At 39.4% G+C, this 70,818-nt stretch overlaps 4 protein-coding genes across 6 annotated transcripts; 3 read left to right on the top strand and 1 right to left on the bottom strand.

The window, feature by feature from the left end:
- Window positions 1-33,029: 33,029 nt before the first annotated feature.
- On the top strand, window positions 33,030-38,167 carry CCNG1 (cyclin G1). 2 transcript variants are annotated; one of them, XM_015875957.3, is made up of 7 exons: window positions 33,030-33,190; window positions 33,465-33,728; window positions 34,586-34,839; window positions 35,381-35,459; window positions 35,545-35,643; window positions 35,863-36,057; window positions 36,712-38,167. In XM_015875957.3, the coding sequence occupies exons 2-6, from the start codon at window positions 33,465-33,467 to the stop codon at window positions 36,052-36,054; spliced, it is 888 nt and encodes a 295-aa protein (XP_015731443.2). In that variant the 5' UTR covers window positions 33,030-33,190; the 3' UTR covers window positions 36,055-36,057; window positions 36,712-38,167. The 2 variants fall into 2 exon arrangements, with proteins under 2 accessions (XP_015731443.2, XP_085374959.1); XM_085518833.1 differs by lacking the exon at window positions 33,030-33,190 and adding an exon at window positions 33,383-33,400.
- Window positions 38,168-38,804: 637 nt separating this feature from the next.
- Window positions 38,805-43,465, bottom strand: NUDCD2 (NudC domain containing 2). Its single transcript, XM_015875958.3, has 4 exons — window positions 43,231-43,465; window positions 42,757-42,805; window positions 41,594-41,745; window positions 38,805-40,700 (listed from the first exon to the last, which is right to left on the bottom strand). The coding sequence occupies exons 1-4, from the start codon at window positions 43,417-43,419 to the stop codon at window positions 40,617-40,619; spliced, it is 474 nt and encodes a 157-aa protein (XP_015731444.1). The 5' UTR covers window positions 43,420-43,465; the 3' UTR covers window positions 38,805-40,616.
- A 68-nt stretch (window positions 43,466-43,533) lies between these two features.
- Window positions 43,534-56,389, top strand: HMMR (hyaluronan mediated motility receptor). Its single transcript, XM_015875955.3, has 17 exons — window positions 43,534-43,757; window positions 44,353-44,429; window positions 45,236-45,316; window positions 46,061-46,249; window positions 46,540-46,626; window positions 47,475-47,575; window positions 48,113-48,187; window positions 49,026-49,204; window positions 49,873-50,021; window positions 50,306-50,520; window positions 51,107-51,223; window positions 51,814-51,972; window positions 53,561-53,713; window positions 53,818-53,917; window positions 54,187-54,363; window positions 54,606-54,768; window positions 55,479-56,389. Exons 1-17 carry the CDS (start codon window positions 43,667-43,669, stop codon window positions 55,490-55,492), a joined length of 2,127 nt encoding a protein of 708 aa, XP_015731441.2. The 5' UTR covers window positions 43,534-43,666; the 3' UTR covers window positions 55,493-56,389.
- A 571-nt stretch (window positions 56,390-56,960) lies between these two features.
- MAT2B (methionine adenosyltransferase 2 non-catalytic beta subunit) lies at window positions 56,961-65,698 on the top strand. 2 transcript variants are annotated; one of them, XM_032447359.2, is made up of 7 exons: window positions 56,961-57,266; window positions 60,402-60,596; window positions 61,421-61,535; window positions 61,831-61,983; window positions 62,319-62,512; window positions 63,432-63,545; window positions 64,121-65,698. In XM_032447359.2, exons 1-7 carry the CDS (start codon window positions 57,237-57,239, stop codon window positions 64,289-64,291), a joined length of 972 nt encoding a protein of 323 aa, XP_032303250.2. In that variant the 5' UTR covers window positions 56,961-57,236; the 3' UTR covers window positions 64,292-65,698. The 2 variants fall into 2 exon arrangements, with proteins under 2 accessions (XP_032303250.2, XP_015731442.1); XM_015875956.3 differs by lacking the exon at window positions 56,961-57,266 and adding an exon at window positions 57,852-57,995.
- Window positions 65,699-70,818: the final 5,120 nt, after the last annotated feature.

Below are 70,818 nucleotides of genomic sequence, written 5' to 3'. Positions count from 1 at the left end.
AGTATTAGCATTAATAATTGCTAAGAAAGGAGAAAATTATACAAATTTTTTTAAACAGTGGGATATGAAACAGCACTTCAGTGCACAATTGTATATTCATAGAGCTTCTTGCAGCCCATGATGCCAGGAGCAGTGGATTAACCTAGTTTCTGCGGGCACAAAACTAGAAATTATTGCTGAGTGCAGCTGTCAGAGCCACCTGCATATCTTTGGCTCCATTCAAGTCTCTGAAGTAAGCCAAAGGGTGATTTCAGGATGCTGTAGTGTCCATTTTAATTCATGTTTGTTAAAATAAATAAATAAAAGAGCGAGCAGTAATAACTAGAGAGACTGACAGCTGCTAACAATGTCTGCCTGGAAGGTTGGTTATGCAAAGATGAAATAATTTGTGCTTGTCATTGTCTTCCAGCATATAGAATAATTCCAGTCTGACCTTTGCTTTCACTTGTATACTTAAGATGGCATTCTCTACCTTTGCATGTTTGGAGCAATAAGTCAGCAAGCTGCTACTGCCAAGATTAAACAGCATGCAAAGGCAATTGCATGGAAAAAAATCAAGTTTCACACAGATAAAGGAGAAAGTAAGATAGCAATTTCCAGCTACCAGCAAGTTAAGTTCAGACAGTTCAAAACAGCACTGGAAAGTTCTGATGCTTATCTAGACTCTTTCAGATATCTTCAAATGTAAATCTGGAGCAGCAATTGGGCTGACTTGGTGAAGTTTATCAATGCCAGCTCACTGCTCGCTACCTCCTTGTTCACCAAACCAGAGAAGAAAAACTGGATTTACTGCCAGGCTGCATAGGCAGTAATCACACAACATGAAGAACAGAAATTACTGTCAAAGATTTGTTTGCTTTATAGCTCTTATTCACGTCCACAGAGACATACACTCAACAGAACACAAAAACAATCCTGTTTTGCCAACTGCATGCCTATAGTTTAGGCACCAGGCTAACCTATCCCAGAAGAACTGCTCCGTCCTCCCAAGAGGACTCCAATGTATTCCAGGTACACACAAGTACTCATGAAATTTAAACAAGGCATATAAAAAATCATCCCAAATTCTCCTCCTGTTTCTTGAATTGTGGGGGTGTAAGTACACAAGGCCGCAGTTCAAGACACTTAAGCTAGGTCTAAATGATTTTCTTATGTAATATGCTCATTATACTACAGCAGCATAACATCTGGATTAAATAAGCTCTGCCAACAAGTTCTCTCTGTCCAACAGTGATCTGTATGATATATATTTTAACACAGACAATGATAGGGCTTTCAGTGCCAGACAGCTGTGCCAGCTTTAGGTAACAGCTGTGGGAGAACTGTAATACCTATCATGACTCTGCTACAACTACAGAAGAACCAGAAGAGCAGATTGCATGAATGCTCACTTCTCAGTATGCCTCAAAGTGATTTATTTTTTTTTTTTCCCGTGGTTTAATCACTTCCCACTAAGGAAACTGAACCTTTTTTCACTGACAAGGTTAAAAGAATTCTACAACCCATTCTGTCAGCTCTGGTTTCTGAACAAGCTCTCAGACAGCAGAATCCAAGACACTCGCATCTACTTCTGTAAGGACAATACAATTAAATCATTGTACACCCTTATAGCCCTGCAGCCAAGGTAAACTTGAGTATCTTTGCAAGAGTAACGCAGCAAGAGAAAGTGAATATACAGGCAGCCAAGTCCAGGACCAGGTCTGGCACCCAAGCCACTGCTGTCCTCAGAAACAGCCACACAAGCATAGTGCTATCTCACACCCAGGAGCAGCCTTGAACAAGAGTATTGCTATGTGCTCTGCCTCAGAGCAAACAGCCCTTGTGCATGCTGCACAGCCCAGCAGCCATCCTATCTTACCCCAGCAATCAGGGAATTCGGGTACCTCACAGTTTCAGAGCAGAAGTATTGCCTGCATTTACATCAACTTCAGACAGTTACGGAACAGAAAAAAGATTTCAGAGTGAAGAACCTCCAAATTAGGTATTAATCTGAACTAAATGTCAAAGCATAAGTAACTTAGACATGTTTTGACTCTCATTCAGAAAGACAGCATGTTTCAGTCCTCGTCTTTTGCCATGACTAAAGCCCCATGTTAAAACTTCCCAGTTAGCTCAGATAATAAGCCATGAAGCTTTTCCTTATTTCTGCTGATGACCCAAAGCTCCTTAAAGCATATTTGAATGTAACAAAGTTTAAGATACAGCTTTTATTCAAGGTTCACACACCCTGATATGGCAATAAATTAATGTATTTAAAACTGATTCATCTTGTCTCTGTGGCATTTGTTTTCATTTGCTCCAGCTGGATGCAGAAGCTGCTCATCTGACACGTCTTATTTTTGTAAATTTGCAGCACAATTAAACAATTAATACTGTGAAACATTAGAAGTTTACTTGTTCATAAATTAAGAGTGTAGAATGCTCCTTCAGATTTATGCACATTTGTTATGCACACAAAAATCTTTTCTTTTTAATTGAAAGTAGCTCTAGATTCTACAGTCTACAAAACCAATTCACTTTGTTTTGCTTACTTGTAAAATGACCATTAATTTCAGAACAGAAAATATTGTTATTAAAAATATTGAGTGCTGTCTTGGGTGAATAACTCATCTATTAGCTTGGGATCAATGCAAATTAAACCCCTCAGCACCATGAAAAGGCTGCTTCTGCTCATTATGCTGCATCATAGTAGAAAAAGGTCTGATAAAGAATGGATGAATAGGCAGAACAAATAATTTGTCATACAACTTCCTTTTAGCAGCACAGTAATTAATATAGATAAATTATATCAAGTGTCCTGCATTTTATATGAGAATTTCATTAAAGTAATGACACTTTGATTAAGTTCCCCTCTAACACGGATAAACTGCAGGAGAAAATTAGCACTTCCATTCCTCTGTTCTCTTCAGCATCCTCAAATGATTCCTAGCTATGGGCAGCCCTTTCTAATCAGCCGAAAATCTCTGCTCTGACTCCAGCCCCATGCAGCATCCATATTATCATTGCCTACACAATACCCATCAATATCTTAGTAAGATTTATGCCTGAAGAACTTCAAAATGAAGACCCTCACTAGCACCCATGTCCACATAAATATCCTATTTGTAACAGTCTACTTGGGTATGGCACTTTCACAAACACCGAATGCTCATATAAAATTAAACTACTGCTAAAAAAGACCTGCATCTTGTTCCTAAAGCTGTATCCACCACAAAGACAGACATATAATTACAACAGACATTTATTTTCTCATGATGTCTCTGCTTGATTTTTGTGGCCAAGGATAGCTCCTCTCCCTGCACAAAAGGCAACCTCTAGGTCAGATGATCGCCCTCTGCTCACCATGGAAGTATTTTCACAGCCACCTTACAAGTCTATAAAGTTTTATGAAACTAGAGTGAGAAACGTTCCAGACACTTACTACAAACCTCACACTATATGTCACCCAAAGTCATAAAATCAGGCCAGCAGATTATTATCTCAAATCACAGAATGAAACATCAGCCAACACTACCCACAGGAAAAAACCTTGCTGAAAGCCAAAGTCAAGCACTTCCAGGTGTAACACCTAACTGGCAGAGCTACTGGTAGGTATGAGTAGGTCCCAAAGAGCACTGCCTGAGAAATAAGAAAAGCATATGCAGAATACTATTTGGAAGTGCAGTATGTTGCAAACACCACAAGCTCATTTTCCAGAGGTTTTCCCGAGTTTGTTTTTCTTAGAACACCATGGGACATAAGCCCCCATAGCTTATAGCAGCATCTTCTATCGTGGTTCGTTCCTGAGATACAGGCCTGACAATGGACTCATCTTTTGTATCAGCAGAGGTGGAGAGCCTACACAGTTCCCATATGTAAACTAACATATCCCCAAAAACTTTTAGTCATCCCAAACAGTAAGATGCTGCTTAAGAAAAGGGAAACCTGCATCAAGCAGAGTCAAGTATCTTTTCTGAGAACCAACAAATAAACCAACAAGAAGAACAAAAAACAAAACAAAACCAAACAAAAATCAACACAGAAAGAAGCAAGTCAAGGCTACTAAGGAAGACTCATAATGTACCGCTAACATACACACAAAGTTGAAGCAAACTTAAGCCGCAAGACAAGAGATGCCTTTTACACTTATCTTCCTTGTCAGCCAAAAGCAACATTTACCTCCAGCCAGTCATGCCTGAAAACTATTTTCTTCATAATTAATTTTATCTCTTACTAGATCCTCTTCTGAGGAGAAAAAGAAGGCATGTCTCAGCAACAGTCAATCAGTGAGCAGCTAAATTGCCAATGTCATTTCCACACTGTGAAAATTAAGCATTTTTCAACATGGTAAGTAAAGCATCAGATAATAAGAAATAATTCAGCATTACAAAGCAATTTTTTTTCAGACTGATTGGATCTTAAATTTTGATTATTATTTTTTTTTCCCACCAAAATGAGAAAATTTGCATTTGAAAAACTAAACTAAAGCCTTTAAAAAGGCCTCAAATCTCCCAGGAGGAAAAAATGAAGTTTTATTCTTGTTCCCTAAATTTTAAAGAAAAACATTTCAGATGGTCACAAAATAATCTTCACCTCCATCACTCCAATTTACTGCAGCTCATTTTAGAGGATAAAATAACATTGCATCCAAAATTAGCTGTTCCAGCCCACTTCTATTAAGCTTTATGGCATAATTTAATTTGCCAACACAGACATCTCAGACATTCATCAGCTAAAAGGAAGACCAGAAGGACACTTGGTCTTGGGAAAAAAACCCTGCCTTCATTAGAAAAAAACAAACACACAAACAAAAAACAAAACAAAACAAAAAAAAGACTCCAAAACCACACAAAAATAACATAAAACCATCATCTGAATTAAGAAACAACCTGCTCCCACTGATGAAATTATATCTGAAGTACATCTATTCAGCATTTTATCTACTTGAAGAATCTCAAGGAAGGGCATGAAGCAGTCTAACTGCATTTTACAGCAAAAGCTTGCTTTCTCAGTTTAATATAAATGTTAAGAGTAGAGCTTGTGCTCGTGTCTTTCTTCAACAGTTCTCCTGGACTTTGAGAATCAGTTTGATAATTCCTTTAACATCTTCCAGCATCTCCTCCAAAGGAAGAAACTTCCAAGCAGAATCAGGTGTGCCAGCAAAAAGGAGGCAGTAATGACTATGAAGTTTGACCAATTTTGAGCTAGTTCTTATATTTGATTCGACTAGTTTACAATTGAACCAAAAATCTGGATTCTTTTGGTCTTGCAATGTTCTCAGTGTAGTGAGCTCTATACAAATGTACACACAGAAATGATTCTCACATATCTTGATGTGAATCAACTCAAGATGAAGATAACTCTGCCAGTTCATTTTAAGAGAGATCGTTACAAAGCCACCTTTTATCCCTCACTGATGGAGTCCAAAAAACAAAAGGAAAAAAAGAAAAAATGCAAAAAGTTTTCTTTTTCCCACTTTTTTCCAAGGTATCTGTGGGGGAATATTCTGAATATTCTGCAGCATGTCCTGAAGCTCCTTGGGCAGACTGCTGAGAGCTGATTCAGATGAGCACACATGACTGATGTATCAGAAAGACTTCCATTACATGACAAAAATGCATTAATTGGTAGGAATTCAAATGTAAGCATCACATTAATGGAAATTTTTGGAGTTCTAAGAGGCTATGACAAGAATTTGAACACCAAAGAACATTTCTCCACTTAGCAAATTGAATTGATGCACACATTTTGCCCCTGTTTAATAAATCAGCAGTTTTATGTCTGTCTAACCTCATTATAGCTACATTACAACAGAATGAAGTATCATCACTAATGAAATTAGGAAAACTTTGCTATGATAACTGTGTAACTGAAGTTATGTAAGCACAACAAAGGCACTGCACTGGACTACCACAGCTGTTCTGCCCTGCTTCATTTGTTTTTGTTGTTGTTTTGGGTTTTTCTAATACAACCTCTGAAACCTGAATGCTTTTCAGAGTTTATTTTTATCCTTTTTCCTGCCAGTATCCCCATACATACTTAATTCCCATGCTTACACAGTGACACGAATAAATGCTACTTCTGCATCGCACAGCCATTTCTTGAAAATAAAGTTCTAATCTCTACCTGGTCCACACATGCAGCCCCTGTGATGCCGACAGGGGGACAAGATAACAAATAGGAAAACTGCAGCGCTACAAAGGACAAGAGACTTGGATTTGATCAACATCTGCAAGCCCAAAAGCAGTAAACTTTAAGGATGAACAGTCATTTACAAACTCAGTTAGCATTTGTCTACCATCTACAAATACATGAATAAAAATTGCAACAATCATTTGCTGGTCATCAGTAATCTTTCCATCATCAACAGATTCTTGAGAACGATTACAACATCCCTTGTAAGGCAATCAAAATAAAAGAAGAGAAAAAGAGAAGAAGGGGGACTGTTGGGTGTTGTTAAAACAACCAGACACAATGAAGTTGCAATAGGTCCTTCCAGCTGTCTTCTTAGCTGTGACAGAAATAAGACCAGAAGTCACACGAACTCCTTGAGCCAGTAGGAAACAGGCAATTTCTCACTGTATGCTTTTAGACAACTTGAGAACTGCATAGATTCAGTCTTCCATCTCTTAGGACATAACCCAGTGCAGCCTTATTATATTTTAAATAGAGATTCCCTACTAAAACACACCAAAACACTCAGATCATGTTTTGCTTCTCAACCTTGCACAAGGCTTTCTTTGTTATTATAACAACTTTTCTAAGATAAAAAGAAAAGCTCCTCAGGCTGGACTTGCTCCACCTGCACAGCTGTGCCAGAACACTTCCAGTGCATGCTTGGTTATCTCTGCTTTCTGTTCCCAGGCACCTCCAGGGAAGAGCCCAACAATTTGCTCAATCACATCAAACCATGCTGCGTTGTGACTCGGTCAAAAGACTGCTGGGCATCTAATTGCAACCCAGCATTAAATCATTTTGACAACTTATAAAGAAAAATATTAAGGAAAATAACAAACAGTATTTTCTATATGTTACCAGGAGTGAGAAAACTCTAATTGGGGAAGAAAAAAATAAAGAGAACTTCAGCTTCCATCAAGCAGATTGCAAAGTTAGTTGATCTGAAGTTAATTAAAAATTATAAGCAAGTTCATCTACGTTGCTTTGGACATGATAAATATTTCTAATTTTCAGCAACTGAAATGCTTTTCACTCCCCCTCTTTTTTGCTCAGGCTTCTCAAAGATAATATGTCCCATTTTACTCTCCCTAAAAGTGCTCCCTAAATGTATTGTGCTACCTATTGCATATAGTTAACAACAAGAAACAATGAGTATGGGAGGTAGTATTCCAGTTCCTTGGAAACAGACTAAGATGTTTTCTTTCCCTCAACTGACCAATAACAACAATTTGAACCCTGTAATAATCCACTGTTAAACACGCTGTATTTGGTGAAGTCAGTGATAACAAAAAGAGTAAGATTTACCTACAATAAGTGCCCAGTTCATCCCACACACATTTCTATTTCTAGAAGGTCTTAGCATTCCTTCCATCTCTTACAGTAAACATCAGCTATTTGGCAAAAGGTACCATTACAAGACCCTGCAGCAGAGTGCTCAAAGAAGGGCATCACCAGCATCAAGAACCCTGAGTTAGAAAAACTGTAAGGGAGCTTAAAAACAGCATTCCTTCATGGCACAGAGATAAAAAGCATCTACAATTAAGCAAAAATGCAAAACAACTTCAGTTTGCTAACCTCAGCTCTTACTTTTTATCAAATCTAACACTTCAGCTCAGAACTTTGCCCATGGTCACACAGAGCTTACAAGGTACAAATTCTTAAGTCCTATAAATAGTACTTCTGCAAGCCTAATGTTTCCTCCTTTAGTCTGCTGTTTTTTTCCTCCTTCTACACACTGGGGCATGAGTATTTCTGAACTTCAGTTCACACTTTATCATGTTATTACCTCAAGGCTTTTAACGCTTGTAGTTCAAGTCTGCATTCAAATAATTATATTTCACTTTAAACATGATTTGTGGACCTAGCCAAAATCCAGGTAGGAAACGCAAAGGAACAAGAATGAAGTGGTAGAAACATTATAAACGGTTTCATAGAAACATCTAAAAGGAGTGAAGTTAAATAAAAGGCAAAAGAAATGCAGCAAGTGATATTTTATTTTCCACAAATACTGCAACAAATTTATGCAGAAAAAGCTCCCACAAAGTTTGAGTCGTTACTGACATTTGCACAGTTGTCAAACAGTCACAACAATAACTTCAACCCATTTCATTTGATGCTGCATGAAAACATACAGAAGAACTACAACAAGGTAACACGACTTAAAGAATTCTGCAGCAGAAAAAGTAGAGCCTGACTTCCCAATTCAATATTTTCTTTTCCTCGGTTCTTAAGAAGGGAAAAGCAAACTTACATAATTGCAGATTTGGGCTGAGAGAAAAGCAATTTTCCTAGTGGGTTTACTTGGACTTGGCTGTTGAGCCCCCCTCTAAAAGGTACTTTATGCCAGATGTAGAAGTTCTGTTGCGGAAGTAACAAGAAGATTAAGAACGTCAAGCTTCACTAACACTTTAATGAAAAATTACCTGGTTAGACTTGTTAGATCTTTTTCCCTTCAATTGAGCTGTGCATTGAGTAATTCATTGCATGGCTTCCAGAAAAGCTCTCAGTCAGCAGCACTTCTGACTGCCTAAGGGTAAGAAAAGCCTCCTGCTTTCATCTCCCATAGAGCTTTAAAATTGGGTTGGATTTCTTCTCATGTGGAGATGTTCTCTTTAGCTTGGACTAAAAGCTAGATGAGGGCTAGATCTGAATCCCAAATCTATGGCTAGTCAAGGGAAAAAAAAAACCAACACAATCAAGAATAATGTCAGCCTAAGGAAAACAATGTATCTAATACTGCATCACGAACTTCATTTCTCCCTCCTTTGTAGAGAGCCAGCCTGACTCAGAATTCACTGCTGAGCTTTGCCATTACATCAGTTCCTTCCATACTCACATTCAAGGAAATTATCTGCAACTTGAAAACAAAATGACTGCAGGTTATCACTTCTGATGCTCTAATACATGAAAGGAAACAGCAGGGTGCATTTTCCTAGCAGTCAAGTTAACAAAACTCTCAATGGAAGTGACATCTGTGTGACTGAGCAATAAGCAGCTCAGAGCTGATCGGTTAAAACTGGCCTCTAATGAAAAAACCACAGGTCTTGATATACATCAGCTAAGCCAGCTCACTCTAGGGTCGTACACACCTCAAAGCCAAAAAGAACACTTGCCAGGGAAAGTGGACCTGCAGCCACACACTATTAAACTGTATTAATCTACTGCAGGGTCACACTACCAGACTCCCTTTACTTTACCTATACAGATCAACTAAAGATTAATGGTGTGAATGATTGGATGATTAGATACCTATTTCACCCCAGAATTACACCTCCATTTTATCCCAAAATGAAGTCAGACTCCTACTTATGCCACTCCAGTTTGAAATTCTTTCAGTGAAATACTGTTAAGAGAGAATGACATGGCTGATCTTAATTTACTGTATGATTTACATCACGACAAACCTTTCTTCACCTGAGATGTGAACCCGTCTATTTCCCTGGAGTCACATAAATGGCATTCTGTGTACTGAACTGAAGAGTGCTACTTTACCACAGTTTCCAGACATGGGTTTTCTCTCCTTATTTGCCCTAGGTATTTCTGAGTCTTCTGCTTAAGCATGCAGCATGAAGCAAGTGTGCATATTCTTGAGTGCCAATTTAAAAAGACAGACACTGGGGAGTCCCGAGGGGTTCCCTTCCACCTCTCTGAGTGACTGGAAGGCAAAAATCATCCTGAAATAACATGGTCTGAGATTCACTGATATCTTTAAACTTCAGCAATCACTTGCTAGGATTTTAATGCTATTATAACCTTTTAACAACAAAAAGGAAAACTCCTTAAATAACTTCAGTGGCTCAGAAAAGCCTACAACATGTATTTTATTATGAAATAACATAAGCAAGAAAAAAACTTGAGCATGCAGTATAGACCAGTTCAGTTGTCCTTCTCCTTTGGCAGCTGCCCTTAAAAATTCATCACCAGAACTTATTTTCTCAGCTTCATCCAGAAATTATTATTACATTATCCAAAATGCACTTTAAAATACTACAGGACTGGTGTTTAAGTCCTGCTGATAAAGGTTGAAAGATGAAACATCACAGAAGCCAAGAAATGAGATAGCCCACTTTATCCTCAACCCTGTTCCTCTGCATGCATTTATGTAATTGGCAGAGCTGTTTTAAAAAGAGCTTCTTGTGTGGTGCCAAACTGGTTTCCAAACTTCTTGTACTTCAGGGCCTTGCTCTACAGTGAAATGAAGAGAAGGCTCCACTCAATCCTGAGAAGCTGCTGGAGGAACAGAGCATCACTTCTGCAGCTCTGCCCTCCTGGGCTCCCCAAGGACATGGTGCTCCAGCTGCTGCACAGCCACTGCCTTGCATCCTTGCAAGGTAATCGTTTTGCACTAAATCCTGGGGATTAAGAAATTATGAGGAAATATTCTGAGGGAAGTCAGGCTGAAGAACAGAAGTGGAGGGGGAGGGAAGAAAGGATGGAAATCTTTTCCTCTGCTGCCATCCCTTGTCCTTTCCCCAGCCCACACATTTCTACCGAGTTTTGCAGGATGCTGGAAGCTGCTTCTGTAGCAGTACAGCACAGGATTGCCATCTACAGGCTTTTGAAAACAAGACGGTGCCATTCAGATAACTGCTAAAGCCTGAAGTAAAGTATGAAATAGGTTGCATTCTCCATATAAATTCAGGCCACTGACTTCTTTTTTCTTTTTATAGTACTTTAACTCAGAACATTAATCTACACTCCAAAGGTAGAACAACCCTTAACTATTATGTGCTACAGAACAAAAATTTAAATAACATGATTAAGATTTCCATTTTCAGTAAATTCTTGTACATATTCATGCTTCATCTCTTATTTTCTTATAGCTCTAGGGATTCTGATATGCATCTGCCTTTCATTTTTTCTTGGTTTTGCTTTTCCTGTTCATATTTTGGTAATAAAGTAAAAGCTAAGAACATACCCAAGATTCTGACACACCACAGACAGAACTGCCATAAAAATAGCAGGTTACACAATGGTTTGCAAATAGTTTCAAGGCTTCATTACTATTACTGCTACCTTGACTGACACTGTGGTGTTACAAATTCACCAAGCATGCCCATCACACCACTCCTGTAGTGAATCCACATGATATTATTGACCAAAAGTATCTACCACAAGTAGATATACGCATAATAAATCTTTTTATCACTACATTTTAATCAGTAAAATGCTGCAAAAAGAGTTGACAGATTACTAGCATGCAAAGCTGTAGGAGATACGTGGGAGCGAATAGCCCCCACAACATACATACGGATTAGTGAAAGGTTGAGCACTTTTCTGCTTCATGGACCAAGCAAGCTGGAGGAAAAGCCCTTGACAGAAACAGCTTAGTTTTAATCATTAAGACAAAGAGTTACAACATTAAGTCGGGGCTCTGAGCATTCATAAGGGCTTAAAGAAGATAAACATTAGAGGTATGCCAGTGTCATCTCCAAACCAAGCACTACAAATGACAGACCTTTAAACTAAGCTAAGGATGCTTAACAGGATCCACCCACATGAAGGTAACAAATATACAAATAAAAAGTATCAAGAAAGTTCAGACTCAGACTGAAGCAAACCCAAGCCAATAGCTGGTATTTCTGGATTACAGTGGTAGACTGATTTTCTGGAAAACCATATTTTCTGCATTTCTCACCTTTATAAACAAAAATAAAGAACAATAATAATAATCAATAAATCCAGCTACCTCTTAAAAAATCCTGAAGCTTGAAACAGCTAATTCAAATGCATTTCTGCAAAGTGTTTTAACAGCTTAGATAAAGCCATCTTAAGGAGGGATAATGACATCCAAATGTAGTTTTCCAGGAGAAGTTCAGACTGTTTTCATTTGGTGAAATTGAACCATTTTTTCTGGATACATGGTAGACAGACTGCCTGCCCACTTGTGGCCAGTCGGAAAGTAGAGAAAAGCTCGGTCAAACTGAGTGAATCTCATCCTTCACTGCACTTATTCTGATAACTTGCTCATATTCAGTTGGAGAAGTACTGCTGACAACATTAAAGAAACAGGACTTGCTGAGCGCATGCAAATCTTCAGTTGAAATACAAGGGAGTGCTGAACCCTTCAAGATCATTTCTTAAAATATGCATTTTGGAAGATTCATCTTGGAAAGCAATGGAAAAGGAATAGACTTATCAGCTGCATCATAACCTTTCCTAAGATAATCATGAGCTGCACAATGGCAGTATCAAGAGAAATCCCTGAAGCCAAAGTAAATCACAAGAAATTTCCATTGGAGAACTATGCACTGTTATCCACCATTGTTCTGTATTTCCTGCTGACAGAAAAATATAACTTATTTCCTTCTCTAGCCATCATCTACAGCATGAAGCAGCAAACAGTCACTAAACAAATGGACTAAGCAGAAATACGGTGAAAAAGTATTGAGTGACTGCTGCCAGCAATAGCAAACAGATCACGGAACAAATGATTATAAGACAAATCAGATCAAAGTCAGAGATGCACAACAAATGGAATGAAATAGTGGTAGGCAGAAAATCCATCCTATTGATGTCAAAGCAGATGGACCAAACTACTGACGGCACAAAGCCCTGATAAACTAGGAAAAGGAAGAAGTCATGAGACTGCTTGATCTGTCAAATTAACGAGATATTATCTTTACTATTGAGAAGTAACATGATGTTCAGAGGGAATGACTAAGAGGCATCACAATAAGATGTGAGAAACATCACTTGTTTTTCATTGACTGAATAGCAAAAATAATGAAAGATCCTTGAACCACAACTCACTGATCAGCAATCCCTATGCTTCTAACAAACTTATCCTTCTCCTGGATGCTGGGAGTTTTCAATAGCAAAATATCTTAGAAGGGAAGGGGAAGCAAACATTAGTTGTATCTTCAGAGTATGAAAACCAGATGAGCGGTATCACAGGTAGGTTGGAATGAAAGATATTTCCTACAACTAGGCTAACCTTAATCTTAGAATGAATAGAAGACTCTCTGAGTTAAAGGGGAATTCTTTCACTAGAGAGTATGTGAATATGTAGCAGAAAAGTTGAAGATTTTGCATACACCATCTGTCTTCCAGCACAGCCTCCAGTTAATAGCAGTCATGCACTCATGTCCCACCCAACAAATAAGAGCTAACAAGCTCTACTTGATCATTAAACCTTATGGTTAATGGAAACCACTACAGCAACATAGACATTTTGTGTTTCCTGATGTTAATAAAAAAATCACTTGGAGATACCCAGCAATGACATAAGAACAGAGTGAGACACAGACTACACACAATTAATACCTTAACAGAAGTACCACCTTCATTCACTCAGTACTTATATCACAAAAAGTAATGCACAAAGAGATTCTATGAATCTATTAAGAAATAATATCTAAGTTCATTTCTTCAACTTGACTCATTTAGTTAGGATGAAAGGAAAAGTCTCCCCCAACTACACAAGCACAGCACAGTTCTACTTCTAGACTCATTTTAGAATATCAAGAGTTTCATCCTTGATTCAAGAGCTACAGCTAGAAATAACTAGCAGAGGTAAATAAAATGACAGAAAAGACTGTTTAGGCAGGAACAAGATATATCAATTTCTGCTGTATTAAAGAAATTGTAACCTGTCATACTCAGCAAAGAAGTCATACTACTTGAGACATTTCTACAGTGACATCTTCTAAACAACCTGCCTAATTTCTAACAAGGCTCAGAAAGATACAATGTCTTTCTAAAATTATATTCAACCAAACTTTTGCTCATGTAAGGAACACTTTCTGGCATTGCAGTCTGAGAAACCCAAATTATATTAACTAGCTCCAGGTCAAACTGACCTCAGCTACACAGCTGGAACTGCTGAGTAACCCTGGCTACACTTAGAAATTACTCCAAAGGATCTGAGGACAATCTTGGCTTCACCCTCCAAGGAAGAGGAGGTGGTTAGCAGCAATAAATTGCTCCTTCTGTGACACAGCACAGGGGATGGACAACACAAGATCACTTGCTTTACTACAATATATTTTCTAAAAACTATTCTGCTTTATTTCCGAGATTCTACTCATCTAAATACCATGACAATCTTACAGCCTTGCAGTGACATATCCTTTCTACCACATCAGCATTTCTATTTAATGTATTTTTAATTCAGAGTATAATACAAAATCATTTGGGAAAGCCATGCTCAGTTTTAATCTCTTCCGTGAATAATTAGCAACTTGGCAACAAAGGACACATTCTCTCTCTGGACTGACATGCACTCCAGTGTCAAAACATCAGCATTTTTGCCAAGGGACTTAGCAGTGAGCTGTTCATTGCTTTTCTATGTTTCTAAGCTAAAACAGGAAGCAAAGTTTCAAGGAAGAACCCAGGCCCACTTTTCTTTTAACCATGCCCATTTACCAGCGTAATACAGCAGATGTTTGTCTTCCTGAGAAGTGACATTCCTGTCACAGAGCCACTGCCAGAAGTAGCTACCAGGTGTCAAACTTCAGTTTAAAGAAAGCATTTAGAAAACCCCTAAGTAGTTCTGCAGATTTCAGGTCAGCCTGCAGCACCTTCTGTTCCCTGAGAAGTACCTACTCCATCACAGAGACACAGCACAGCTTTCAGAGCATGCTGTGTGCTCTTGGCATGTTTGAATGGTGCCTACACTGTCTGCAGTGCCACTCAGCAGCACAGCATTTGACAGCTTGTGTTGCCAGGAGTAGCTGCAATTTAGTGCTGGTGCACAAAGAATCAACAGTCTTGTAGGGGATGCAACAGCAAATAATCAGCCTGCATGATACAGGAGGGAAGGTATTATTCATGTACTACCTGAGGAAATTCTCCGCAAGTGACCTTCAGTTGACTGTGCTTCGGTTGTGCAGCTTTCACTATTATACTATGTGAGGTTTTGAAAAGCTCAGAGTTGTCACTGATGATTGCAGAGGTGAGATGGAGCAGAGGAGCAAGAAACCAAAGCTCAGCAAAGCCATGTGCTGTGCTGAGTCAGTGGTCAAGTAGAAAATACACAGGTTCCTGGTTCTGCACTCAGCTCACTGCTATGTGTCCATCTGCAGAGCTGGAGCCAAAAACTGAGATGCCACAAAATGACATCAAACTCTTCCACACCTCACACTACCACAGACCAGGACACTGTGTAAAGGCACAGAAAAAAGTTACTAGCTCTGAATAGCCAAAATAGTGGCTACTGAAGGCAAGGGAACTTAACGCTCCATTCTGCAGTACGGGTAGCAGCAAGGTTACTTGTCATTTCTGCATCTCAGCCACTGTTTTACTGCAGCAGTCTAAAAAATAATAACAACAACAACAACAAAAAACAGGAAACAAATGACTGGATTTCTCATCTGCTGATTCTTTCAAACCAATCTAAAAGTTACTTGCACAGGCTTGCATCTGATATTGGAGGGGGGGAAGAGCAGAAAAGACACAGTAACCTAAAAGGAAAGCATGAAGAATTCATTTCTATTAAGATGTGCAACAGTAACCACAATGAAGAAACAGCAGACATTTTCTCACATTTGCTATAACAGTAAGTTACTTCAGCTAAAGTAAATCAGTAAGCTGTTCAGCTAGGAGCTCTGATCCTCATTTACTGAGACGAGATCGACTTGCTCCTTCAAGTGCATGACAACACCCTGTCATGATCACTAATAAAAAGAAGCCACAATTTGAGAATTCACATTCCCTGATCCTTACATAGAAGAAAGTGTGGATTGAAAAAATAAAGAAAAAACAACATAACTGTGGATGCTCTACACCGTTTACTTATTTTCATATAATCAGACTTCATTTTTTCCCCTATTGAAACAAGAATAATTTCTGTGCTCTGTCTAGTACTGCCTGACAAAACTGTTCTAACATAAACTCCTAGACAAACACTGTATTAAGCATACAAAAACAGACACAGTAGGTGCAGAATTCACCCAAGCTTCTCCCAAGTTCCACAGTGTTCAAATGAAGTCTCTGACAGCTCTCTGATCAGTTCTGCATGCAACACATCTCTACATTTTTAACTACATTTGAACAGAGCATTACTTTGGGAAATCCAAATATTCCACTTTGCAGGTGAGTATCATTCTGGAGAAAATGTTTTTAGCCTGGAAGCAAGTCGGGTATTACAAAAGCCTGAAAATACTCTCTCCCTGTTTTCAGAATGTCCTCTTAGAGGAAAAAAGAAAAAGAAAAATCAACAACAACAACAAAAAAAACCAACTAGCATCACACAGTCAGAGAAAGTTACCAGCTTCCATACTGTGGGGCTGTTTTGTACAATGCAAACAGGTAAGCTGTTTGTTCACTGGAGATGCATCATTTTTTTTTCTCTTATATTTTTTCCCCTTTGGAAGAAGGCTAGCTTTGAATAATGATTTCTTTTGCACTTACAGAACATAAATTGTAAACACTCCTAAAGGTTCTTATAACTATTCATATTACTGTGAAAAATGTTAGGAATACTTTTATAGTTAGAGTGGAACATAGCAACTGTTCAACAGGCAACAAGAAAAGACATGAAAAATAACAACTCTGGAAATTATATGGATACCTGAGGCAAGGAGAATGAAATTACCAGAGCTAAGATTTGATCAAGGTACGAAAATGCTGCTATTGGTAAATGTCACACGATTAACAGCTGTCTGAGGGCCATTCTTTTCAGCAATAGCAGCTTAAAAATGCAGTGCAAGATGAGAGAATAGAATTGCCATTGCAAATGCTGGCAGTTACATGGGGGAAAAAAACCAAAAACATTTTATATTGGGATACTGTGACCTGTTTATATTCAGTATGTAATTCAGAAGTTAAAAGATGAAAAATTATAAGCAGACATCCCTTTTGGCATCTGCACATTTTAAGTACAACCAAGCAGAATCAAATTTGTCAATCTCAAGCATCTCACCTATGCTGTCAGATTATTTAAATGGCAAACTATTTAAATGGGAGGCACCAACATTAAATCATTTTATACTCTGCTCATCTGCAGAAGTCTTTCATCTGATGGGAATGAACACAAAATTAATTAAACCTAAAGACAGATAATCGTACATTCCAAACATGTATGGAAGAGAACGGGAAATTAATGGTGAGGTGGCTTACCTTTGTCGCCCACTTAGCTTTGTGTCAGGTGTGTGCAATGATACAGTCTTCATGTAAAGCTTAGTTTATGTCATTCATCTATGCCTCTTAATTTTCTTTTCTAACAGTGCATCAATCACTATTAAAACTTAAAAGGCGCTAGTGGTTTGGGTTTTTTTAGTTCATTTTAAAAAGTCCTACAAGAGTGAACTCTTCATGTCCTTGGTGTCTTAAAGTACATCCACCTTAGCACAAATTTGACCAACTTTTAATACTTTTCTCCCAACTTCCTCTAAGATTACCTTCCTAGTTTGCCATATGTTCATGCTTTCAAGAAAAAGCACATCAGGTGCTGCTGTCAGCCCTTTACAGACACTTCTAAGCCTTTACTACCTGATGATATTAGCATAAAATACCTGGAATTCAATACAGTAAATCATAAGAAAACCTGAAGTAAGGAAGTCACTTAAAGAACTCTTTTTCCCCTCTTACATAATTTAACCTGTAACAGGATTGGCTTGTTTCTGTAAGCACACTTCCTAAACATCATTAGCAGCTGACTTTTAAACCTCTTTTACCTATTAAGGGTCTTAAAGCTGAAAGCTTACACAGTAGAATCATTGAATCATAGAATCACCAAGGTTGGAAAAGGCCTAAAAGATCATCCAGTCCAACCGTTCATCTATTACTAATAGCTCCCACTAAACCATGTCCCTCAACACAACATCCAGTCTTTCCTTGAACACCCCCAGGGTCGGTGATTCCACCACCTCCCTGGGCAGTGCATTCCAGTGCCTGGCCACCCTTTCTGAGAAGTAATACTTCCTAATGTCCAGCCTGAATCTCCTCTGCCGTAGCTTGAAACCATTCCCTCTGGTCCTATCACTAATGACACGAGAGAAGAGGCCGACCCCCAGCTCACCACAAACTCCCTTCAGGAAGTTATAGAGAACAATGAGGTCTTCCCTGAGCCTCCTCTTCTCCAGGTTGAACATTCCCAGCTCCTTCAGCCTCTCCTCATACAGCCTGTGCTCCAGTCCCCTCACCACCTTTGTTGCCCTCCTCTGAACACGTTCCAGGGCCTCAGTGTCTTTCTTGCAGTGAGGGGCCCAAAACTGGACACAGTACTCGAGGTGCGGCCTCACCAGGGCTGAGTACAAGGGAACAGTCACCTCTCTGCTCCTGCTGGCAACACAGTAATACCTCTCTGCTCAGGAACTGAATTTCAACCTTTGTAATAACAAAACTTACATATATTTTACTGTAACATTTCCACTTTTGAGTCCCTAAGATTACCTGTAGGCTCAATACTCCTCTCAGAGAGCTTTGTTTAACATACAGTACCCTCCTTTTAGAACAACTGAATTCACCTAAATAATAGCTTAAAAATAATAAACCTGAATTGACAATGCCTAGTGTAACTTCTGGTGCTGATGAAGCTAAGCCTTCAACCAAATTACTGCAAATTTGCACTCAGGCATAAAAAGCAAAATTTCATTATCTTCTACTCAAGTTTCCAAAAGACAACCATGTTTATATTCTGCAAATTCACAATTCTTTTCTCCTTCCTATAATTGCTAGTGTTGCTTTCATTATGATGATCTTTGTTTAAAAAAAATGCACACTTTCACAAATACATACATACACAAACGTACTTTTAGCCTTACTTAAGCAATCAGCTTTTGCTCCCTCAGCTATCTTCTGTATAAAACACAAAGAAACCTGAAAAAGAAGTGCTTACTGATACAGTGTCAGGCAGTAAGTTCTATAGGCAAAGCAGTTTTATATCTTCTACTGTACTTGCCAGCAAAGTTGCAAGAATTTACCTCCTAACCACATGCAGATTCCTATGAGAATGCACTGGTCCCAAGAGCCTTCTTACTTCTAACTCCTCAAATCTCCTGTAACATTATAAATTACATATTTCTGTAGGTACTAGGCAAAAATTTGTACACTTGCCTTACCACCTGCTCTTCAGAGCTTTAGAAAGCAAACACTTAACTTCCACCACACATCTTAGTACTTCTACTACTGAAATAATGAAACCTATAAGTTGGTAAATTCACTGTAAAACTTGATGTATAAGACATACACTACCTCTTCCAGAAAAGCCATTCAAAATAAAACTCCAATTACCCGACAGAATGAAGCATGCACACTAATTAGCAAGTTAATGTTCAATGAGATTTCACAAAAACACTGCTGGGAACTTGGAAAGAGTCATAATACTGATAGTCTTTTATTAATAGAATGATATCATGTAACAATGCAATTCTTATTTCCAACACCATCGCAGACAGTAAAAGCCCCAAGAACGAATGAGTTTTCTTGAGATTTGAGCTTCCTACAATCCCTAAAGCTCCTTGGGGAGCCATGCCAATTATACCATTATCAATGGAAATGAGATTTTAAAGAGTCTCTGCAACAGTCAGAGACTGCTAATGCTATCAGAAGCGCCAATGTGCAGCACATTTCTTCCCAAAGCTCTCTAACCTGTTAGTTGTCTGTTCAGTTGGTTCTAATACTGCCATTTTGAGGCCACTGATCCCTCTCTGCCTCTGTTGTAAAGACTGACCATTAAAAAGAATCAATTTTCCCAATACTATGACAGCGTGGAATGGAGTAGAAGCAGCAAAGTGATATACTCCTACATAGAGAGCATGAGTATGTGCAGTTGGCTGATTTTCTTGCTTGACAGGTTATCTGTAAGGTAAAGAGTTTTCCAAAAAACTACTATTTTCTAAACAGAAAGTTAAGAATCATGGAATGGCTTGTGTTGTAAGGGACCTCAAGGATCATCAAGCTCCAAACCCCCTGCCACAGGCAGGGCCACCAACCTCCATATCTAATACAAGACCAGACTGCCCAGGGCCCCATCCAACCTGGCCTTGAACACCTCCAGGCACGGGACATCCACAGCCTCTCTGGGCAGCCTGTTCCAGCTCCTCACCGCTGTCAATAGTAAAGAAGGAGCAATGGAGAATGAAACCACATAATACTGGTATACACGGCTTGATTAGCAAATGAATCCCGATGTTCCACTTATAACAGAGGGGAGGGGAATAGATGCTGTGCAAATGAAGTAGTCATACAAATACAAAGAAAAACGCTGTGTTAGGGAAGCAACTGATAAACCAATTTGAAAACAAATGAGAACTCAGCAAGCAATTCCACTGCAAATACATTTAAATATCTTCCAGTTTCACTTCATATCTGCATATCCAGGAAAGCCAAAGAAATCCCAAATCTCCTGGGCTTTTTAGTGATATGACTGTAATGAGTAAACAAAAGGTTAAGGAATTCCATTTCCCTTGATCAAAACTATGTACAAACTGGCAAACAGGTGACTCTTGAGTAACATACTTCTGGTTAGACCCAGTCTTGGAAGCAGTTTTCTAAATTGCTTGCACATAAGGCCTATAATTTTTTATTTTTTTCCCCCAAAATATTATTTGGAATCCTGATTTACAAATGGATGAAGGCAAAGTCATTTGGTAAGCCACAAAGATCTGCACAGGAAGAGCAAGCACAAAAGAAGAAATACTGAAATAAGAAATGAATATATTAAATGAATATTTGAGATGAACTGAGAAACCCTGATTGGGATTGTTTGGCTCGTGATCGTCAATAACATTAACAAACAATAACATAATTAACATTTTTTGTGGGTTGTTTTGTTTGTTTGTTTTTTATTGCAAAGACTGTAAAGCCTTAATGGCTTAATGAAGTTTGACCAAAATAGAAAGCTGCATGGGAATGTGAAGGACACAGAAAATATTTGACCTTACAGAAAGTTATCTCTTCGCTCAAGTTCTCCTGAACACACTTCCCATTCACAGTCTTTCACAAATTGAAACACAGATGCTAGTGGCCTTTCTCCATTCAACACAACTACAACCATTAAGTTTCTGTTATTTTCTGATGTTTTTATTTTCTAGTGAGCAGAGTTGATGAAGTAAATAACATTTTGAACTGTCACACTTTTTAAAAACTAAGTACATCCACATAATTATTATAGTTCTTAACGAGATAGTTGTCTTCTACAAAGGAATTCTGTCTTTTTGGAAACCAGCACTGTATTCAAGACAAACTTAATGCACCACCAGTTTTGGCTTCTGCATGAGCTCCTCTGTTCTTAGCACTGAAGTCTGATAACTCCATATGCTAGTACAAGAGATGCTTCATTGATCAAAGAGCACAAGTGCCAAGTGCTGCACTTCCCTCACTGGAGAAGACAAATTTCAACTTAAGATGAAGTTACCGTGGCATTCTGCCCCCTGTTCTCCAAAAAAGGCAAACAAACATTCCTTCTGAACACATCTTGTCACGGGTTAAGCAAAATGCTACAAATGACTCCATCCCAAAGTGAGATATCAGTCTTCTACACAGCCAATTGCCAAAGGCTATATTACAAAATACCCACTTTTCACTTGGGCTTTCAGTAGAAGAGATGCCAGAGTGACCTCACTTGGTCCCCATGACCCCACAGAGGACATCCAAGGAGCCCACAGTTGTACAGAAATGGAGCGCATGAGTTTCCGATTCCAAGGGTCCCAAGTTTTTCAAATCAAGTTCCCATTCAGACTGGCATATCCTAGCAAGAGTTACTTTATCATGTTTCTTAGCTGTCGTTTACTCATAGCTCATGCACATTGTGCCATCAAGGTAGTTTTTTTCCCCCTCTATGTCGCTACTCCATAAAGCTTCAGTAAGAATGCATCTATTCTATTTAAGTAGCTGCAGACTCACATATTAGCATGGCTTTGCACAAATGTCTAGTAATTCAGCCCACATACTCAAGTATAATATATTTTCACTTTAAAGTATGAAAAACAAGAGCCAGGCAGTTGCTGTTTCAACACAGAGGATAGAAGATATATTTCTGATAGCTCACAAGATATGAAGAACCACAGATTTAAAAACTGAAACATCACAGAACAAGCATAAGGAACTGAAACTGACAATCAGTCAGGCCAAATATCACCTCATTTGTGGTTCAGAGTTATACGGCTGTTATGGTTTATAGCTCAGGAAGTACCCAGATCAGATATTGCAGTAATTCACTGACTCACAAAACAACCAAATCAACTGAACAGAGCTCCAAGGGGTTAGCAATTACAAATAATTGGGGTCCCACTGCATCGCTGTTCCAAGAGTATGGAACCAGGATATGTTTTCTATGAAACTACAACTGAACTTTTACTGACTGCTCTTAAAATTTTCTCTTTATTGCTTTGTATTCAAAAGAGGCCTAACAGGATTCATCAGCTCAGAGCTCTGGTCCAAGAGTACTGAGGAAAGGTCATCAAGGATCACCCTCAGTGATTAATTCTTTTGAATACTCAAAAAAAACCAAAACCACCACCCTCCCTCAAATGCTGAACAGGATGTTGAAAAAAAGACCGGGAATAACTGCAGAGGGAGACTGATTTGTAACTGTTCCCATGTTCTTACTTATTGACCCACTTGATAGCAAGGGTTGGTCTGCTTCTCTCTTTCAGTAAAACTCCTACAAAGTCTACAAACAATTTTTAAACCAGTGAACTGCACACAAGTTCTATCACTTTTTACAGACCTTCAAAATGCACAAACAGATGATTGCTGCTCACACACTACACAGAACTTGAGCCAGAGGGAGCTCTCAGAAGCTATATTTGAAAGTACTAAAATGATTGTTCATGGAAACAAAGCAAAGAAGCAGAGGCACAGAGGACAGGCAGGCACAATCCAACTCTGGGCGAGAGCCAGCAGCAGAGCTGTGCAGGAACCCAGCATTTCATGGTATTCCTACTCTTTGACTTTTATCTCCAAAGGCCTTTAGTCCTTAGTCCAACTCTCACCATTGCCCTCCTTCTACTGATTTTGGTAAAAGACAGATTGGACCTCACAGCTTCAGTTTCAGACATGCTGTATATGCACTGACTTGAGCTGCAGTTGTTAATGCTCAGAAGAATACAGCCTGAAAAAAAGCCCTAGCATTCCAGGTACTGGTCACATAATAGCCTCAAAGAATTCATTGGAACGCTGAGCTACTTCAGTAAGGAAGAGAGTCCCAAGACATGTGGTCTGTAGGTGAGAACTTCAACAACACAATCAGAAAAAAAATAAATGCAACCTAGAATGCAGGATCTAAGTTCATGTCGACTGCTTTCTGAAAATAATTATGCACATTATTAATGGCAAGGCAGGTATTTTCACTATGTTGACTTGAAAAGCCAATGTAGGCCTGCTGCAAAAGCTGTTTGTTTTTTCCTTGCCTGTATGGAAAGTAACACCTGGGTTACATCTTATTCTACTTTCAAAGATGGCTGCCTTTTGTTGCCATTCATGTTTCCAGTAAGATCCACACAGAGAAACAAAGAAAACTTTTACTTTTTAGAAGCAACTTATACAGTATTTGCTTTGCACGTACCCACAATACAGTGACAACTCAGTCAGTGTTGTTCTCTGCATTGTTTTTCTTACATAACTATTAATGGTATCTAGAACATGACATTCCTGTGACATGGGGAAGGCATTCCTTAACATAAATTTAGCTGCAAACAAATAGAAAGGGAAGATCCATATTTACCATATTTACTTTTCTACAAACTTTCCTCCTACAAGCTGAAAGAAGCTCCATACTTCAATTAAAGTCTTGTTTGTCATATTGACAGATAAATCCAACAACTGATTTTTTTTTAAAGCTGATTTTCCTTTACTTGCAAGCGACATAATACACTTTTTCCTCAACACGGACTAAAAGCAGTAACAGTCAATACTCGGAATAGAGCTGCAGATTTTGCACCCTGGCACACCAAAGCCACTAACCCTTGTTAGCACTTCTCAATATCCAATGATGAGATAACTTTCACGCGGCTTCCAGGCACACATAACAAATACCCCACCACTGACAACTGTGCAAGAGCTGTAATTGCTAGGAGGTTACCTTTTCCACTTCATTCAATGTATCTACAAAGCCTTTGTAGAAAGACCTGAATTCACTGTCCTGTATGTCTTTTCTTTTTCCAATTGCAGAGTTTCCAGACTTGGTGGAGCATAAACGCAAAAAGTTTCACTAAAACTGGACAGATATATTAATAGAAAGCAAACAAAAACAGATTGCACAGAGTATCAGGATTCATAAAACCACGAAATCCTATTACATATTTAAATCTGTAATTCCATTATTCATTCCACTAAGCTAATCCTCCTAACATCTGCACAAGATACCTTCCTAGCAATGACCTCACCTTCACCACCGTAGTAACAGTTGCAAAGATCAAGTCATTAAACACAACATGAAAAGGTCCTTAGTTGGCAGCAACACTAGGCTTCAGAAAATGGTATTCATTAAAACACTCACATCAACATATATTGATCTCTCACAAATCTAATCCCACTCAGTACTAAAAGCCAATTAAAGAAACATGACAGGTCTCAGGTTAAGGCCTAGGGAGGGGTAATTATTCATTCAATACTTCCACAGCTGCTTCTGCACCAGGGTGCAATATTCACAAGTATATTGCTAAGGTATGTACGAATAGACTGGGTGAGCACTGGACTAAGCGGTTCAATATTCTGTATGGAAAACAGTCCTTAAGTAAAAAATTCCCTTACTGTGAAACCTGACCATTTCCTGAAATTATAGAACACTTTGAAAGCAAATTTACCAACTCTACTTGTCAAGCAATAGCATTTTCTTCCTTTCAGCAAGTTGTCTTGCTTCTTTTTGGAACTTGAAAATCATTCTAGTGGGAGGTTAAGTTCAAAGTCCTTTTTATAAGAATATCTCACTTCACAGTCTTTCCTGGTACTTCTCAGCTCTGAGTTTATAAAAGTAATTCAACAACACATTCACCGAAACACCTAATATAAATATACCAAAGCTCACAGTTTTTAACGAGTGTTGCATTGAACGCGGCATGCAGGAATCATGTGCCACCACTGCCCTCATTCGGCAGAAATCTGAATATCATGCTTCTCTTCGAATAACATGGTCTTCTACACAATTATTTTTATTATTAGTCTTGATCTTAAAGATCTGAGCATACTTGCTGTCATTTACACTTCATTTAAACTTGAAGTGTCCTCTTGCAACGAGAAAGCTTTACTGAACTTGGCTTTACTGAACAACTGCCAATTTACCAAGCCAAAAACAAAACAAGAAGCCCACAGCCTGTGGTCAGACAGGAGTGATCACAAGCACCTGATGGGTGCTCTACTGGTTTATATATGAATGGAAGATATATATCTCTGGAGATAGTGGAGACCCACCTGAATGCTTTCCTGTGCAACCTGCTATAGGGAACCTGCTTTAGCAGGGGGTTGGACTAGATGACTCCCTACAGTTCTGGTGTTTTGATCCAGTATTGCTTTGCTCTTCCATAAGACAAAGATCACAGTACTATCAAAATCATATTGCATTTAAACCACAAGAAACAAGCCATTAAAATCAGATTTACAGAAAAACACCTGAAATCAATAATGCAAGATATACAATAATACTAAACATTCTGTGCATTAAGGTTGATTTTTTTTAAACACTCCTAAACAAGCTGGAGTAATGCTAACAGTTTAGATTCATTAAATCATTTAATTAATCAATTTTCATCAAACACTGCCAGCACAAACTGTAGCATGGGCCAGCTGTGAACAAGTTGCAGGGCACTTACCCCCCACTATATAATTACTGAGTACTTTTATGGTTATTTGAGCCTGAAACAAGCAAAACAAAAGAGGTTGGTGACCAGAAAGCTTTCAATTTTAAGTACTTTAATTTAAGCAGAGTGTGCCAAAAATAAGTAGGAATAAATACAGGCTTCCAGACAGGATAAGGTTGGTGAAAAAAGGACTGCAGCTCTTTCCATAACCAATTCTCAGAGTGCTTCCACAACCTGCTTATTTATAAATAAATAAATAAGAAAAAGACCACTACTAAAAAAAGAAATAATAGAGCACCTCTGTCCTCCTCTGGGATCTGCTTTTCAAATGTTCAGCACTACACAGACAGCACAACAAGGCTCATGTTTACCACAGAGACCACACTGTCACTCTAGCTACATTTGTCTGACATTCTGCATTCACACATGAGGAAATGAGTATTTCTGGACTGCAAAATACTGTCTGAAGGACAGACAGATTATATACCATGCATTCTAAAATGGCAGGTTGCTATGGTTTCCCACTGCAAAAACAAAATTCTCCTCATTAGGTTATCAAAAGATCTCCTCTACTAAACCAAAATCATCCATCAGGAAAGCAGACTCTCCTTTAATCATAGCTCTTCTTTTGTGAAAAATCAGACTATTTTTTTTTCTGCTAAAACAGCTTTTGAAAGGGATGCAGCCCTGCACATGAAGTGCAGCATCCTAATGTTTCCTACTACAAGCTGCAGACAAACCTCTGTGCTCCCACAACGCCACACACACTGACTGACTTGCAGGCTGCAGCTCTACATCTATGGATGGAAAAAGATATTTATCTCCTGCTTGTTTAAACTACTACCTGAACTGCCCAACTCATTCATTTGGTAAAGCACATAGGCAATTAAAATCAACTAATAGACCCTCTTATCTTGAAAATCCAATACAGATAAACAGGAATCAATCTGCTTCTTCTTAAAGCCCATATATCACTGCTTACTGGATCACTGAGAGAGTGAGGTTGTGTAGTCTGACATGAAACAATCTTCCATACACTCTGATTATTCACAGGACAATTTGCAGAGCACAGCAAAGCTCCCCTTATGAGAGACGTAGAATCAAGAGTTAATTAGAGCACAGTGCTCAGCAAGGCATGGGGCTGGCTTGAGACTTTCCCTCAAGGTAAGACAGTCCAAGATCTTACCCTTAAAGATCCACTGCCACTTCAGGCTAATGACTTAGGAAAAAAGGATGAGCACTGAACAGAAGTTTTCTAAATAAATTTCAATTTAAGTACGTTTTTTGGGGGAAAGGAGATTGATTTTTAACGTATTGATTTAAGAATAACTTGCACAGATCACAATAAACATCTGCAAGCACGTAAATCAGGCAGAATGCAAATAAAATAGACTAGAGCATGAAGATTACATGATATGCCAATACATCAACAGAGCTGATGAACTGCTATTTCCCTTTCAAAACAATGTTTTCTGCATTATCGTTGCAATCAAGGTGGAAAAATATGCAGTAGTCTGCTTAGACTGGCAGTATCAAATAAGCATACAGGAAGACATGACCAGTTTGAAAAAGATTTCCTGTTACTAAATGTAAACTTTTATTTGTTAATAGAAAAGGAGAAGGAGGCGCAGAATGAACATTTGACTAACATCAATATAAGAATGTCAAAAATTAAAACTTTATACCTACTACAAGCTTTAGTGTTTATGGGAAGTGTTAAAAATCTCCACAGAGTACAGCAAAGTGATGGTCTCCATTTGATGTGTATTAAGGACACGCACAGCACATGACCCTTCTTTTTGGACTACAGATAAAGACAAGGTATAAAGGCTAAAGAATGTAAGGAAAGCAAAAGTCACAGAAAACTTTTGAAGTCATTTAATCTACTTCTAAGTCTTTAGTCAAACCATACCTTAAGGTCAGGACTAGCAGATTCCCCCTCTGAACTCCATGGCCTCCTGTCTCCAATGAAGTTCAGATAGCAAAATCCTTTACATTTAGGACAATGAGAGTTAGATGCTGAGAACTTGGATCTCCAAGTTTAAATGAGGCCTTCAAAACTGATATCACAGAGTTCTCCTATGCCATGCTTGAAGTACAGACTTCCTCAAAGCACATCCAAATGGCCTGAAGATGTCACCTTGGCCTCTCATGGCCATATGCACAAGCTCTTGTACTCAAATCCAGCCAAAGGATTTGTGCTCCTCCCCTCATGTATTCGATACAATGAGCCCCAGTAAAGGGGTCACCTAGACTATTGGAGAGCCTCTACTTTTCTTAGTAATTTTTCACCTCTCTCCTTTTACTTCCCCCATTTTTCTTCTCACGTACTTTTGCTTACAATGATGTTAATAAATTTACTCAAAGCAATAATTACTGTAGTAAGTGCACAGCACAATGTAACTACAAACCACTGTAATCAAAACCCTAATTCTCTTTGTGCACTGAATGTGAATTTTACGTGAAAAAAAGAAGAAAATGGGGCACAGGGGAGGAATGCATCTAGGATTTATATTTTTGAAGACTGCAAAAGACAACAATATTCTTTTGTTTATTGGAATTTCAGAGGGGAATAAAGAATAGCTCCAAGCTTTATCTTAATTCTGATTACATAGTTACAGAACATCATAAAGTAAAACATGAAAAGCCAGCACTGACTTCAGTAATTTTCCTGGGAAAAGGTTGATGCTATCTGTAGACACAGCCCTATTTCCACCAAGAATGAAAGAGAACTTTTCCTGCTCCCAAGGACCTAGATTCTGCATATAGACATTCCTCTAAGACAGCAGTGTTGCAGTGCTTCCTTATGTTGCTCAGGCAAGCTAGTATCTGCAAACCACCACAAAACAATCATGTTTCTACTACATCAGAAATATCTCTAGCCAATAGCAACAGGTTTATAGACTGCAAAGGACCATCTACAGGGTCTGTTGGGTGTTTATTGAAAACAGGAGTGTTCAACCTTTTGGCTTGCCTGGGCTATACTGAATAAAGAGGAATTGCCTTGGGCCACATATGCATATGTTGCTCCAAAAGTTATGCCTCCTATTTATTACCATGGAAACTACTGTAGATAAGAAGAGCACATTAACACTATTTGATAGGGCAAAATCTTCACTACCTGAGATACCCACTGCCTCACTGTGCTCATCTGCATAACCATCCAGCAAGCATCCATGAATGCCAATGGGTGCCATTTTTTCCACATAATGGCACATCTTTGCTCCACACACACTTCCATGTCACACGCCATTATGTCAAATGCCCCTCTGCTGCCATCTGTCACATCGCAACAAAATGTAATGGAATACTGGTGGGAAGGTTCAGCCTCTATTGCCATCCCACCAACACCCACCTGCCTCTGATGTCATGAGTCAACACAGAACAACAGCAGGCATGGCTTTCAGAGCAGCTCTCATAAAATATACAATATAATTAATAGGTAACAAACAAAACATTCTAACTTTTAATATTTTTCTTAAAACATTAGGAAAAAAATACAGGAAGGGAAAAGGAAAAGTAAAGAGAAAAGGAAATGGGAAAAGGGAAGGGGAAGGGGAAGGGGAAGGGGAAGGGGAAGGGGAAGGGGAAGGGGAAGGGGAAGGGGAAGGGGAAGGGGAAGGGGAAGGGGAAGGGGAAGGGGAAGGGGAAGGGGAAGGGGAAGGGAAGGAAGGCTGGTCAGAGCCCCTTTGCCACTACAGTGCTGAACACTAGTGAGGCTCCTGGAGCTGGGGGTGGCAGTTTCAGCTGGGGCTGGCAGGGTCTCTAAAAACCTACTGGTGCACTGACAGGAAGGAACAAGTTTCCCCCAGTGCTGCTTCAGTCCAGAACCATCACCATAAGAGCACAAAACAGGCCAGTGCTTTCACCTGTGGCCAGTAGCTTGCAATCCATTCCATAGCCCACTGCTTTTTAAGATATCTCTATTTTTAACAGCGACATAAGAAATAAAAGCTATTCAAAACAAGCAGCATAAAAGGAAGTATCATTTGCTTCAGATGATTATTATGTGCATAATGATGGCAGGAAGACCACAGCAAATGTTTTCCAACTCTTAAAAAGAGCACTTCCTCTGCAATATATAATTTTGAATTTTAATTTAGATAACTCAGATTTACTGGCAACAAAAAATGCATATTCATGAGATCTGATTTACTATAATTTTTATTTCTAACATTCTACATCTGTGAATACTTGAAGTACTTGAGTTCGCATTCATGGGCAATTATGTAGGGATATCATAGAGAGCAATAGATTGACTTGTAGGTAAGAGTTGATAGCAAAGAAAGTCAATATATTTACTTTCAGAAAGGTTGTGGATTCAGATTTGGGAATTAGTTTTAATTCCCCTCCTTTTAGTTTTAAACAAATCACTTTTTCTTTCCTAATCAAGATACAAATGAAGGTCATCACAAATGACAAAACAAAGATTTTTAGATGCATTCATTCTACTACCGCAAAGGTCTGAGGAAAAATAAAGTTAAATATATAACAAATATAAACACAAAAGTTGGCTTCTGTACAGGTAAATGATGCTTCAGAGGGGAAAGCTGGACATGCTATTTTGGTCATCCCACCTTTGCACCCATACAATTCCTTATGCTGATTTCTACTAAGCCTTCTAGAAATCAAAGCATTTACTATGTAAAACATATTTTTCTTCAATATCTCTGCATCTCAAGCTTTTCTGTTGTCACCTTGTCAAGATTCTTTACTAAAACACAATTTATTTCCAAAGGTAACCCACAGAATGAATCAAAGAAATCTACACTTACACAGTGACAGGTACGATGGAAACAACAGGACGAAAACTGCTTCTGACATAATATATTGAGTAAAAATGACAATAAAACTCATCGGCGTACAAAACAGATCCTCTCAGTTTTATATGTACACTACTCCATCCAAAAAAAGGAACACAGCTGCACTGGCTGCCCAGGAAAGCTGCTCCCTTGTGTGATAGCAGAGCAATGAATGGTGCTAATGGCAGCCACCAGAACAGGAGAGAGGAGAGCAAGGAGAACAAACAAGGTGTCCTAAACTTCTTTACTTAGTGCAACTAATGCTAACAACTTCTTGGTGGGTCTCACTCTTGGCCATCTGACTACCCTAAGAAGTCATTGACCCCAGTACAAACCAGTAGGTTTGGGAGTGTTTCTTTTGCTAAAGAAACAGCAACTTAGTTAGAATACTGGTTTATTTATCACACACAAGAGTCATTCTCTCCTGTCACACTGACAAGGACAAGAACTGGTAGCTGAGGCTATCACTGCCAGCTGCACCTGCTAACCCTGACAGTCATTCTGCCTTATTTCTCCATCACACAGCTACATAGTTACTGACTGTTGCACACAGGTGCAAGCAGACAAATGGGACGGCAGAAGGAAAGTAATAGTATAACAGGACGTGGACTTATATCTGACCATTGCCAAACTGCAGTGACAAGTAACCAGAATGAAGAGATTTGAGACAGACACAGAAGCTTCGCATGGGAAAGTTCTGATGCAACAGATGTTAAACTTCCTCTTCTGGATGTATATACTGATATTGCACAACAACTACAGTGAGAGTTATAGTGAGAGAGTGGATCAACGTAAAGGTTGTAAAGCTAGGAAAATACAGAGGGTGCTCCAAAAGTAATGCCTCCTATTTATTTCCATAACTACAACAGATGCAAGGAGCACATTAAGTTTATTTGATATATCCAATGACATTGAAAATGCACTTGCAAGTCATTTTGACAAGCATGTCATAAAGAATATGGTCATGCAGATGTTTTGCTCTGTGATAGTTCAATTCCACTTCATTATCTCAAAAGTATCTAAAACGTTTTTATGTTTTATTATATTAATTTTTATATTTTAGTTAAAATTTGTCACGGTTTAACTTAGGAGCATGCAGTGAAGTCTTAAAAGCATTAGCAAAGAAAAATAAATATCTACATTCCTTAGATTTCTACAGGCAACATTAAATTAAAATAAAGAAGATTTCTGACCTAAGAAGGAATGATAGTTGCCCAAATAACAAAGTAGAATATTCTGAGTTCAACACAGCTTGAGAAACCTCCTCTTGAAGAAGCACGTCACCTTTTAAATTAGTATAAGCTGTAAAACAAGTGGAAGGAAGGAAGGAAGTATTTGCTGATGAAGAAAAGTGATTTTGAGACATTTTTACTCAGATGTGCGAAACAGTTTTATAAGCATCTCTGTTGCTTTTGCAGCTAACTGCAAGAGGCCTGAAGATACAACATGGCGCAGCGTGGCATGACTTCTACGAGCGTTTTTCATCTCAGCATGCAGAAGCAGCATGGTTTCAGCAGTTGCTCCTTATTCTACTTTACATGAACGAATGACTGTTGTAGAAACACGGGGATGCAAAGTATCAGCTAACAAAAGTGCTGCAGATTATCTCCGAGCAGCAGACACAGGCTCATGGGGTTGAGGTAAAAACACGTGGTTCAGCACAAAGAAGCACACAAAGTGCCTCAGGCATCCACATGTGCTGCACAAGATGGAAGAACAAAGAATCAACACCTCCTCCTGCCAGGCCAACCTTCCTGTATTCTCTGAAGGAGGATCAGAAAGCTCAGAAAAAATAGGAAAAAACATTTATTAGTGATCTGAATCAAAAAAAGAGTCCAACAGCAACAGTTAAGCCGTGGGACCATTGGTTATCTGGCAAATATATCAAGAAATGAAGCAGAAATTTGTAACGTTTCAAGGTTTACAACAAAAGAAAAACTTCTGAGCAACTCAGATCGACGATCCAACAAATGAAATCCTGATGTTCAATAAATGTAAATACAGTGAAGTCCACTTTCAAGCACCCAGATCTGATAAACGGAGCGTGCAATTCTTTGGGAAGCAAAACAAATAAACAAACAAAAACACTCACTTGGAAGGCTACATTCACACGGCATTTCTGGAAATAGATATATATATTGCCTTACTTCTTAGTCCGAACACTTCCACAAGCACACACCACAAGGGACCATTTGCTTTTAGTCAATGGATCTAAATAGTGAAACATCCGAAATAACACCCCAAAAAAGTTTCAGTAGACGAAGTACCTGCCACGTGCCCGCCGTCCAACACCGGCCATGTTCCATCGCCGCCATTAGATGGAGCTGCAGAGCAGCACAGCAGGCTGAACGTCAATCAGCCCCGCGGGGTGGGCCGGGCCGGGCCGGGCGGAGCGGGGGGGCGGTGTAACTGAGCGGTGCCGAGACGGGTTTATGGCACCGGGCGGGTGGGGGTCGGCACCCGGGTGAGTGAGGGCTGTGTAAGGGTTGAGGCTCGCGCAGCGCCTCGGGACCTTCCCCCGGCAGAAGGAAGCAGTGAGGCGGCCACAAGGTAATGGCACGGAGTGGGACCCAACAGCCGGCGGTTCGGGTTTCTCCGCGCCGTGCCCGCATCGCTGGCGGTGCAGAGCGGGACGTTGGGCGATTCGTACCCGCTCGGTGCGGCCCCGAGGTGGATGAGGACAGGCCCGGGCTTATCCCGGACATGTCCTGTGCGGGCGGCGCGTGCGCGGCCCCGTCGGGCCCGGGGTGGTTCGGTGTTGTGAGTGTGTGTGTGTGTGTGTGTGTGTGTGTGGGGCTGCGTTGGAACTTGTTTCTTCTTGCAGATGATCGAGACGCTCGTGAGCAGCGATGCCCGCGCGCTGCTGTACCAACTCACAGCTCTGCTGGAGCAGGAGGTGCGGTGTCAGCCGAAAGGTTCGGGCCTGAGGTTGATGGAGGCTGCCCATGATAACGGGCTCCGAATGACCGCCAGGCTGCGAGACTTTGAAGTGAAGGATCTGCTCAGCTTAACTCAGTTTTTCGGCTTCCACACGGAGACCTTCTCGCTGGCTGTCAACTTCTTAGATAGATTCTTGTCCAAAATGAAGGTATGGCTGTTTAAAGTATAACCTCATTAGCTTCTCCTCGCTGCGACCTTGCTCCTGTTTATGTAGAAGGTCTTGATTTGTTTTTAGATGGCTAAAAGTTAAGCTCCTTCCCCAGATCCTGATTACAGAGCTTAAAAAATGGCTTTCCCTGGTTGGATTTCAGCAGTGCTAAGAAAGATGCTTCCTCCGAAGAAGAGAAGGAAGGGGGCATCTGTTCCAACTTGAGGGTGCCTGTAGGCTTGGAAATGCATGCTGCGTTATTGCTTTAGATCGAGACAGGCTGTCTGGCCTGTTGCACATACCCAAGAACACGCTGAATTACCTCACAGTTTACTGCTGTTTAAACCCACTAATGTGTCTTAGGTATAACAAGAGTTGGGATACTGTTCAGCATTTATTAATCATGTAAAATGAGTGTCTAGCTAGCATTCTGTTCTTTGGCATGTATTTGGCATGCTGACCTGGGTTATTTGTCTTAACAGGACAGGATTACTGCTATTCCAATTAGTCCAAGACAAATGCTTGACTTTCTTGTATGTTAGTATGTCCCTAAAAATCAGAAGGCTGGGTGGAGTATGAGACTTCTGAATCCAAAACACGCCCTTGCAGATTCTCTGTGGTTCCCTTTTATACATACATACATATGTGTGTATATATGTATATACACTAAATTCTTGGGATAAGCCAATATGTACAACACTTTAGGTCCTACACAACCTCATTAAGAAACTAGTTCTACCAAATCTTTTTTTTTTTTTTTTCCCTAAAATAACATATAATTTGGTACTTGCATATTGAAATGGTTTATTTAAGGCTTCCCTCTTTAAAAGTAACAAAAAACTTTGACTTTTCTTTAGGTACAGCCTAAACACTTGGGCTGTGTTGGATTGAGCTGCTTCTACCTGGCTGTGAAGGCGACAGAAGAAGAGAGAAATGTTCCCTTAGCCACCGACTTAATTCGAATAAGCCAGTATAGGTTCACTGTTTCTGATATGATGAGAATGGAGAAAATCGTATTGGAGAAGCTTTCTTGGAAAGTCAAAGCAACAACAGCCTTCCAGTTTCTACAGCTTTATCACTCACTCATTCATGAGAATTTAAGCTGTGAAAGGTAAAATATCTCAAGCTTATTTTGTTACATCTGCAGGTGATCAGGAAGCCTATGTTGGAATTGGCCTTTGGATATTAAAAAAGAAAAAAGAAAAACCAACAAAACAGGATAAAACCTTCCTCCTTAATATTAATGTGAATACTGAGGTGTAATGTTATCTTAAAATGTTTTTTTTTGTTGTTGTATAAAGTCATTAAATGAGTGTTGTTCTCTAAGTCCCAAAATAAATTGCTCAACAGTGATAGTGTAAGAATGTTATGTCTGTAAAGCCTTACTGCAAAGGTTTCAAAATAGGGTTTCAGAAAAATGTTTCTTTTAGTAGTTAACATCGAAGCTCCCTTGTGCTAAATCTATTTTGATAATGCTGTTTTTCCCAGTGTAATGCAAGATTTATTTTGGGCATGAAGACTGCCAAAATTTAACACCCTGCTTGACTAAAATAGTTCTTCTCCTGGTACAAATGAGGCCCTTGTTTAGAGAAGAGTGGTCTTAATAAATGTTGTGTTCTTGTGCAACAGTGACTTATCTGTTTTTATTACAGGAAGAGATACCTTAATTTTGAGAGACTTGAGACCCAGCTTAAGGCATGTCACTGCAGAATCATGTTTTCTAAAGCTAAGGTAAACTTCTTGTAAGCTGGTTGGTGAGACTGGAGAAACTTTAAAGTTGCAGATCAAAAATGTCATCTTATCTTTCTCTCTCCAGCCTTCTGTCTTAGCACTGTCTATTCTGGCACTAGAGATAGAAGAACAAAAACTACTGGAATTGACAGAGGCATTGGAATTTCTGCAGTTGCAGTCCAAGGTATGGATAAAGCTTTTCAGGGTGTGGGAATAAAAATGCATGTGAAAGCTTTCTCGCTGGGGGGAGGGGAGTTCTATTGATGTGCTGGTTTATATTTTCCTCTTTTTATCTTCCATCTGGCTTGAGATGTTTGGCTTTTTATCTTAAGTAGCTAAAAATGCATATGTAATTTAAGGATGTAACGAGTTAGTAACATATGGATTCTGTCTCACTATTTAGATAAACAACAGAGATTTGACCTTCTGGAAGGAGTTGGTGTTGAAGTGCCTTACAGAATATTCCTCGAGCAAGTGTTCCAAACCAAATGTCCAGAAATTAAAATGGATCGTGTCTGGACGTACAGCACGGCAGCTTAAACATAGCTATTATAGAATAACACACCTTCCTACAATTCCAGAAACCAGCTCGTAATAGGTAATAACCTGTAAAAGCAGCTTCTCACAATGTAGAATTAATTAGCTGTTAACTATCTCAAAGTTTCTTAGTCCATATAGGTAACCTGTTGGAGATGTTAATGTAGATGTAGTAGGCCTGTCACAGAGGCTGGTCTGTTCTCATGTTCATGCTTGAGCCTGTGGTGTACCTAAAGAAGTGGCTACCTAATATGTGAACACTGGAAAAGTAACTGATGCTTTGAAGTACTTTGGGAGCAGAAAAGTATTCTACAGACATTGGAACCTCATTCAAACTTATATACGGAGTAAAACTGGTAAAACAAAGAGCAGGGGAAATACTTAGCTTGCTCCTATCACAGAAAGAATCTAACAGGAAACAGCTGCCTTTTAGAATCTATTGCAGTAGTTCACTGAAGCCAGTTAACGACAGCTTCATACACTTCGAGTTGAATAGCTGTCCATTTAGTAAAGTCTGAAACTCATTTGATCATGCACATTGCAGTTGATTAACTGAGCAATCATGCACTACTTGCTTATCTAGACTTTAATTCTGAAGGCTACGTATCTTCTTTAAAAGCTGTCTTTCTGTGTTAAAGTCTGTCTTGTGCTTTATTCTTGTAGTCATCCCTTTGTTAGTTGATTGTTCTTTATGGTTGTTTTGTTTGTGTTACAGGAGTACAATAAAAGGAGAGAAGCAGCCTGAAAACTGTTCATAGACAGATGAAGATTTGAGAAACAACTTAAAAGTGAAGAACTTGACTCTGCAAGAATACCGAAAATAAGAATACAACTGGTAGCAGTTCAGACTAGAATTCCTTGCAGCAAATGTTCTTTTCCATGATGACTACGATACCTAATATTAGCTTTTGGTCTTACTTACTAGATGACTTACTATTTAAGCAGTAAAATGTCACAATACAGATGCAAATAATTTAATACCTTATAGTTTATAGAGCAGCTTGTGTAATCTAACTTTGTTTTACAGTAAGTGCAGATGCAGAATTACATATTAAATGGAAAAAAATTGGTTCACTTTCCAAAGACTACATGCCACTAGGTAAACATCTTCTGCAGTAGCATGGTGCTTCAGTGTCTCGGGCAAACTAAAGACCATCTTACTCAGTACTGATAGGAAGAACACATGCTGGTCAGTCTGCCTGACGTTCTGTTTGGACAGGAGCATGCATCTGTGTTCCTATGGGGTAGGGTGCTGGCCTTTTAATTCCAGTTTGGGTTCATAGTAAGGCTTTGCGATTCCTATTGTGTAGCCATTAACAGTGCATCAGTAACATCAGTATTATGTAAGAAGTGTGGTTTGCTGAGATTATGGATGAGGGTGAGTGTGTGGAAACTTCATAATACCTAGTGATGGCTGGGGAGAAAGCACCGCAGCACCTGCTCCTAATTGGGTACCATTTTGTCAGGGTTCTGTTGTCCAAGGAGTAAATGCTGATACTGAACAAGGACAAGCAGTCAGAACTGTTCAAGCTCCATTATGCTCCTATTTAAAGGCTACTCAAGATGAGGAAAATCATAGACTGTTTAACAGTAAGCTTACTAAATTGCTGTTTTTGCCTTAAAATTAAGTCAGTCCTTGAAATGTATCATGCTGCTGGTACTAATGTGAAAGTGAACAAAAAGAACATGTTATTGTATGTAAGATGTAGGATGATTTGGAGAATGTTGCTTATGACTCCTTGAATTCTGTTAAAAGTTGGTTGTTGTATGAATGGAGTCAGTGGAGAAGGAAGGAATCTGCATGTTTGGAATACTGTGGACTTACCAAGCTAGCCTACCAAATCCATCTCCTTTATGGTAACAATGGATGGGGAGATTATTCAGTTTTCTTAACCTAGTGAAACTTCTCACAGAAAACTACATTCCAAAGCTCTGTACTGGATAAATCAAGCTTTCTCGTAGACTCATGGGAATGGTTGTGCTGCATATTGAATTGGGTTTTCCATCCACCAGTGTGATACGTGCATTATGCTGGCTTCTGAAAGGAACACAGGTGATGTAGACAAATGGGCAGTCAGCTTATTCGGGAGAGAACAAAACACAGTGTGCAGTTGTGCTGGTATTGTGACATCTCAAGATATGTACCTTTCAATTAAACATTGGAATGCAAATAACTGAGTAAGTTCTTTTTTTCTCTAGTGTATTACAAGATGTTTTAATAGGAAGCCCACAAAGCTGCTTGTAGCTGAATGCGACCTGGTCAACCTCTGTGCAAGAGATAGGAGACTAAGGATGTATTTTAAAAGGTTGAAGCTGCAATGGAAAAGGCTAGAAAAGCTAAAAGGAAAACAAAACAAAACTTGATCAAATTATTTGAGCTTGGTTTGTTTTGGTGTCTCAAATGATTTGGTGCACCTAGACTGCCTAAAGACTACACTGTGTTAATTTGACTTCAAATACCTTCCCCTCTGTATCTAATGGTACGTATCATCTATTTCTATGTGTTGTAGTAATTACACAGATGGGACTTTTAAGATAATGAAGAACCTACATTGCCAATTCCAAGGTTTCAGTGTTTGGACTGAGCTGACCAGATAAAAGTTTAGCCATCTACTGTGCCTAACACATCCATTAAAGGCAGTTTATCCTTTGATCTATCTGACCTTATCTTGCACTGGAGGTATGAAAAAATGCCTGTAGGGTGGCCTCTGCCCATTTATATAACAAACAGCAATGTGGATGACTGCTCAGTAATATTTTCTATAAAGTAGGTCACTGTATAAACTATCACACATCCAACTCTGTGCATATGTCACATCTTTTATGGTTTATTTAAGAAACAAGGGATTGAATCCCAGCAAGATGGAATACAAACCATCATCTGGTGAAATAATTACTGCAAACTGAGTAGACTCCAGTTCAGGAAATAAACCACAGCAGACAATAGAAGCAGCAAACCGAATAGTTTAAACTTGTGCTCCTAAAATAACTGCAAGCTATAATGGCTCAACACATACTTTATGAAGCACAAAACAGCACTTCGTGAAGAAGAAAATATGAGAAAACTTAGCTTGGAAAGAATATACTATAAAACTCTGTTCATGCAGTAAGCATCAGATGCTACTCTGAACTTGTGTAAGCATAAAGAATAAAAAACATTTCCTGTGTAAACAAATGTAACTGCTGTAAAGTGAAACACTCTTGCACTGAATGATATCTCAGTGCTTTGAAGCAGCATTAATAGTTACTTACTATCTCTGTCCTCAGTTCTACCTTTTGCAGCAGCCTCATTCATTCCTTAGCTATACTATCTACCTTCTAAACCAGGACTGTGGTAAAGATACCTCAGATAACAAACTGTACTTTGGTTTGCACAGAAAGGCAAATTTTCTAAAACCCAAGCATGGTGTTTGGACCTACTATGTATTTGTGTAAGGATTACATGGGTAGAAGAATACTTGGTTATCTTATGAGTACTAAGTGCTTGCTTACTGGTACAAGAAAGCCCTCTTCCAGCTATGGTTTCATTTTTGCTATATGCCAACTAAAATGATGATGCCATTTTAAAAATAAGGTTCAACAATATGATGGACAGCTGCTGGCAATTGATCACCAGTGAGCTGCCTGCTTAGGACCTAACTGTAGGCAGTGTTTTCAGGGTTCAGAATACAATAGGATTCAGCTATCACGTTTTCTTAGTCAATTTGACACAGCATTTGTCCTGCATAATGCAGCTGGACGGCTCCTCGCCTTTGTCTCTAAGAACAAGGAAAAAATAAGAAATTGGGAAATGCCAAGTATTATATAATTCAATAGCTAAGTTTAAGATGTGACTATCAAACTACCTAACAAAATTTACAGCTGCATCTTCTTATGTTGTGTATCAGTAAGGAATAGATGGAAGATACTATTTTCTACTTAGGGACTTACTGCTCCTTTTAGAAGTTGCTCTATCCTCTTACTTTCAAAATTCCATATATTACTATATTGCATTAACACAGTTATTTATATTCAGACTTGTATCCAACTTCTCATTTTTCTTGTGTCACTTAACTAATCTGGTAGCAAGCATTTCTCGCTAGTATTATATTTGGCAGCACAGGGGGTTGTAAAACCTCATTTCAGGCAAAATCCAGTAGTTTTCTTTATTTAAACCACTGTCTTAAAATAACATTTACAAATTCTTACCAGGCTGCTAAAACAGAATTTGTAATGAGCCTTCCTGCTATGTTCCATGTTGCATGTTAAATAAAAACATTAGGTATTTTGCTTATAGGGTCCATTTTCAACAGCAAACAAGATATTCTTGCATAGACAAGTGGTGTATTTATAACTCACTAGCTCACCATGGTGTGAGAAAAAGACAAGTTCTGCTTCCATTTGTTATTTCCTTTTGTGTATTTAATCCCTTTAACATTAGAAAGTTACTAGAAAGTTGATGTTAAAAGGTAGCTACTAACACTTTCTCTTCGCTCTACTAGAATAGACCTCCTTACTCTTCACTGAAGTGATTACTTGCCAACAATCTGCTGGATAGATCACTGAAGTCTTCACCAGTTACATATTCCAGTCCTCCAGTGTAATCTGTGATTGCTCCCAAGGAACACAGTTGCAAACAGTTCATTTTTCAAGGCTAGAGAAGTCTGGTCCTCCTTTGCTGTAATTTCCAGAAATTTCTGCCCCACTGAAGTCAAATCCAGGGTTCTGATGGAGACAGAAGTTCAGCATACAGATTATTCTTAACAGAACTGATACAAAGAAAAAAATAACATTTCTTGCAACATTCTACCACTCTAACAAGGACATAAAGGTACAATTTGTTAACTGGATTACTAACACTGAAATTCTTTTGCCAGGAGAATGCATTAACAAACATTTAATTGCCACAGTTGAGTTGCCCTCTGCTGAAATTCCTTTGTAATGCCATTCTCCATCACTTTGACTTCCCAGTGAAGAAATATCAAGAAAACTCAAAGAAAATTCTCTGTTTTTTCACATGCCTTGAAATTACAATTTTAGATGAAAAAAAAGTAGCCCCCATACTAGATAAAAACATTGATATAAATTATCATCTTGGTTGTAGCACTGATCCATCTATTAAGTTTCTAAAACTCTGTAGAGATGAATAGGAATAGCTGAGTACTGGAGCTGTGTCTGAATAATTTAAGCAAGTTTAGTTAAAGGGTAGAGCAATTTTTGAGTTAACTCGTTTCAGTCACCTGATGTTATACACAAACTATTCAACACAGAAAGATGTTACAAGTTTATTATACATAGAGCTATGACACAGTTCTAGATAATAACAGAAATATAGGTAGCCTATCTTCAGTGACAATTTGTTACAATTATGGATCAAAACCTTAAAATACCAACACAGCACCCTGCAACTCAATTTTTCACCAATTCTTCACACAGGCTACAGACAGAAGCACCTCCTGATAGTATGCTGACATATCATGTGTGTACGCATCTCCATCTTGAACTACCATCTGTTTCCATGGCACTACACAGCAGAACAATTTTACTCTGCTTTCATGACCATAACCCATGTCTGCAAACACAAAACACAAGCAGTAAAGTGGGGGCCTTTGACTTGCCTCTCTTTGGAATCGCTCCAGTGTAAGTTTCCTTTGCATCTGGTCTTGAACCCAAGGATCAGCAGCGTATTCATTTTCTAACAGAGATGTCCAGCAATTTCCAGCATCTCGATTAGTCTTCATCAGAACAATTCGTATCAGTTTTCGGTCTTCTATTGAATGAGGGAAAAAAAGGAAACAACCATTAGTGCCCTATGTGCAAGCCTTTTTGTTGCTGTGCTGAATTCACCAACAACATGCCAAAGCACAGGACTTTATTTGAAGTAGTTTAAGTTCTCAATGTCAAAGGGGGTTATTAATAAACAGAAATATAAATAGGAAGCAAAGTTTGCCTGTACAGCCACACCTCACTTTCTGACCTAAAAAACATAACAGTGGTTTTGTGGAACCATTCTGGTCCAAGTCTATTCCAAATAAAACCTTCTGGAGAGGGCTGTGATGAAGAAAAGATTTAGGGTCAAATATAGGATAAGATATAGGTCAGCTAGGGGAATAATGAAGTATTTGAAGCCAAGCTCTATAGAACGTTACTACTTGTAAAAGGCACCATTACCTACCATTAAGTGATTTAGAGTTACTATCAGTCATTTCTCTCTTAGACTAACATGGAAATCCATCAGAAAATAACATGGATCAGTACAGTCCTTAAACTTTCCAATATTTATCAAATATCTAGAGCAGCTTTTTGCTCCATAAGAACCTTAGCCTCATTTTCTAATTGCTTTTTAATGCTTTTGGACTGTAGGTTTTGTCATGTACCCCGGAAATACAATGCACAAATAAAAAGGGAAAAAAATAAGAGAAATAAAAGTTGCAGAGGCACAAAGCTGCACCGCTCTAATTTTGGTGTGTATGTGCAAGAAAACTGCTAGCAAGCCATTTCCTGAGGAGTGAACATTCATTCCTAGGAAGCATATTTCCCCCTAAGCCACAGGATGGTGCCTTCCCAGATCCAACATTTCTACACTGCCATTAACCTCAGACCTTTGTGCTACCTTCGTTTCTTAGCATAGCAACGTGATCGCCCCTTTATACAGAACTGAAACGGAGTAAGAAGAAACAAGGATGAATAAGAATGGGATGGGGTGATGCTGGTAAACTCTTCTGCAGCATATTTTGTTTGTACCCCCCTCCCAGATGTCACCTCGGATCAAGGTTATTACCTAAGGTCCACGTTCCTTCATCAGCTATCGTAGAGTCAAAAAGTTTACCCTGCAAAGACATTCACTGCATTACAGGACAGGAAAAGCAGCTCAGCCATAAGCTCACATGTAATCGTACCTTATTCTGTTCCACCGCAAAGGGAAAGGGCAGTCATGCCCCACCCATATAGGCTTAAACAAGTTATCAGAGGTCTATTTTTTTTTTACTGCATAATAACTTGGCTTGTTTGTCTGCTTTTAATGTAGCATTTGATGCATTAGAACCTTTACTGCCCCTGTTTTCAGTGCCACACACGGCTCGCTCTCTCTCTCTTGTGTGCCCCTGTGGCACAAGCGGTAGAAGTGCCGCTCTGCTACACAGGAGGCTCGAATCCCGGGGGTTGGACTCGATGATCTCTAAGGTCCCTTCCAACCCTCACAAGACTATTATCCTATTATTATCCTACTGCCATCTCCCACCGCCCCTCCCGTTACCTGCAGCACCTCCCGGCCGCACACGGACAGCGCCACGCTCCTGCTCTGCAGGTTACAGCGCACATCCTTCGCTCTCGTGCCCGGCGGCACCTGCACCTCGATGAACACCTCCTCCAGGGTCTGGTACCAGCGGCCCCATGGCGTCCCGCAGGGCACCACCCCGCTGCGCTCCTCGAACGGAGCCGACATGTGACACAAGGGACGGGGAACAAACCGTTCCACCCCGATCGGAAGTGAAACGTCGGAAGTGCTAAGTTCTCTATCAGGCAACGCGCATGCTCCAGGAAAGCAGCGCTGATTGGTGCCTTTGAATGTGGGGAGCGGCGGGTCGCTCCGTGAGCAGCGTCTGACTGATTTTCAGCTCAGAAAAACCGAAACTTGTTGCTGTTCTTTTTGCTTCTCTCCCGTTCTGTGTATCTCGTTCATAGCACCTGACATGCTGCGAGGCTCCTGTGACACCAAGTCTTCAGCTGCCCTGCGGGGTTCTTCGTCCTCTGAGCCGCATCAGCACGTTAGGAAACATAAGAGTGAGTATATCTACAAGTTGTGCTGCAATGCTTTTGTAAACTACACCTGTGGGTGTTTATGTGCTGCTTCTTTGTTCTTTTGTTTTAAGCTTTGTTGGTTTCTTTCTGCAGCTCATTGCGTACCTTCCCACTGTAGAAACAGGGCTGTTCCTGTCTTTTTTTAATGAAGCTTTTCATACATGACCCCTACTGAGCAGTACAGTCCATGATTTAAGATGCACAGTTTAAGAACTTCTTTAGATTTGCCTTTAGCGATATTTTCAAGGCTTTTTTAAGTTATAAGGAGTCTTATGGTTGAAACCTGGCAGTGTGAACCTGGGTGGGGGGTATAAGCCTGGCAGAAGCTCAGTTCTCAAAACAGCTGCTGTCTGCTAGTCAATTTCTGGTCTTTGTTGTGTGCCCACCTGACTAATATTGACTGCTTGATTGCAGTAAGAAAGCAGTTAGCTTTAGGTTGTGAGCTGGGTAGTCTAATAATTGCAGAGCGTTCTGTCTTTTGTATAGGAAATTAATTATCTTCATCTATTTTGGTGAAGTTTTACTAACTGTATGCATGCACACGTTTTTTTCTTTGTTGTTCTGTGTCCTCCTGCAGGTGAGACAGGTTTGGATGATGAGAAGAATACAACTGCCTCTGGAACTGGAAGGAGACTTGCATCTCTTGGATCACTGGTAAGGTTTTCTTGTGTTTGCAGCACTGTTAATTTTAGGTAAATCTCTGTGTTTAGTTAAATCATGTAGATTTGATACAATTGCTGTTAACTTACCTTTGTAAAATGCAGAGCATGTTATTGTGCCTGGATTCCTTAGTAGTAGAGGAGGGAAAAATAACTGGATTGTTGCGATGACATGATGATTACCTGAGCCTAAAGATTGGCTTGTTGGCTTTGAAGACTGAGTTTATATTAGTTTGTACTGGTTTTTTTTGTTTGCTTTGGTGTTGAGTTTATCGTAGTCTCATACTTGCTCATCAGAGAACTGCAGCACAGCTGCTTCTCTTAAGATCTTGTTTCTGCTGCTTTCATATGATGGCTAGACCAGAGCATGCACCTAGTGGTGAAATAAATGAAGAGGGAATTATACTGTATTTACAGGTTTTCAGTGCAATCTATAAGGCTGTAGATTTGAAGATGACTAGGTTAATGAGTTGAATAATAACTTTGACTTAGTAATTCAGTTTATTAGTACTTGTGAAATAGGAAGGAGTTTTGTGAGTCCAGCTGCATTTAAGAGGTTAATGTGTTGTTATGTAGCTGAAGAGATGTGCAGGTCTCACGCTTCTCCAGCCTCCTCCTTCCCATCACAATGGCTAGGAGTTCTCCATTCAAGAAAGGACAACAGTAAAGCTGATTTTTATTTTTTTTTTTTTGTGTGACCATATCTTTCATTGTGTTATCAATACTTATTAGTTTAGCAACAGTTGAACATATGCAGTTAGACATCAGTTAAAATATTTCTAATAAGTTTGTTTTCAACAGCCGGTTAGTGGGAATGTGAAGCCTAGAAAAGATCTTATCCTTATGAGAGAGAAAAAGAAGCAGAAGACACTGGAGAAGGAGGTATGAATACATTATCAGAGAACTGCATTCACTTTATGTTGGCCACTTTCCAGAGCTAAAAAGAGAAGCTGGCAGAATTAGCTTCTTTTACGTAACAGTGCACAAATGCTCTATGCAGAGCTGAGATTATCAGATGTTATGGTTTGTAGAAAACATTGGGCTTGTTAATGGAATGGAATTGTATTAATTCCTGCTAATCCTGAGCAGCTGTGAAGCTAAACCTTTTTTTTAATAGAAAATAAAGCAATCTACTCCTATGTTTTCTATCTCTGAAAAGGGTTTGTTATTTAACAGCTATAAAAATCGTGCTGTTTTTCCCCTCAAAAACTGCTATGATTTTGAAGTTTAAGAGGCAGCTAGCTTTTCCTTTCAATACACGTCTATGTACTCATATCTACTCCATTTGTCTCAGTTATCACGTTGTCTTTGTATTTTCTAGCCAAGGATGTGTTTTCTTGCAAGTCAGAGATAAGACTACTCTAACTCAAATTACAGGTTGCTGGTCCAATAGCACACAGACAACTGAGAGCAGAACTGCAGCTGTATGGCATATTTTAAAAAAAAAAGAAAAAGATAAGCACAATTTGGTATAATATTCTGTCTGTGAGTGACAGATTGAAGATAAATGTTCTGAATATAAGCCAATTCAGATATTCAGCCATGTCAGGAAAACAGCAGTCACAACGTAAGGATTTTAAGAATAATAATATCATAAAATAGGAGAGACTATTTGTTGTGTTTTAGATTCGTGTATTAGTGAGAGAACGTGGAGAGCAGGATAAAAAACTTCAGGCCCTGGATGAAGACTTTGTTAAGATGGAAGCTAAGCTGAGTGCTGCAGTTCAGGAGAAAACATCTCTTCTGGCAAATGTTGCTTGCCTGAAAAAACAGCTTCTGGAATTAACACGATCCAATGAACTATTAAAATCTAAGGTAAGAAGACAAATAGATGCTTATTTACTTTGACTTGGCTGTTACTGAATTCCCTGGACATGAATAAACTTCCCCGTTGACACATTTCCTGCGCTCCTTCGTTGCCTCATGTTTGGAGTGTTTTGTTTGGGACATTGTGTGTTAAGGTAAGGACAGATCTGGGCTTCCTAATGTGAGTTACTGGGACCCAGAGAGATCAGTGTTGTGGGTGGGAGGAAAATACTGCTTTAAAACACTGAGTGTTTCACACGAAGGTGTTAATGCTTATTGTCTTATTAATCTCTAATAAGCTATCTGAAGACAGTGTGCAGAAGAAAATGAGCAGTCTATGCATGGAGTTAATGAAGCTCAGAACCAAGAGGGATGCTAAGGAGAAGGTAAGCTGCTTTGTACTGCACAGGATTGATCTGCCTAGGAACAGTCAACAAAGAGCTTGCAGCAGTTTTTTCTTTTTTTCTTTCCTCAACTCAAAAACTGCTTTTCATTCAGTGGAATTAGGAAAGATAATAATGAATGATCCTTATTTCGCTTTTGATATGTGAAGTTCCTCTGAATAAGAAACTCTAGAAATATTTGTTAAAATATCACTCTGGGTGGACATCTGACGTAGTCAAAAAGCAGTGGCTTCAAATTGACTCTTAGCCATTGAATGGGAGCTTTCAAGTCATGGCCTGAACTGCTGATTAAGTACCTGGGGAGAGGACTGGGTCAGCCCTGGGAGCACAGGTAAAGGCAATACAGCTGTGTGACCTGAAGGGCTGCAGCCTGGCTGCACTTCTCTTAGGCCTCACTGAAGGGCTGACTGCTGCTGGGGAAGGATCTCTTCCTGGAGATTCCTCCTTGGCAAAGCTTTCCCCTGAGAACCTGGAATCTTCTGACGTGAGTGAGCAGTCTTTCCTTCATTTATAGCACCTTTCTGTCATGCTGGTCTTTCTGTCATCAAAGCTCTGTTACAACAGAGAAAGAAAGGTTGTAATACGTTTCCTCTCATATTGATCTGTCCAATTGCTACAGCTGTGTGTGGGTTTTCTGGGTAGTGTATGCCTGTAGTTGTAATGAACAGTTGTTATATCTGCAGATGGATAATTTGAATAAAGGAGTCACATTTAGCATAGCAGCTAGTACTGTAATTAATTTCTGGTTGAGTTAATTAAAAATTAATATGACTCAAAGAAAAATAACTTCTGTCATACTAGTTTTGGTGGTAACACTGACCTTTTTCCAGACTGCACTTGCGAAGCAGGAGAACATGGAAATGAAGCTGCAGGAAGTACAGAGGAATCTGGAGCATTCAAAAGGAAAAGTAGCACAGTTACAAGAAAAACTGTAAGTTGTAAGAAAAGGAATGGATGTAGTAACATGAATATCTGAGCTGTTTGTAGCTTGGAGAAAAATTAAGGCCATCTTTCTACTGGGAGGAAACAGAAATTAACAGTGGCCTGAGATAAAATTTATGGTGAGATGTTTGGATGTTTGCTGTGGGAAAATTTTCCCTATATGAAAAGGACTTTTGCTCCCCTTTAATATCCAATTGCTTGAATGAGTACATATTTTATATTTAGTTTTGTGTATTTTAACTGTAATCTAATATTGTAGGTAATGCAATTCACGAAAGGCAACAATAATTTGTCTAACTAATGCAGCCTGTCTAACATACTCAATTGTGCTAAAATGTGGTACAGTGTTGTTAGTGCAAATGGAAGTGTCAGCCACACTTGATAATGGGAAGAATGCATTAGTATTAAGTAGTGATCCAGTGACAGATTACTATTTGCTTACCTGTAAACAAATAACCTATGAGTAACTCTGATGTACTTGAATATTTCTATTTATAGTGCAAATGTCTTGGGTTTTTTTTTTTAGGTCTGCTACGGAGAGAGAGAAAGTGGAAGATAAGTGTGACACTGAAAGACTCCTGGATTATATCACAGAGCTCAGGTAAAAACTGTTCTGGAATTGGACTGAGTGTGTTAAAAGGCAGTGAAACTAAGCTTTTTTTTTCTCAGTGAAGCAGAATTTTGGGAACAATTCTACAGTAATAAGAGTGTGGGAGGGAAAAAGTGGTTATCCTTCCAGACAGATGGGAAGGAGTTAAGATGTATCCACATTTAGAAAGTTATTTGTATACAAAACTCAGCTTTTGTTTTTTCTTCCTCTGAGCTACTGGAATTTTCTGGTTTTTATTTTATATTTTATAGCTGTGATGTTTTATCTTTGTTTCTGGCACTTAAGAATATTGATTTGGCTGTGAACACTACCAGCTTAGTGCTATGTAACAGGTGGAAGCACTAACCAGCTCCTCAATGATGTGTACCTAGCTCAGAAAATTGTGAAGACACAAAAGCATTCCAATTTAGTTCCCTTCGATCTGAACCTTCCTTCTCCACCAGCGTCCCATTTCTGCCAGTTTACTCAGTAAGAGGTTCCTCATGAACTTGCCTAAAGTTTCTACTTATTGTGAAGTCTAGTTTATTTGTGTATGTGCTTTTCTGTCAAACTCATCTTTCTAAAAAAAGCAGGTGTAGAGATGATCTGTAAATGAAGTATTGTGAGTAATTTTGTTTCTAATTGAACTTAATATCAAAATTGGTATTTTATTATTGTTTAATTTTAAGTAACTTGTGTTAATGCTGCAAAAAAAAAAAAAATGTCTAAGTAAGGAAAGGAAGCTTTCCTGCTAAAAACAAACAGTATTCAGTATTCCAAGCATCTCTCATTTGTGCCAAATGAAATCTTAAAAATGAAGTTATGGTAACCAATAAATATTGTTCTGTAGTGGTGCTGCAGAAGCTGTAGAGAAGTACAAGCTAGACGTTGCTCAGGTGGAGGAGATGTTGATCAAGAAAGACCAGGACATCAAGATCCTGAGGGATGCACTTCAAACAAAAGAGGAAGAATCAAACACACTGATCAGAGCACTTAATGAAAGGTGTGAGTTGCTTGAACAAGAGAAAGGTAATTGCTACTTGTTGAATGCTGTTCATGTAGCTGGGATCACATATGCATCCTATAACAAATGTTTGTCTAAAATGGTAGTGTGGATTCCAAATCATATCTCAGCTTCAGCTGAAAACAGACCAGCCTGTTTGTATCTGTATGGAAACAACTGAGTCTATGTTTATATTTCCATAGAGACATACTGAAGTAAATAGTGTAAAAATACAAACTGTTTCAATGCTACTCTTCAATCAAAAAGGTGAATGCTTGTTCCTTTTGATTAAGAATCAGTACTATACAGCTTTATTTCACTGTTAGTGGTTTATACCCAAGTTCACAGAGGTACTGAGAGTATGTCCAGGAATCCTTCTTTGCTTCTGCTCCCCTAACTCCACTCTACTCCTCATAACTCTAAGGGAACCATTAGTAGGTTTTCCCTATCTGTGCTACTTTATTTGATAAAAGCTAATTGATTGAGCTGAAGTTTGCTACCATTCAAGCCTAATTAGAAGTGGGATTCTTTCAGTTGGTTTTGATGAATTCCAAAGGGGGTAATATATGAGGTGGGTATTTTCCATGCTTAACTAACTTAACTAAGTTATGCCATTTTAGTTTTAGAGTAGATGTTGTGCTTCTTTGAAGGCAGAGAAGGCATTACCTATTGCATTCTTGCTAACTCTATGCAGAGAGAGAATCATCTGAGAGCAGAGGAAAAATCTTGAGTATGAATGCTGAAATAGAAGAGCTGAAAAATAAAGCACTTGTAGAGGAGCAAGAACACCAAAAACTGCTTCAGAAACAAGAGGAGTTCATCTCTCAGCTGCAGCAAGAGAGGGTAAATATAGATTCTAATGTAGTCTGAAATACACTTATCCAGAGGAGTGAGACTAAATTGTTTTTTGTGGTTACACATGAAGTTGTTTTATGTCTAATGGTATAATCTACAGAATGTACAAGTGGGTGCTGGTTAGCAGAAACTGTGCTGTTCACAGCTAGTGTACAACAGTTCTAGTTTGCCCATTTTTCCCTTACTTCTGTGCTTTAAAGTTTCAACATTGCCAAGCAGCTTTTAATTCTTCAGTAACTACTAGTAGTTTTAAGTTTTGTTATACTCTGCAGGAGTTGTCTGCATCTATGCACCAGAAGTTACTAAATCTTCAAGATGAGGTAATGAGTGAGAGATGTCTCCTGGAGGAGGAGCTCAAGAGTGCAATGAAGGAGCTGGACAAACTCCATGCCAAAGAGAAGGCGGCTGAGAAGCTGGTGAAGCTGTTGGAAGAAGAAACCAAATCTAAAGCCCTTGAACTTGCACAGATGGATGTGAAGCTAAAAGGGTTTGTAAAACAAACTGAGTTGAAAGCTACAGAATGAGAAAAGTTGAATCAGTAATGTATACAATGCTTTTGAGCATTGAGGGTTTAAAGAGACCTGAAATACATATAAACTTTTCTTGCTGCTTTAGATTAATTACAGCAGGTAGAACCAATCTGAGTGATTTGCGTAATTTTAAGTTACTGTTATTTAAATCATGCTTAAAGTGCCAGTACTTTAGTAATGTGAAGCTACTGTTAAATGGTAGCTCCATCTGTGTTGTATTAGACATTTATGCCCTAGAAAGGGCAATTGCTTGGAAAGATTTTTCAAGTGAATTGTTATTCATGTTAATGTCTGCTAGTAAGCTTTCAGTACATCAAATCTATTCCATGAGTATCCTGGAAGCTGGAGAGTGGAGAAGTGTTTAGTTAAAGCTGCTAAATCTGAAGGTTGTGCTTGAATTCATGAGAAGTTGTGACAGAGGATACTGATATGTCAGGAGTAATATACTGCTTCTCCTGTAGGCTTACTCTAACTGCTAACAGCATTTGGTAATGTGTTCAGATGTGCTTTTGTCCCACGTGCAATGTTGAATGCTTGTTTCAGGAAGAATGCTGAGTTGGAGCAAATCAAAGAAATGCACAGCAATACAGTTCTGCAAATCCAAGAAGAGCTGAACAACACACTGCGTAAACTGGGAGAGAATGTTGCTGAATTTGAAAGGTATTTCAGTTCCACTAAAGACTTGGGCAGTCTTTATTTTATTTTTTTCCATTAGCATTACAATGATTTATGCTGCCTTTGTTTTTGACTTTGTATATTGAGAGCGAGTATTTGAGCAGTGTTTTTTGTGGTGGAGTATTTGGTAATAAGCAATTTATTTTGAGTACTAGTCAATTGTAATGACATGCTCACAAATCAGGAAGTTGTGGATGTTTCTACCAAAGTGTAATCAAGCACTTGAGTGCTCCCCATTCTCAGTGATAGCTGTAACTGGTGAAGAGTATCTGCACTCTGAAATAACTTGCAGAAAGCCTTCCTGATTCAGTGCAAGTTTTCAGACTAAGCAAGATTCTTTTTTTCCTACAGTTCTTGCAAACCTTTCTTCTCAAAATATTCAGGTAATATATTGGTAAGAATGCAAGACATCATCACAAGTGTTGATGAATCCTTCCAATTTAGTCAGTCTTTTGATGTTTTCTACCAAAGCATAAGTGAGCCGGCCACAGTATTGCTGCTTAAGGCTTTATGGATTTATACTTAATCTATATGTTGTCTAAAGTAGCAATACTTCTCTTGCTCTGTCCTACCAGCTACAAGACGACAATAGCTGAAGAAATACACAGTCTTACAATGGAGAACACTTCTCTGCAGGAACAAGTTGCTGACCTGAAAAAAATACATGAAGATAATCTACAGCTGCTTCAGGAAGCAGAACACGCTAAAAACAAGACAAAGGAAGAATGTGCAAGGTACTGGGCTGACAAACTTTTCCTTTAGCTAAAGAATACTAGCAGAGACTTGCCTGCCTTCTGTGCTAGAAATTAACGCTGTCTTATCAAATAAAGTGAGTACTTGGCATAATCTTTTATTTCTTTTTCCCAATTCAGGAGTTTGAAAATTCTGATAGACAAAATGAGTTAAGATTCAGTTAATTAGAAGACCAGTTGATTCAGTTAATTGCTAGGTGGCTTTCCTTAATGTGGAACATAGGTACAAGTTTAACTGATTTTGTTGGAATATTGCTCTTAGAAATATCACTCACAGTGACTGTTGAATAAATAAGCTCTGTGGAGCAGACAAGTATTTAATTTGGATGTGACTGTGCCACTGCTTTCTGAATATCCGTCATCTCAAATTCTGCTTACAAGCAGATGCTGTTTAACAAATTACCACACTGCAGTGAAGGAAAGAAAAGCCTTTGTTTCGTGTGCAGCTCTAAGTAGCAAAACCAGCAGTTGTCCTAGGCCAGTTGTTGTGGATGTGCTTCTCTCACCAGCTAATTGCAGCTTAGTGGTTCAATGATGTCCTTCCAGCTCACTGTAGCAGACCATAAGTCTCCCGTTGTGGGCAGCTGCTGACTGGAGGTTATGAGACAGTTGGGTCTCAAAAGGTACCTGTATACAAATGGAAATTAGTATTGGGCAACTGTGGTAGTTGCTTGCACATGATGGATCATGCCATATGTGCTAGCCTGCCTTCTCCTCTTCTCATAATGCAGCTCCTAGCTAGCTTACAGAGCTGAGGCTGGATTTCAGTAAACAACTATGCTCTAGTCTTTCCAGCCATTCAGTGGATCAACTATTAACTGCATTAAAATTCCTTTCTGGCTGAACTGATTTGGGCAGTTTCTGATCTCCACAACTAAATCACTTTCCTGATGATCGTTGTTTCTTTAATGCTTCTGCTGTCTTGTTTACTCATAGCCAGGATATTAAGGTAATCCTGAACACAGTCATAGCATGCACTGACAGATTCCAAAACACTTCTTCTGTTGAAGGTGTTGTCCTTTCTTATTTCCCCAGCTGCTCGGTATTTCCTCCACTTTCTGTTAGAGTTGTGGGTTTTTTGGCTTGTTGTCTGAAGAATTATTTTCTATTTGATTTGGTTATGGTAGATGGTTAGGAAAAAGATTCTTAGTATCTACCTAGATGGTGCAACAGCTGAGGTAAGAGATGGGAAGCAGTATATTTGAGAGCTTGGAAGACCTTGGGAGTCATCTACGCTACTTGAATCAACCTGTGCATTAAAAGTCTAATTAGCCAGGAATCTTTCATTAAGAGTTACTAATATTTAACAGTCATAAAAAAACATAATGTTGCCATGCTTTCAAAAGATAGCTTTCTTGTAGAAGTTACGTTGTAGATCTTGAACTTGAGTGTTTTCTGTACTATGTTTCTATCTTACAGTACTGATAATACAGATCTTAAGCTGTTACTGGAATAACTGAAATTCTAAATGTGGTTAATTTTATTTTCCCAGTTAGAGTAACTTAATATATGAAATAAAGCTAAGCATAAATAATTAGGGTTCATTAAGGATGGCTTATGTTTTCCTCAGGATGATTTTAGAAGCCCAGACAAAGCTTGCACTAAAAGAAGCAGAAGCAGAGAGAACAAAAGAGTCTTGCCTCATACAAGTGACAAAGCTACAGGAAAAACTGGAAGAGCTAACAGAAGATCTGAAACAAAAGTCTGAAGTGGAAAAATCAAGGTGACTTCTCTGAAGCTAAACTTGGGTATTGCAGCACACCACAGTGTGAAAACATGCTGAGAGCTAATAGTAGAAATGATGAATCTCTACTTCTTGCATCTTAGGAAAACTATACATGATGATGTGATCTCTAGCTTAAAAGAAGAGATAAAGACCTGGCGTAATCTATATGAAGAACTGCATAACAAAACTAAGCCTTTTCAGGTGTGTAAGGCAGTAAATTCTCCTTGATATCTTGTTAATGTTTGTGTGGTTGAGTCAAGTTCTGGTCTCTAGAAGTAAATATGCTACTATTTCTTCATTTGAAAGGCATCCTGCAGTGATTTCTTAAGTTACTATATCTCTTGAAACAGTTGTTTCCCTTCCCAGACCGATGTTTGTACTTCAGATCTCAGTCTGGGAGGAAGGGTACAGTGGGGGAAATAAAAACACTCAAAATTTTATTTTTTTGTTAAATGTACTATATATTTCAGCAACAACTAGATGCATTTGAAGCAGAGAAAAATGCTCTCTTGAATGAGCAAGGTGCAGCCCAAGAAGAACTGAATAAACTAAGTGAAGCATATGCTAAGCTACTTGGCCACCAAAACCAGAAACAAAAAATCAAGCATGTTATGAAGTTGAAGGAAGATAATACCCACCTGCAGCAGGTTTGTCAATTAAGATGTTAAAAATGGAGAACTGAACTGCTTGTTTGATTGCTTTTTTTCCTGCTACATCTTCCAAAGACTTGCAGGCTAATTCTAACTCTGTTTTTCATAGTTGTTACTTTCCCTGCTAGGTTAGAATAAGCCATCAGTCTCTGGAGCAGCAAGGGAATCTGTGTTGGAAACACTATATGTAGAAGTATCTTACTATACTTAATCTAACTTCTGAGTCTTGTTTTCTTCAGGACATAACAAAACTGCGTGCACTTCTTGCAAAAGAGAAACAAACAAACAGAGATCTGCAGGAGCAGCTACATAAAATTCAGGGCATTAGGCGTTTTGATCCTTCTAAAGCATTCCAGCATAATAGCAAGGAAAATGTTCCTCCAAAAACTCCTTTTAAAGAAGGTAAGCATGGATATTCATGTAACTCGGTCCTTGTGTATCTTAAACATATCCAAAAAAGATATGATAGTCTTGTTTAGTGTACCTCACTGGGAAATGAAGGAGGTGGCATCTCTTGTAGCCTCCAGTATCTGCTGTGAAATACAGCTGTGTAGTGTTGTTTTTCCAGTGGGCTTTTTGCCACTGCACCTCCTAGCTTGTATTGCTTTAACCCAAGATATATTTCAAATCAGACAACAGAACTTGTTTGATGTGGAGAAGTGGTTGATGTGGTATTGGAAGATGTGAACTTAATTATTTTACTGTCTGTCACCTGCTAACATTCCTTGTGCAGCTCACCTTTTGTAGCAAGCACTACCTCTTAGAAGAGCAGCAGGTGTAAAAGGTACTCGGCCAGATGCCTGAGCCCTTCTTTTTTAGCTGCTACCTTGCAAGACCATATACTGCTGTTAGGTGTACAGGTAAAAGCAAAAGGCCTGTAGGTGAAAAATAGCAAGAGCAAAGGAGTGCAAAAAGGGAAGCAGACTAGGAGAGAGGTGGCAGATGACTTTCAACTAGACACTGGAACGTACTCTGAAGTGAAGGTCTGAAACTGTGGTCCTGCCTGCTAGGTGGAATCTAGTGCCTCCCTCTGCACCACCTGACAAATGCCTGTTCAGTGTGGAGGGAGCAATAGTGCAAAACATAAACTCATTGATGTTTTTCCTTTGCAGGTAATAGAAACTAAGTTTAGTCTTCTCACTCTTGAGAGACTTCTCACCAATACGCTCACATACTGCAGAGGATTTCAACAGACTTCTCAAGGTGAACTTGTGTGCCATCTGTATTAGATGCTATCAAGTGATCACACTAACAAACAATCCATTTTCAGAAAAACTATTTGGTCATACTCTTATCTGCAGATGGCATAACTGATATATTGCAAACTCCTGGTAGTATCACTGTAACTGCCATTGTTTGACTTGCTTTGTTTTCTGAAGTTACTTAGCTGGTTTTCAGCAGGTCAGCTTATGTTTGGAAAAAGTGGATAATTGTTAGGGAAAAAGGGTGACAAACACAAGGTGCCTTTGTGAATATGTTGTTTTGTAACTATCTAATTTCTGCAATTTATGTTAAATTGATTTTTGCTGGTAATAGTTGCTTTGATGCCAATGGCAGAAATGATGTCCGAAAATCCTTTTTCCTTAATGGCTTTATGTATTATAGATCAATTGTTAAAACGACACTGTGTAGTTGGCATGGATATTTTTAATGGGGTCCATATTTAAGACATGCTAACTTCATTCATGGGACTGGATAATGTGACTCTCCAGAAAAGGATTTCCAGGTCAAACTCAAAACAACTGCCTTGTCCACCTAAATGTTTGTATCATGTGGCCAAGGTAAGTGTCTAAAGGGAAGTTTGTTCTACAGATGTGCTCATAAGACTTAAATTGTTGTGGTCATTTTAACTGTCTATCTGAACTCCTGTTATATGAAAGAGAATACCAACAGAACTTGGTTTGACTGAGAGGATGCCCACTACCTGCTGATTGTACAGAGCTGAGTTTTTGGCAAGGTGGAAGTAATCTGTTGAAATGCATCAAAAATCAAGGATATTTTAGAATAAATATTTTTAATGATGCTTTGTCTTTGTCCTTTGTGAAGAGATGAAAACCAAAATCAAATGAAAAAGCTGATGGAAAAACCCTGACTAAAAGAAGTGTTTACACTAATATAAACTCGTTTCTAATTTCAAGAGATTAAAGCAAGTGATTGAAAGGCTCTACGAAGCTCAAGCAAAGAAACGATGGTGCTGAATTCAGGTCACTTTTAAAGTATCCAGGTTCTGTGTCATATTACTTTAAGTTTGTCAAAGGGTAAAAGCATAGCAAAGTGCAGTGAAGTACTGCAAGTAGTGCAGGAGCGCCTTTTTGTCTACCTCTTTCTTTCCTATTACCTCAATGGTTAAAGCTTTCTGCCCAAAGAGGCAGCTTTGCTTAAGCCTATTTCAAACACTTATTAAACTACCAGGAGCATGTTTTACGCAGGCAAAAACAAGGAAGCAACTCTCAGAAGTGATTGGGTTTTCCTTTTTAAAGCAGTGCAGTTTTTGCTTTAACTTGAAAATGTGAAAAGTCCAGAGCAAATGTGCAAGTGGTAAAAGAGGTAGCTGACTATCTTGGAGGTTTTTTCTATCCTTGCTTCAATGAAAAAGGGCAGGGAGAGCTTTGAATTGTGCAGTGGCTGCACTTGCTCGTGCTGCTGTTACCAAGTTCCTACCAAGCAGCTTAAGGGGCATGAGTGGGACTAAAACAAAGCTCAATAGCATTCAGAACCACACGTGATAGGCCTTGGATTAGCGTCCTGGTTTGGAAGATCAACTGAGCTATTGCTCCTTTCACTCTGTGTTTTCACTGTATGCTCGCTGCAGACTGGAGCAGGGAAAGGTGCAATCACTTCTTTATCTGGTAATTATTCCTGAAGTAATAATGCCTCAAGTGCTGGCGGAAGCAGGGCAGGTAAGGTGCTGGGTGAGGGGAGGAAGAATTGCTGTTGCACGTCAGTATTGGAAAGTAAGGGAGGAGACCGAGGGAAAGAGAACTAGCACTCGTTTCTTTAATTACAGCACAAAACAGAGTGCTTTAGTGCCCTATTGCTGTGTTATGCTTAATACACCATTATGTGGGCTTTAACTGAGTTGATATTAATGATTTTACTGCTTCAACTAGTTTATATATAATAATCTATACTTAAAAACATAAAAGTGACAAAAGATCCTGTACCGACTGTGTGAGTACGAGACAAAGCGACCCAGGAACGTTCTTACAGGTACGGATCCTGGTTACAAGCAGTTCTGTGGGGCTCTGGGCAGGGGGTAGTGCTGCTCCGGGGATCCGAATTACGGATGTTATAACAAAACTTTATACTGACTATCAGGAATTATTATCTATTAGAACGTTCCTGCAAGGGAAGAAAGAAACCTTCGCCCCCACCCCGCCTCCGTTAACGGCCTCCTACCCGCCGCCCTCAGCCCCTTTCAGGCCCCTCGGCCTATCAGCGCTCGGTACCGCTCTGCCCTGCGCCGGGCGCCGCCCTGTGAGGGCGCGTCCCTCGGCACGCACGTCCGCCGGCAGCGGGGACGCAGCGGAGGAGGCCGAGGCCCCGGGGGGCTGCGTGTGGCGGCCATGGTGGGCCGCGAGAAGGAGCTCAAGATACGCTTCGTGCCCGGGCGCTGCGAGCTCGTGGAGGTGCGCGGGGACACCGCGTCGCCTTCCAAGGGCCGCGGGGTTCGGACGGGTGGGGGCCGAGGAGCTGCTGAAGGCTCGGCAGTGCGGGGTGTGCGGCGGGGCCGGGTCGCAGTGTCGGTCTGTTTCGTACCGGCGGGCGCACCGCTACCCGAGCGGCTGAGTTCCGCGGCGCCGAATGACGTCCGCGAGTCCCCGAACGGTTGCAGACGTCCGCGGCCCCTTGGGCGCTTAGCAGGCCCACCTCTGTCCCCGCGGAAGCGCTTGGCTGTAGCTCCGCGTATCGCTGCTCCCGCGGGCGTTGTACTGCTGCGCAGCTCGCGGTGTTTGCCCCGGCCCGCTGTGGGCTCAGTCCGCGCGGGGCGATGTGGCGGTGGATCCCATCTTGTCGTTGTTACGGCAGGGCCGTATTTTAGTGGGAATTGTTGAGCTCGTCCTAGATCTTGTGTTGTCTTGTTGTGGTTCCTTGTGTGGCTTTCATGCCGGCCGGTCCTGGTTCTCAACTCAAAGCGTGTCTGCTGCTTCTGTAGATGATACTCTTGTGTTTTGGTGATGTGCACAAAGTAACGTTATGGCTCGTAGGTGTTACTTGCCAGTCTCTCCACATCTCACATGAAATTACCCATTTATGTTGGTCACTTTATGGTAGCTGCTGTGCTTTTAGAACACGTTTGCCTTCTGCTTTCTGCAGCAGGTCCTTGATGTGGATGAGCAGATACCCCCTGTCTGCAGAAGCAGCAGTCATCTCTCCCATGGGACTGAAAAGTCCCTGACAGAGAAAGCAATCACCATTTCCTTGTTCCCGCTTCTCAGAGGAACACGGACAGCCCTGAGGAGCAGTCTACACACTTCTGTTCTCTGATCAGAATCAACATAAAGATAGAAGTACTTATTTTTTAACGTAATTTGTTGTAGTTGGCTGTTTTCCAGATAAGAGTTACCCATTTTCACCCAGTACTTAGAGGAATAAATCCCTTTTTTGCCCATAATGCTGAGGAACATAGGTGCATGGTGCTGGGAACCTCACACAGCTGCTTTGGGCTCAGCTGTGCCCATCACACCTCTGTACCTGGCAGAGGTACAGAGGACAGAAACCTTCAGACGCAAAGGGCAAAGGGCAGAGAAATCATTGCTACAATCAGCCATAGTGAGCATGTCGTGATGCTGAAACCATGAGGATGCTCAGAAGGGAATGGGGTATCAGAAGTGCATAGTGTGCTCCGTTAGCAGTGTCCTTGTGCATGGTGCAGTTGGGAAATCCAAGATTGATAGTTCCTGTATGCCTGAAGCTTTCTTTATTGGCATAGCAGCATGTGCTTTCATTTTTGTTCTTAGCAGGATTTTGCTCAACAATGTGTGTGGAAGGAAAGGTTGCACAGACAGCTGTGAGTCAGTGTTTGCAGTCTTGAGAGCTTGACAGTAGTGAGCAGTGCTGGGGAGAAACAAGCTCTATGTGGACCAAGTTATGCAGTCATCCCAAGTACTGAATGTGCTGTGGTTGAAGTAAATCCTTACTTGGTTGTACAGATGGAGAGATTAAGTAACCTAATCGCTTTCACCTGCCTTTAATAAGCTAAGACAAGAGGGTGATAGTTTCGGTTTATTTGTTATTAGGCCAGTGTGGTCATAAACAATGAATTACTGTTTTATTTAGTAATACATATGTTACTCCAGAAGTAATGCCTGCTATTTGATAGAGTAAATTCTCCGCTACAAAGCACTGTTTTTCAACACTTACCATTATTAGCTATGCATTTTCACTCACATCCACTGTCCAGTCTCCGTGAATGTTCAGCAAGTGCTGAAGAGTGGCACTAGGTGCCATTTTTCTCTGCATGGAGTTCAGTATCACACCTTTGCTTCATACACACTTCCATGTCAGATATCGTTGTGTCAGACTGTCCCTCTGCTGCCATCTGTCACACGGCAACAGAATGTAATGGAATATTGTTGGAAAGGTTCAGCCTCTATGGCCATCCCACTGGCTTCTACCTCTGAGATCATGGAACAACATAATAAAATAGAAGGCATTATTTTCAGAGATACCCTTGTAAAATTCTGGTCTTCCAGTGCCATGATCACTGTTGAGGCACCTACTGTGGATTATGAATGAGCTTAAAATTCTCACATTTGAGTTTGTCTTCTTTGGATGGTTGTGTTGTTTTTTCTCCCTCTATTGTGAAAGTACAAGATTTTCTTATTTGAATTTTGTCTTTAGCATCTTCAAGAATATGTTTAACTACTTGACTCTGTACAGGTGTTTGTTTTCTGTGAGGCACTCTATTCAAAACACATCACAGTGAAAGCTCATTAATACAGTAACGCTCCCTGTAGCCTTGCTAACACTTCAAGATGAGAAGCCAATAAATAACAATGGAACACAAAACTTCTCCTGTTCTCCTCTCCTAGGAAGATATTGATATTCCCAGTAGACGAGTTCTGATCACGGGTGCTACGGGACTTCTTGGTAGAGCTGTGTTTAAAGAGTTCAATGAAAATAATTGGAATGCTGTTGGCTGTGGATACAGAAGAGCTCAACCTAAATTTGAGCAGGTTAATCTTCTCAACTCTGTTGCAGTTCATGACATTATCCATGATTTTCAGGTGAGTTTCTGGAGTAGACAGATAAGGTACTTGACATGGCTAGTTGACAGTGCCGTTCTGATACTGGCCATGTGGCTTCAGTGGAAGTAAAAGTTTGGTAGAGCTCTAAAATATTATATCATTGTCTTTGATCTAACTGGAATACAGGTTTGCTCTGTAGGTACAAATAATTCTGAACTTTGTCATCATCACCATAGAGAGAACACAGGAGATATATATAGATATCAGTACACTAGCTCTTGTGGTATAAAGAAAAAGGTAATCATGAGTTTCAGTGTAGTAAGTAACCAGTAACCACATGTCTAGTATGCAGGATGAACGGCATCCTGTTTTCCTGTTCTAACTTGCAAGGGGTCTATGTGAAACTTGAAAAACATTATGTAGGGTGCCAGTTTAGAAAATGTCTTTAAATATCCCATTAACAGTCTGTATATGTGAAATAAGGCATGGGAAAATAGCTTATCCAAAAGTAATTTGAGTAATTTATTTTTTTCTGTAACATTACCTGTGAGATATTGCATTTTTCTGTATTTTGCATTATTTTGCTGTTTAAAAAATAAAAGACAACCTCAGTCTTTCTGTTAGATTGAAGTTACAGGTCAAGATTGCAAAACTTATAGTCAGGTTCTCTTGGTGCTCAGATACAAAACCTTGAGGCAGTTTGGTTCTGTTTTGCTACCTAAGGAAAACTTGCTTCTCAAAATAATGCTACTTCTTTTACTGTTTTCACAACTTAGTGAAATGCCTTTTATCCTGAGGGCGTTAGGGTCAAACTGCAGTTTCTTCATCATGTTCATTGTTCTAAATTACTGTTTAATTTCCAGCCTCATGTTATAGTGCATTGTGCTGCTGAGAGGCGTCCAGACGTTGTGGAAAGCCAACCAGATGCTGCTTCCCAACTCAACGTGGCTGCTTCAGGGAACTTAGCAAAAGAGGCAGGTAAGGAGGCTGTCTCATGGATTTGGTGCCTTTAGATACTATATTTACGTAGGCAAAAACAAAAATATGAGTTAATCAAAGTTTTGAATGTTATTTCTGCTGCCAGAGTGCAGTTGATCCATGTTTGAGATACGGATCATATTGAGAGTGAAGTACATATCAGGGGTCAGTGAAAAGACAGAAGGAATGAATGGATCTAGAAGACAAAGTCTTTTGGAAATTTGTTTAAGGGTTTGCTGAGATTTCAAACAAGACATGAATACAAATGAATTATGTATAAACATTTGCCTTCCAGCTGGTATTGGAGCATTTCTGATCTACATCAGTACAGACTATGTATTTGATGGAACGAGCCCTCCTTATAAAGAGACTGATGTACCAAATCCCCTGAATTTATATGGTAAAACCAAACTGGAGGGTGAAAAGGCAGTCTTGGAAAATAACGAAGGTAAGAATACACTTGCACATTTTTAATAGAAATTTCCTATTTTGCATAGTTGTATTTTAGCTTAATAAATTCCTGTGTCAGGGATAAAGTTGCAAAGCCGTGGAAAAACGGATTTAGAAAGTAGTGTTTGGTGTTCATAAAAAATGCTTTAAGGAAGTAATGTTCAGAATCATATTCTGAGTACAAACACATTCATTGCTTTTGTTTCCTATTTGTACTTGTTTACTATCACCAACAGATTTCTTAACACTTCCAAAACATCTTTCAGGTTGTGGTATGACATTAGAGCTTATTTGTAGCCCCATTAATACTCTTCATAATACTGTGTCTTTTAGGTGCTGCGGTACTTCGGATTCCTGTTTTGTATGGAGAGGTGGAAAGACTGGAGGAAAGTGCTGTGACTGTTATGTTTGATAAAGTGCAGTTCAGTAATAAATCTGCCAACATGGACCATTGGCAACAAAGATTTCCTACAAATGTGAAGGATGTAGCAGTTGTTTGCAGACAACTTGCAGAAAAAAGAATGCTGGTAAGAATTTTGAGAAAAATTGGGGGAAAATCAGATCAAGCTCTTAATGAACAACTGAAAACTACTTCTAACCTGCATTATCCTTTATATTTCTGGAACAATGGGAAAGTGCTATCTGTAAGAGTGCAGTGTCTGCCTTACATGACAGTGTGCAAGTGTTCTGATGTTTAAAACAGAAGTGGGCAAAGGGACAGGAAGATCCTTCCAAACATTGTCATGTTTCTTCTAGTACAAAGACAGGAGCTACAAATGCATAACCTTTTGTAACGTGCCTTCTACAGACTGCCATGTTAGACTGAAAAAAGCAGTTAAAAGTAATTTCAGAGTTGCTGCTGATCACTGTATTTAAGAACATTGAGATAACAAAAGATGAACTGCTGGGATGAAGTACTTTATTGTGTTTATTTAGCAACGCATCTAAAAACACTTGATTTTTCTCATAGGTAAAGCTTTTAAAAAGAATGGGTCTAGCATATTGTGTCATATTGTGGACATGATGCTGTTGGTCTCTGAACTAGGACTTGCATGTGGTTAGTTGAGCATTCAGAACGTGTGTGCTGTTTTCTGCCTTTTTTTTTTTTTAAGTGAATAGTATAGAACAGATGAGTTTTTTCTTGAGTTCTTTCTCCCCGCTTATTTAACTTATTAATAGGTTGATTTGGCTCCTTCGTGTTTATGCTGCAGAATGCAAGCCGTTTTTGTGAAGTTTTGTCTAATGAATACAACACTAATTTTTAGTGTCAGTCCCTGGTCAGGTGTTTCTTTGGAGGCAAATTGTTCCCAGAACATCAATGAGGTGCTATAACATGCCTGTCTGGATGGGATTGTTGCTGTAAGCTTATTCTGTGTAGTTTTTACATGGGAATTAGTCTGAAGGCTGGCTGCTTTATTTTCACTTGTGCTTCCTGTTTTCTCTTAGGACCCTTCCATAAAAGGAACGTTTCATTGGTCTGGCAATGAGCAGATGACTAAGTATGAAATGGCGTGTGCCATTGCAGATGCATTCAACCTTCCCAGCAGCCACTTGAGACCAGTAAGTGATACACTGTTAAACCTGTAGAAAGATAAGAACGTTTTAACTTTTCACACAGTAGGTCTGGGTCTCACACTGGATCCACAAGTAAACTTCCTCTTCAGGACAGTCTGTATGTGTATTCCTAGCACGTATATTCCAAGGGTTGTGAATTAGTAGCAGCTGGAACTGAAACATGACTTAGAAGATGGAGAAAAAATCTTACTAAATCTATTTCTCTTCCAGCATACTAATGAAGACAGGGCTCTGTCAACATTTTTGGTCATCTTTTTTACCTTGTAACTACTGTCATATGACAAAAATAGGAATAAAACATAGAAGTGTGTAGGTGGCAATAGTTATTTGAGAAATGTCACAACTCAAGACACTTCACATCACTCTGCCTGATGTCTCCTATGCTGAAATGGAGTTAACTATAAAAATAAAAAAGCACAAAAACACAATACAGGGGAACTTACCTGAATAAAAAGCTTCTAAATTAACATGTATATGAGAATAAATACTCTTTTTTTTTTTTTTTTGCCATTTCTACTTGTCTGATGGTGTGTTCTTTTTTGTATTAATTCTTTTGTTAGATTACTGATTGTCCAGTTGTGGGCGCTCTTCGGCCAAGGAACGCTCAACTTGACTGCTCCAAGTTGGAGATGCTGGGGATAGGTCAGAGAACACCATTTCGAGCTGGAATCAAAGAATCACTTTGGCCTTTCCTTGTTGACAAGAGATGGAGACAGACTGTCTTCCATTAGTTTGTAACTTTTTTAGTAAAAGTATGGTATGTGGCACTTTTTTAAAAGAAAAAAAAAATAGTTTTGTATGAGTGTTCTTAAATTGTGACACTTAAGAGTTTTCATTTAATCAGGTAAATGTGTGGTCTTGCACTAGTAAAATTGTTAGCCTAAAAAAGTTCAGTGACAAACACTGAGTCTGTATGACACCACAGATCCTTCCTTCTTTTAGTACCAGTCCAACTTAAGTCTGTTTATAGCAGGTTGTGGTTCTTAGTAGTCAGCACCTTTTGATGCTAAGAATGACTCAGATGACTTGTAGACTTCTTTTTGGCTGAAACATGCTGTTGATGCTTCAGGTCTGTGCCATCGCTGTATATACCATTTCACTTCCTTGAAAGACATGGTCAGTTACTTTATCACCAAAAATCTGGGTTAGTCGTTTTTAATTTCTGAAGTTGTTGTTACTATGAAGTTAAACTGAAACGGGAATTGTAAAATGTTGTTTTGCTTGAGCTTGAATCAAAATGTTTTTTAAAAAAAGTGAAACTTTATTTTTGCAATTATCAAGTGTACTTTTTATGCTTGGAATATTTTCAGAGTGTTCTGTAATTTAATGCCTGCAGCTTCATATTTGTATGGCAAATTCTCTGCACTTGTTTTAATGATCACTTAAAGCTAGAATAGGGTGAGGAAAAATAGTTTTGACCTTTATTTTGGGGTGGGTATTGGAGGTGACTTCTTTGTTTTGATATCTTCATCTTTCTCTTCTGAGTGGTATTTGGGATTGGTGAAATTATTTGTAGGAAGATGTCGCTAGTAAGTACGTGTGAGAGGAGAGGAAAGGTATTTCAAGAGTTTATAGCACTCCAGCTTCTTTTGCACAGACTCACATCTTGCACTGATGCAGCTTGTTCTGGAACAGCTAAGTGCATATGTTAAATGTTTGCACTGTGATGTAGCCACAGTAGTCTAATATAACCAAACCTTGAATCTGCTTATATTTAGTCCTTGAAAGTGAACTCAGTAGCTACTTAAAAGTAGAGGAAGAATGTGGTTTGTAAAAGTTAGCTTCCTTCTGAAGTTGTTAAACAACGGAAATGCTCTGAGGTTGCCAGCAGAACAGAAGCAAAATTAAGAAAAGCTGCATTTTTATGATAATTTATTGTTCTGAGATTGAAATGAAGAGTGGATGAGGGGTGAAGGTGTTCATCTTTAAAAAAATATCTGGGGGGGGTAAAGGGTGGGACAAAAACAGACCAACTTCAAATCATACAAAGGTCAGCTTTACATTCAGTTCTTTAATTTTCAACTGCCATATGTATGCTAAGAGTTCATTATCCTGGTTTGTTTTCAGTCTGAAGTCCTGATATACACCTGGTAACCTGTTTCCAAAGTGACAATAAATATATATTGCAGCATGAGAAACATTTGTCCATTCTTTATTTTCTCCCAATATTTGTTTGTTGGAAGTCATAAATGCTTCAAACTCCTGCCAACTTCAAGTGATTGTTCAAAGTACGGCATTAGAAGGTCAGCCCTGCTTGAATATTTATATGCATTGCACTCTATCAGCTAGGGGTTCTTGAGGTCACACATGAAAACCTCTTAAACACAATTTCAGCTCAAAATAATCTTTTAGCTCTTCTCATGTTTTACTGTATAAAGGTTTCAAATGAAGCTAGATGGTCAGAAGCTCATGGTTTGTCTCATCAAAGAAAAGGAAAGGTAAGATACAAAATGTCACACTGGTATTTTTGTGAGTCTCTGTCTGCTGCCTGGAAGCGGATCTGGCCAAGTGATCAATGCAGCTGTCAGCTCCATGTGAAATTACCGTAGCTGAAGGAAGGCAGAAGCAATGTTCTCTTAAGTACTGCAACCTTGTGCAAAGGAGATACCCAGTCTCCCCGCTAGGGAGATTTAGAACTAGTTGCTCTGTACTCCCCCCTAAGCTAAAACACACATCTGTAAAGCTACAATTGCCTTAGCATGTAACCATGCCAGTACCTTACCTTTTCCATACCTGTCATCTACTCATCTACCTTTCTTTCTTTCCTTTCCTTTCCTTTCCTTTCTCTCTTTCTCTTTTCCTTTCTTTTAACGTTTTAACTTTGCAGTCCATCATTCTTACATATAAAAATGCTTGAGCATCTTAGGGATTATGGTGTAACGGGAGCATAGATAAACTGCGTAATAAGACGGGAATGTATAGCCTGATACAATATACCCTGGTTTTGATGAGATTTTGGTGTTTAGAGATAAATTAAATTGTAAGCTTAGCACTGCCTCAAGGGACCTTGAGTTGCAGCCTTGGGCTCAGAGAACTTGTGGCGTTGCAGTGCTGTTTGTTTACTTTACAACTTGTATTTGCCTGAATTCGTATTTAATTAAAACCTTAGAGAAATGGTACTTCTGTATGAGCTGACTTTTTTTATAACCCGAGAAAGGGCTCTCAAGAAGCATTGGCTGTTTTGTGCCACTAGCTTCCAAAATAATGACTGCTGTGTAATGTTATAGGATGTTTGTAAGCATGAAAAATTGTCCTTAGTAGTTATGTAAAAAGAAGTGTGTAAACAGTGGGGCATAGGAATTACATGAAGAAAACTATCACAGGAAAGATTTCTGACTCTGCTTACTGTTCCATTGATTTCTGTAGGGTTCCTTACCGTGCTTACATTTAAGTACAAGTATCAATGCTTCAGAGTATCTTGATGGGAGAATAAACATACAGATTGTCTCCTGGTGTGCATGTAAGTGTAGTTTGACAGTATTCTATGGGATTACAGTATTACCAGAATACAGGATTACAGTATTAACAGAATGGAGCAGTTAAGTTCCAAATCATTTTATTGCTGTCTAGGAACTCATAGTGATGGCAGTGAGTGTAATCACAGGAGGATGGACCCGATCAGACCTCAAAAGTCACTGTTTGTACCCCAGCCTCAGTGACTATATGAAATTTAGCATGACCAAATAAGAAGTGCTGCACCTGGGAAGGAAAAGCCCTTTTCAGTTGATCCGGGATGAGTAGCAGCTCTGCAGGAGGGACCCTCAGTTCCTGGAGGGCAGCAAGAGAGCTGCTGAATAAGAAACAATGGACGTAAACTCGAATGTGTACAGCTCAGGCTGAAAAGCCTTTCACAGTATGAAGACAGGGAATCACTGGAAGAGGTTGCCCAGAGAGGGTGTGCAGTTCTTGAAGGTTTTCAAGACTAGACTGAATAAAACCACCCGGCCTTACCTCAGGGCTGACCCTGCTTTGAGCGGGAGATTAGATTAAAGGCCTCTGTGGTCCCTTCTGACCCAAATTACCCTATGATCCTATAACATAAAGGGGTTAAAGGAAGCATGAAAATGCGGATAGAAGCGAAACATATTTATAAGCAGCAAATGGCTGCTGGGAACACTGTAAGAAAGGATGAAGATGTATGATGCTGATGCTGCAAGTAGTCTAAATGAATTTCTTTGGCCCATTATTCATGAGACAGACTGAAGGTCAAATTCTGGAAAGCGGACTAAGTGAGATGTTAAAAGGTTTTATGATTATGCTGGAGCAGACAGGCAATTAGAAGTATTAAAAGCTGACAAGGCACAAGGTCAAGATGAATTATACATTTCGGTATTCTAGCAGGAGTGGGAAGAGGAATATTTTGAGTAGCTCATCCCTTGGAACATTGGTGCTTCAAAAGCTGGGTGTAGGTCTGAAGTACTGAAGATGAAGAAATGTGCTCTTGTATACAAGGAGGCTTTTTTTTTGCCAAAATTCGGTTTCCACAGGAAGGCAGCAGTGAAAGAGTTTTAAAAGGAGAAAAAAAAAAAAAATGTCCAAATGAAAATAACACCAACAAAATGGCTTTTTTTTTTTTTTTTCCTGTGTGTCATTCCACATGTTCCCTCAAAATAGCCACTCTAGGTTGTAAATAAATGGTCTTGCAATATAGTTCTACCATCCCTTGTGACAACAGACAATACAGGCACACATAGCAAAACAGGGGAAAGCAGCAGGTATTTTTTTATCCTTTCCCAAGTGCCTGAGCATTGGAGAGGCTTTATGAAGAGCTGCTTGATTCACACAGGTGAAGCAGAAGCTTCAGATTTTCTCCCTGAGGACTTAAAGCACTACAGTTTCCTGACTGTGGGGGACAACATTTTCATTGATTGTCTAAAGAAAAATAAACAAGAAATAAGTTCTGTGCATGGCTGATTCAGGTCATAGTTAGCTCCAATATAAATGCAAGTGTGTACTCTGATAACAGTGATACACAAACAACACATACTGAGAAAAAAAGAAAAAGCATAAGGAGACACAATGAAAGTATAAGATAATCAGTGTCTAAAAATGAAGTCCCATATCTGAAAGCAAGTTAAATAACGTTATCATAAATTAAGATATGCTTAGTTCCATATCCCAAATATCAACATTTGTAATATTCATCAATCTTTCCATGTAAACCAGATGTAAATAACAATACTGTAAGAGAATACCTCTGCCTTAAAGAGATACTTCATCAGACTGAGATTTAAGTAGTCTTTAACACTTTATGCAAATCACTTTTGCAAAGGCTTTCAGGGCACTATGGGAGCTGAGCACTGAGCAGAGCAGGTAAATCCTATCATACATTCGAGTCTCTAACCATCCCGCAACAGGCAGCACTTGGCTCACTTACTCAAGTCCAAGAGGTACTTCCTAAGCGTACTGTTAATTTCAACTTGAAGTTCAAAGGCTCAAAAGGAATTTCATGCATCCACTCAATGTGAACTGAATGCATAATACTTACATGAACATTTGTACTTTTGATAGACCCTCTCTTCTATATTTGTTCACTGCAATTAAGTAGGGAGCTTTGCACAATGTTCTCCTCCCTCCTACTGAGAACTGTTCCAGTTTATTCTATCATGAGAAAACACAGCTTCTTCAGCTTCTAGAAACATGATTCATCAAACTGAGACCACAGGGGCATTCTTGCTAAGTGTCTGTATATCCCACCAACCTGGAGGCATTACTTCAGAAGGTCAATGATAAACTAAGGCAGAGGAAGGAAACAAGTCTGAAACACAAGGTTCCAACCAAATCTCTGGCAGAACCGGTGGCCCTCACTGTCTGTGCAGAGTGAAGGACTTGTTTCCTCCTCTCTCTCTTTGGGGCAGTGTGTGTGGAGATGGGTGAAAGTGCAGCAAAATATTACTGTCTGTAACAGACATTTAGCTTGGAAGGTTTTCTTTCTTGAGGCCGAGTGGTGGCCATTTTGACTTGCTTTTTAAAAAGTGTGTATTTCACTGATAATTTATTAAAGGACAAAGCAGAGCATTAGGTATCTAAAATGAGCAGGACGACTGGAAGAAGACTGAGAACACTGCAAGCCTGTAAATCTGATCTCAGTGGCAGCAAATACAAGGAGAGCAATTATGCAAACAGAACATTTAGATGTATGTAATTGCTTAAGGGGTAGTCAGCATGGATCCTGGAAAAGAAGATTAGGGAAGATAGATGTGCCTGGTGGCTCTGAGTAGGCAGGACAGAGAGAGTGGTATCATTTATCTGGATTATGGGGAGGGAGGGGAAAACTTCTTAATCCTACACAGCCCAAACGATGATTCTTTTTTTTTTTTTTTTTTCAAATTCTATAAACATAGCTTGGGAAAAGACAGCCCCTGGACTTGATTACAGCAGGTAGAAACAACATGCATAAATATCCTGTAATGTTTCCACTACAGAAATTCTCTACCTGATTTTCAGAGACTGTTTAACGGGCCCCTGAGGCTTTGTATTTCTCTCAATTGCTTATAAGTAACCCCTACTGACTCCAGTACTGTCCTAATGTAACCTGAGTCACTGCAGCAGTTCCTATAGCAGAGGCTTGGTCCTGTGCACTCTTCATGAATACCTATTTTCACAGAATTAAGGGCTCTAAGCTGTCATCGAGGCCCCTTGGTGGTGATTACATCAGCCACTTTAGGATGTGGCGGAACAAGCATTGTGTTGTGCTAACTCAAGAATGGAAGCCATTGGAGCTAGGACATCTCTGGGCTTCCATCTTCAGTTTCATTGCCATCTCCAGCAGCCACGTTTACAATCTTGCTTTTGTTCTATGTGAAAAAATTTAGTCCCAGACTGTAGCTTGGGAAAACTCTTCCCACAGCGGGCCTGTGTGGGATACTCGTATTTTCAGCCACACTTTATTCAGTGTCCAGCCAAAGCATGAGGCATCATGGCGGCAGTGCAAGGCTCCTCACAGAGCACCCTGTGGCCACACAGCAGGAGCTTACAACTGAAACAACTTCAGAACACCATGGAGATTCTGCACCAATGGCTCCTTCTGACTTCTCTCAAGTGGTAAGATAAACCAAGATGTGAAACTTTGTGCTGTTGCTGTGCTCTGTGCTGAGGTAACCTCCATGGCTCCTGAGGGCCTCAGTGATTCTGTGGGGATCGAGCCACTCCACAAAGCATAGCTTGCGCAGTCATCCTGGGTAAAGTACGTGATCTCCTTAAACTTGGTGGTTCAGGGCTGCAGATGTGTTTTCTTCCTGATTTTTACACAGGCCAT

The sequence above is a fragment of the Coturnix japonica genome, chromosome 18, assembly GCF_054131305.1.
Source record: "Coturnix japonica strain WE chromosome 18, WE-NBRP24, whole genome shotgun sequence".
In the NCBI taxonomy this organism is placed as follows: Eukaryota; Metazoa; Chordata; class Aves; order Galliformes; family Phasianidae; genus Coturnix; species Coturnix japonica.
The sequence above is the reverse complement of the archived record's forward strand: the minus strand, read 5'-3'. Positions and strand labels throughout refer to the sequence as shown.

What these genes read in the sequence shown, in the direction of transcription:
- CCNG1 (XM_015875957.3), top strand. Translation starts at nt 33,465, where the DNA reads ATGATCGAGACGCTCGTGAGCAGCGATGCCCGCGCGCTGCTGTACCAA. An exon ending in GATTCTTGTCCAAAATGAAG is followed by an intron (nt 33,729 to 34,585) that starts GTATGGCTGTTT and finishes ACTTTTCTTTAG; the next exon opens with GTACAGCCTAAACACTTGGG. An exon ending in GAGAATTTAAGCTGTGAAAG is followed by an intron (nt 34,840 to 35,380) that starts GTAAAATATCTC and finishes TTTTTATTACAG; the next exon opens with GAAGAGATACCTTAATTTTG.
- NUDCD2 (XM_015875958.3), bottom strand. Translation starts at nt 43,419, where the DNA reads ATGTCGGCTCCGTTCGAGGAGCGCAGCGGGGTGGTGCCCTGCGGGACG. An exon ending in TGAAGGAACGTGGACCTTAG is followed by an intron (nt 41,746 to 42,756) that starts GTAATAACCTTG and finishes CTCATTCAATAG; the next exon opens with AAGACCGAAAACTGATACGA. An exon ending in TGGAGCGATTCCAAAGAGAG is followed by an intron (nt 40,701 to 41,593) that starts GCAAGTCAAAGG and finishes TGTCTCCATCAG; the next exon opens with AACCCTGGATTTGACTTCAG.
- HMMR (XM_015875955.3), top strand. Translation starts at nt 43,667, where the DNA reads ATGCTGCGAGGCTCCTGTGACACCAAGTCTTCAGCTGCCCTGCGGGGT. An exon ending in GCACAGTTACAAGAAAAACT is followed by an intron (nt 47,576 to 48,112) that starts GTAAGTTGTAAG and finishes TTTTTTTTTTAG; the next exon opens with GTCTGCTACGGAGAGAGAGA. An exon ending in GATTATATCACAGAGCTCAG is followed by an intron (nt 48,188 to 49,025) that starts GTAAAAACTGTT and finishes ATTGTTCTGTAG; the next exon opens with TGGTGCTGCAGAAGCTGTAG.
- MAT2B (XM_015875956.3), top strand. Translation starts at nt 57,933, where the DNA reads ATGGTGGGCCGCGAGAAGGAGCTCAAGATACGCTTCGTGCCCGGGCGC. An exon ending in GGCGCTGCGAGCTCGTGGAG is followed by an intron (nt 57,996 to 60,401) that starts GTGCGCGGGGAC and finishes CTCCTCTCCTAG; the next exon opens with GAAGATATTGATATTCCCAG. An exon ending in AGTCTTGGAAAATAACGAAG is followed by an intron (nt 61,984 to 62,318) that starts GTAAGAATACAC and finishes TGTGTCTTTTAG; the next exon opens with GTGCTGCGGTACTTCGGATT.